The sequence below is a fragment of the Micropterus salmoides genome, unplaced genomic scaffold (assembly GCF_014851395.1).
Source record: "Micropterus salmoides isolate LMB-PRFRI ecotype aquatic unplaced genomic scaffold, ASM1485139v1 Ms_hic_scaffold_5, whole genome shotgun sequence".
Classification (NCBI taxonomy): domain Eukaryota; kingdom Metazoa; phylum Chordata; class Actinopteri; order Centrarchiformes; family Centrarchidae; genus Micropterus; species Micropterus salmoides.
The window spans coordinates 38075610-38147698 of NW_024044237.1; the positions used below are offsets into that span (position 1 = coordinate 38075610).

Sequence of the window (72089 nt, forward strand, 5' to 3'; positions counted from 1 at the left end):
GGAAGTGTTTCTAAAATCTGGTGCATGTGGAGGTTAAACTACACAGCAGAGTATACAGCTAGTGGATCCACTGATTGGTTGAGGCGTTGATCTTCAGATAACGATGAACAGGTGAGGAAACCGTCCACTGAACGGGACGCCAAACTGAAACACCGATTTCTATTTGTTTGATATCTGAGCAGCACAAACGCAGCGCAGGACTCCTTCAGGCTCCAGGGGTCAGGGTGCTGGACACGAGACTCAGACCGGCTGCAGGAGGAGCAGTGTGGACTCCATCCTGGACCGACCAGCTCTTTACCCTCTCGGGGTTGTTGGGAAGGAGTCATGGGAGTCTGAGCATCCAGGGCTCTACGCTAACCTTTTCCCCCGTGAGCACATGTGCTCCTAAATGGAAAAAATGTAGGAGCACAGTGACAAATGTTCGAGCAACACAAAGTTTAACAAACTATTTATTATATACATATTTAAAGTAGGTGTGTGCTCCTTCTCCTTGTGTTAAACTATGGTGTGTAAACACTGGAGGACTGAGAGCGAGGACCCTGGTCTCTGGACAATCGGCACATTTAGTGAATCAGACCAGGGGAAGGTGTTGCTCTCAGGAGGACACATCCTGGCACTCTGAGCCTTCCACTGCAGGAGGAACTAGTTTAAATGAGTCTATTAGTATTTATATTATGATAATGACCGTAGATAAAGTTACATTTTACTGTATGCGTGGGGTCATTTTATGTAACAGTACACTACACAGCTCACCACTAGAAGGCGCTAATATTAATTCCAGCAGTTTCATTCATTAAATCCTTGTGCATGAAAAATTGCCCGCACTGGTCTCTTAATTTGTTAATGCTACTAATCTCATCAATAATCAGAACCAGTCATGCAGGACGAGTTCAACGTCTCAAAGTTCACTGTGATTGGCCAGTTGATGAAAAGTGAAACTGATGAGCACATCGATGTTAACAAAAAGCGCCTGATATATTCAGCTCGCCAAACCCACGTCCTCGTTATCTGTCTTGTGTCTCGCTGCTCCAGCTGCTGCAGCTCTGTCTTTGTTTTGTAACGAGCTGCTGGGCTATCCAAGGTTGTAGATAGTCGCACGTTGTGCTCGTAAATCATTTTCTGCTTCCCACGTCTCGATTTTTAGGCGCATATGCGAGCAAAATGGTCGCACTGTAGAGCCCTGAGTCTACATGTGCGTCACTGACTACGACCGGGTCCCCTGGTCTCGAGCTGTGGACGGTGACCGACAGATCCAGATCAGGTGGCCAACATGAGCTTCCTCCTCAGGGGGAGGAGCTCTGAGCAGCTGAGGTGGTTCATCGGATCAGGGTCCACCTGCTGAGCAGAGGGACCCGGAGGAAGAGGATGGGAGAGATCACATGACCTCGCTGCTCATCGCACTGCCTGTCTGCATGAAGTCAAAGGTCAGAAACCTCTTCACCTGTCACAGTTTAATCAAGTGAAAGTGAGCGTGGTCACATGACTGCTCCTCCTCAGTGACTCAGCAGACTGATGAATGCCAGCTGGGGAGGCACTCAGTCTGTGATCACACAGTCAATCAATCAGTCAATCAATCAGAATTTAAAATAAAGTTGAAAGAGTTTGAATAATGAGGAAAGACGGAGGCTCCAGTAGAAACAAAACACTTTATTACTTCCAAAACTGTCTAAAAGTGAAGTGATTCATCAGTTTATCACAAACACCCGGAAACAGTTAAACCGATCAAAGTTTCCCATCATAATAATGAAAATGCAAGTGAAAGAGAGGAGAAGGAGGAATAACAATGGAAGTGAAAGAGAAATGTTGTCCAGTGCAGTTTGAGGTGCGTCCTGCAGAGGGCGCTGTGGTCTGCAGCCTGGGTAAACACAGAGAGAGAGAGAGAGAGAGAGAGAGAGAGAAAGGCTGAGCAGCTGAGAGGCGTTTGTTTGTGATCAGTGTGAAACCTGGACACAAAGGAGACGCTGCTGTTCATCAGTGTGTTCAGACCCTCAGAGGAGTGAGATGTCTCTGCCGTCTGTCTGCAGGATCTTTGTCCGGCTGCTCGCAGGTGAGATCTTTATTTTGTCTCCGGTGTGAAATCCAGTCTCTGTGTTTGTATTGTGATGGTCTGGGTGCTTCTGATGATGATAACGCGTTCATCTTCATTAAAGCGTATAGAATCATATATAGAATATAAACCTGTCAGACAGCAGTTTAATGTGCTGACCTCAGGTGACCCCACGAGGAGCCACGGCCAGATGTTGAGAAACTCTGAACTAGTATTGAGTGATTGATTTTTTTACTGGTTTTACGTGACAGTTTCCAAACATCAGAGTTCTGTCACCGACCTCCTCCTGATGATCATGTTGTCATTAGAAATCCACCGCGTCATCGTACATTTATTCATTCAGCGACTCAGCTGCTGTACAGGGACACGTTGGTCACAGTGGGAACTGAACACTGCTCTCACACACCAAAACCCTGTGTCCACTGCACCATCACCATGTTTCTGACTGGACACGGCTGCTGTCAGACTGATGCCGCTGAAACGAGCGAGAGAGCTGTGATTGGTTAAAGCTGTCCTGCACGCAGCGTTTGATTGGTCTGAGGATCAGATTATTCAGATTAGAACTCTGAGACCAAAAAATAAAACCAAACTGAAAACGGATCCAGGCAGCAGTGGAACGGGGACTTCTGGGACCCTAAGAGACCACAGAGCGCGTCTGCTGGGACTACTTCCAGCGGCGGAGGGATCCACGCTGCTGTAGTGAGTTTATCTGATCCTCAGTCCAATCAAGAGCTGCGTCCAGGGACAGCTTCGACCAGTCAGTATGACGACACAACGTGATGTCATCAGCAAAATGCCGCCGTTACCAATCAGAAACATGCAAATTCACATTCCTGCCAGGAGGATATGTAGGTTCTGAGGTTTAGGGGCCTCTAACACCATCTATATATTTACTCCCTGATGGTTTATGGGCTCCTGCTGGCCCCTGGTGACCTCTGGTGACCCCTGTGGGCCCCTGGTGACTAAGGGGCCGTTAATCATTAATCATTAATTGTTTCTTGACTGATTGATTAAGGTTTAGTTTAGAAACAGAGAGAAACTGACACCAATCAGTGAGGAATTCTTTTTCTGTTGATGGACAAACCGACTGATCAGCTGATTGTTTCATCAGCACACATCTTCTGTACTTACTGATCGCATTTAATCGGCCTGTAAACATGTAAGTAACGATTGATGACGTGTTTAATGTTTATTTATCAAACCTTCTCCAGTGAAGACGTTTATATTATTAAAGTCTGTTTCTGACCTGTTTATTGATTATAAATGATCAATAAACGCGGTGCCCTCCTCTCATCAGTAAACTCTGTGTTGTCAGCGAGTTGATGGACGGGAGTTAAACTAGTCTTGTTGTTGTTGTTGTTTACCTTCACAGCTGTACTGCTGATGTCAGCGTGTTGCGTTCAGGGTCTGGGTGTGGACGTGTCTCCCAAAAGGCCTCTGTTGAGACTCGGGGAGCGTCAGCAGCTGGTGTGCCACGTTCAGCAATGTCCTGAGATGCCGATCGTGTCTTGGTCCCTGATGGGGGACCGGCCTCTGACCGCCTCCGTCAGCACCAACAGGACTCACTCCGTGGTGACCTTTGACCCCGTGATGATGGAGCATGAGGGACTCCTGCTGTGTAAAGTCAGCTGTGGAGGACAGAACAGGCAGATTAAAACCTCGGTGCAGGTTTACTGTGAGTTTCTACTGAGACACACACACTGTAACACACACTGTAACACACACTGTAACACACACTGTAACACACACACTCTGTAATACACACACTGTAACACACTGTAACACACACACACTGTAACACACACACACTGTAACACACACTGTAACACACACACACTGTAACACACACTGTAACACACACTGTAACACACACTGTAACACACACACACACTGTAACACACACACTGTGTAACACACACTGTAACACACACTGTAACACACACACACACTGTAACACACTGTAACACACACTGTAACACACACTGTAACACACACACACACTGTAACACACACTGTAACACACACTGTAACACACACTGTAACACACACTGTAACACACACACACACTGTAACACACACTGTAACACACACTGTAACACACACTGTAACACACACTGTAACACACACACACACTGTAACACACACTGTAACACACACTGTAACACACACTGTAACACACACACACTGTAACACACACTGTGTAACACACACTGTAACACACACTGTAACACACACACTGTAACACACACTGTAACACACACACACTGTAACACACACTGTAACACACACACACTGTAACACACACACACACTGTAACACACACACACTGTAACACACACACACTGTAACACACACACTCTGTAACACACACACACTGTAACACACAGTGTAACACACACACTCTGTAACACACTCTATAACACACACACTCTGTAATACACACACACTGTAACACACTCTGTAACACACACACACTGTAACACACAGTGTAACACACACACACTGTAACACACACACACTGTAACACACACACACTGTAACACACACACACTGTAACACACACACACTGTAACACACACACACTGTAACACACACACACTGTGACACACTCTGTAACACACACACTCTGTAACACACACACACTGTAACACACACACACTGTGACACACTCTGTAACACACACACTCTGTAACACACACACACTGTAACACACTCTGTAACACACACACACTGTAACACACAGTGTAACACACACACACTGTAACACACACACACTGTGACACACTCTGTAACACACACACACTGTGACACACAGTGTAACACACACACACTGTGACACACAGTGTAACACACACACACTGTGACACACAGTGTAACACACACACACTGTAACACACTCTGTAACACACACACACTGTGACACACAGTGTAACACACACACAGTGTAACACACACACACTGTGACACACAGTGTAACACACACACACTGTAACACACACACACTGTAACACACTCTGTAACACACACACACTGTGACACACAGTGTAACACACACACAGTGTAACACACACACACTGTGACACACAGTGTAACACACACACACTGTAACACACACACACTGTGACACACAGTGTAACACACACACAGTGTAACACACACACACTGTGACACACTCTATAACACACACACACTGTGACACACAGTGTAACACACACAGTGTAACACACACACAGTGTAACACACACAGTGTAACACACACACAGTGTAACACACACACACTGTGACACACAGTGTAACACACACACACTGTGACACACAGTGTAACACACACACACTGTGACACACTCTATAACACACACACACTGTGACACACAGTGTAACACACACACACTGTAACACACACACTGTAACACACAGTGTAACACACACACTCTGTAACACACACACTCTGTAACACACACACACTGTAACACGCAGTGTAACACACACACACTGTAACACACTCACTCTGTAACACACACACACTGTAACACACACACTGTAACACACAGTGTAACACACACACTCTGTAACACACACACTCTGTAACACACACACACTGTAACACACAGTGTAACACACACACAGTGTAACACACTCACTCTGTAACACACACACACTGTAACACACTCTGTAACACACACACTCTGTAACACACACACACTGTAACACACAGTGTAACACACACACACTGTAACACACAGTGTAACACACACACACTGTAACACACAGTGTAACACACACACTGTAACACACAGTGTAACACACACACACTGTAACACACACACTGTAACACACAGTGTAACACACAGTGTAACACACACACACTGTAACACACAGTGTAACACACACACACTGTAACACACAGTGTAACACACACACTGTAACACACAGTGTAACACACACACACTGTAACACACTCTGTAACACACACACTCTGTAACACACACACACTGTAACACACAGTGTAACACACACACAGTGTAACACACACACTGTAACACACAGTGTAACACACACTCTGTAACACACAGTGTAACACACACAGTGTAACACACACAGTGTAACACACACACAGTGTAACACACACACAGTGTAACACACACACAGTGTAACACACACACTGTGACACACTCTGTAACACACACACTCTGTAAAACACAGTGTAACACACACACAGTGTAACACACACACAGTGTGACACACAGTGTAACACACACACACTGTAACACACTCTGTAACACACACACTCTGTAACACACACACACTGTAACACACAGTGTAACACACACACAGTGTAACACACACTGTAACACACACACACTGTAACACACACTGTAACACACACACAGTGTAACACACACTGTAACACACACTGTAACACACACTGTAACACACACACACTGTAACACACACTGTAACACACACACAGTGTAACACACACTGTAACACACACTGTAACACACACAGTGTAACTGTCCATGTCTGTCCCTTGTGGACCTCTTACTGTCCTCTATGTCTCTGCTGGGTCCAGCCTTCCCGTCAGGTCCTGTGATCACAGGTCAGGACCACCTGAGACTGGGGGTGGAGTCCACCCTGACCTGCCAGGTGTCTGAAGTTTACCCCGCCGAGCTGCTGACCTTCACCTGGATCAGAGGAGACGTCGTCCTGCCGAGCAGTGTGGGAAATCCTGTTTCCAGCTCAGTCCAATCTGAATACAGATTCACCCCTCTGAACCAGGACTCGGGACGAAACATCAGCTGCAGGGCCACGCTGGAACTGCTGAACCTGCCTGCTGAGGACAGGACCAGAGAGACCACCGTCCCCCTAAACCCGCTCTGTGAGTCCAAGTCCTCTGATCTCCCAATCTCCCACCAAACCTTTACAGACTCAGTCATGAGAAACAGAAGTCCTCTTTCCCCTCTGTAGCTGAGGGGACGCAGTCAGGTCTGGGGTCTGGGGGTTTCAGTACATCACCACCATCGATTCTCCTGAATGTCGCAAAAAAGTTCCTGTTTTTTCTGTAATTTAATTGCAAAAGTGAAACCTCGATAAATTCTGCGTTCATCCACATAAAGTGAAATATTTCAGATGCTGACGGTTTGCAGCTCATGGAATCAAAACTCTAAATATGAGAATAAAGCCTTTGTAATGCAGACATGTCGACCCGTGTCTCGCTCCTCATCTCATTTCCTCCCTCGCCTCCCGCAGTATTTCACAGCTGGAAACACTGAACCGTCTCTGTCTCCGCCTCCTCTTTAGACGCTCCCGTCGTCACGGTGATGCCAGACTCTGTGTTGGTGATGGCCGGCTCGCCGCTCACTCTCGACTGTTCTGCGGAGGGAAACCCCGAGCCGAGCGTCACCTGGAGCTTCAGGACGGCGGGCGGGCGGTCCTTGCCACGGGGTCGAGGCCGTCAGCTGGTCTTTCCGGCGGTGAGTCTGTCTGGGGCCGGATGGTACGACTGTGAGGCCCAAAACGCAGAAGGAAACCAGACCGCCGCTGTGGAGGTCATCGTTCACGGTGAGAGTGAAGCTCCTGTTTCTTTACCCATCTCCTTGGTGTCTCCTTGGTGTCTCCTTAGTGTCTCCTTATTGTCTTCTGAGTGTTTCCTTGGTGTCTCCTTGGTGTCTCCTTAGTGTCTTCTGAGTGTCTCCTTGGTGTCTCCTTAGTGTCTTCTGAGTGTTTCCTTGGTGTCTCCTTGGTGTCTCTTAGTGTCTTCTGAGTGTTTCCTTGTTGTCTCCTTGGTGTCTCCTTGGTGTCTCCTTGGTGTCTCCTTATTGTCTTCTGAGTGTTTCCTTGGTGTCTCCTTAGTGTCTCCTTATTGTCTTCTGAGTGTTTCCTTGGTGTCTCCTTAGTGTCTCCTTATTGTCTTCTGAGTGTTTCTTTGTTGTCTCCTTGGTGTCTCCTTATTGTCTTCTGAGTGTCCTTGTTGTCTCCTTGGTGTCTCATTGGTGTCTCCTTAGTGTCTCCTTTGTTGTCTCCTTATTGTCTTCTGTGTGTCTCCTTGGTGTCTCCTTGGTGTTTCCTTGTTGTCTCCTTAGTGTCTCCTTGGTGTCTCCTTAGTGTCTCCTTATTGTCTTCTGTGTGTCTCCTTGGTGTCTCCTTATTGTCTTCTGAGTGTCTCCTTGGTGTCTTCTTGTTGTCTCCTTAGTGTTTCCTTGTTGTCTCCTTAGTGTTTCCTTGTTGTCTCCTTGGTGTCTCCTTGGTGTCTCCTTATTGTCTTCTGAGTGTTTCCTTAGTGTTTCCTTAGTGTTTCCTTGTTGTCTCCTTGGTGTCTCCTTGGTGTCTCCTTATTGTCTTCTGAGTGTTTCCTTGTTGTCTCCTTGGTGTCTCCTTGGTGTCTCCTTATTGTCTTCTGAGTGTTTCCTTGTTGTCTCCTCGGTGTCTCCTTATTGTCTTGAGTGTTTCCTTGTTGTCTTCTGAGTGTTTCTTTGTTGTCTCCTTGGTGTCTCCTTAGTGTCTTCTGAGTGTTTCCTTGTTGTCTCCTTGGTGTTTCCTTGTTGTCTGCTTGGTGTCTCCTTGGTGTCTCCTTATTGTCTTCTGAGTGTTTCCTTGTTGTCTCCTTAGTGTCTCCTTATTGTCTTCTGAGTGTCTCCTTGTTGTCTCCTTATTGTCTTCTGAGTGTCTCCTTGTTGTCTCCTTGGTGTCTCCTTGGTGTCTTCTGTGTGTCTCCTTGGTGTCTCCTTATTGTCTTCTGAGTGTCTCCTTGGTGTCTCCTTAGTGTTTCGTTGTTGTCTCCTTGTTGTCTCCTTAGTGTTTCGTTGTTGTCTCCTTGGTGTCTCCTTAGTGTCTCCTTTGTTGTCTCCTTATTGTCTTCTGTGTGTCTCCTTGGTGTCTCCTTAGTGTCTCCTTATTGTCTTCTGAGTGTTTCCTTATTGTCTTCTGAGTGTTTCCTTGTTGTCTCCTTAGTGTCTCCTTATTGTCTTCTGAGTGTCTCCTTGTTGTCTCCTTATTGTCTTCTGAGTGTTTCCTTGTTGTCTCCTTAGTGTCTCCTTATTGTCTTCTGAGTGTCTCCTTGTTGTCTCCTTATTGTCTTCTGTGTGTCTCCTTGGTGTCTCCTTGGTGTTTCCTTGTTGTCTCCTTAGTGTCTCCTTGGTGTCTCCTTAGTGTCTCCTTATTGTCTTCTGAGTGTTTCTTTGTTGTCTCCTTGGTGTCTCCTTATTGTCTTGAGTGTTTCCTTGTTGTCTCCTGAGTGTCTCCTTGGTGTCTCTTTGGTGTCTCCTTAGTGTCTCCTTAGTGTCTCCTTATTGTCTTCTGAGTGTTTCCTTGTTGTCTCCTTGTTGTCTCCTTGGTGTCTCCTTATTGTCTTCTGTGTGTTTCCTTGTTGTCTCCTTAGTGTCTCCTTATTGTCTTCTGAGTGTCTCCTTGGTGTCTCCTTATTGTCTTCTGAGTGTCTCCTTGTTGTCTCCTTGGTGTCTCCTTGGTGTCTCCTTGGTGTCTTCTGTGTGTCTCCTTGGTGTCTCCTTATTGTCTTCTGTGTGTCTCCTTGGTGTCTCCTTATTGTCTTCTGTGTGTCTCCTTGGTGTCTCCTTATTGTCTTCTGAGTGTCTCCTTGGTGTCTCCTTGGTGTCTCCTTATTGTCTTCTCAGTGTTTCCTTGTTGTCTCCTTGGTGTCTCCTTATTGTCTTCTGAGTGTTTCCTTGTTGTCTCCTTGGTGTCTCCTTATTGTCTTCTGAGTGTCTCCTTGTTGTCTCCTTGTTGTCTCCTTGTTGTCTCTTTGGTGTCTCCTTATTGTCTTCTGAGTGTCTCCTTTGTTGTCTCCTTATTGTCTTCTGAGTGTCTCCTTGGTGTCTCCTTATTGTCTTCTGTGTGTCTCCTTGGTGTCTCCTTATTGTCTTCTGAGTGTCTCCTTGGTGTCTCCTTGTTGTCTCCTTAGTGTTTCCTTGTTGTCTCCTTAGTGTCTCCTTTGTTGTCTCCTTATTGTCTTCTGTGTGTCTCCTTGGTGTCTCCTTATTGTCTTCTGAGTGTCTCCTTGGTGTCTTCTTGTTGTCTCCTTAGTGTCTCCTTGGTGTCTCCTTAGTGTCTCCTTATTGTCTTCTGAGTGTTTCCTTGTTGTCTCCTTGGGGTCTCCTTGGTGTCTCCTTATTGTCTACGTCTACTGAGTGTTTCCTTGTTGTCTCCTTGGTGTCTCCTTGGTGTCTCCTTATTGTCTTCTGAGTGTTTCCTTGTTGTCTCCTTAGTGTCTCTTTGGTGTCTCCTTATTGTCTTCTGAGTGTTTCCTTGTTGTCTCCTTAGTGTCTCCTTGTTGTCTTCTGAGTGTCTCCTTGTTGTCTCCTTAGTGTCTCCTTAGTGTCTCATTGGTGTCTCCTTAGTGTCTCCTTTGTTGTCTCCTTATTGTCTTCTGTGTCTCCTTGGTGTCTCCTTATTGTCTCCTTGGTGTCTCCTTATTGTCTTCTGAGTGTTTCCTTGTTGTCTCCTTGGTGTCTCCTTATTGTCTTGAGTGTTTCCTTGTTGTCTTCTGAGTGTTTCTTTGTTGTCTCCTTGGTGTCTCCTTAGTGTCTCCTTGGTGTCTCCTTAGTGTCTCCTTGGTGTTTCCTTGTTGTCTCCTTGGTGTCTCCTTATTGTCTTCTGAGTGTTTTCTTGTTGTCTCCTTGGTGTCTCCTTATTGTCTTCTGAGTGTCTCCTTGGTGTCTCCTTGGTGTCTCCTTATTGTCTTCTGAGTGTCTCCTTGGTGTCTCTTTGGTGTCTCCTTAGTGTCTCCTTATTGTCTTCTGAGTGTTTCCTTGTTGTCTCCTTGTTGTCTCCTTGGTGTCTCCTTGGTGTCTCCTTATTGTCTTCTGTGTGTCTCCTTGTTGTCTCCTTAGTGTCTCCTTATTGTCTTCTGAGTGTCTCCTTGGTGTCTCCTTATTGTCTTCTGAGTGTCTCCTTGTTGTCTCCTTGGTGTCTCCTTGGTGTTTCCTTGTTGTCTCCTTGGTGTCTCCTTATTGTCTTCTGAGTGTCTCCTTGGTGTCTCCTTATTGTCTTCTGAGTGTCTCCTTGGTGTCTCCTTGGTGTCTCCTTATTGTCTTCTGAGTGTTTCCTTGTTGTCTCCTTAGTGTCTCCTTATTGTCTTCTGAGTGTCTCCTTGTTGTCTCCTTGTTGTCTCCTTGGTGTCTCTTTGGTGTCTCCTTATTGTCTTCTGAGTGTCTCCTTTGTTGTCTCCTTATTGTCTTCTGAGTGTCTCCTTATTGTCTTCTGAGTGTCTCCTTGGTGTCTCCTTATTGTCTTCTGAGTGTCTCCTTGGTGTCTCCTTGTTGTCTCCTTAGTGTTTCCTTGTTGTCTCCTTAGTGTCTCCTTTGTTGTCTCCTTATTGTCTTCTGTGTGTCTCCTTGGTGTCTCCTTATTGTCTTCTGAGTGTCTCCTTGGTGTCTTCTTGTTGTCTCCTTAGTGTCTCCTTGGTGTCTCCTTAGTGTCTCTTATTGTCTTCTGAGTGTTTCCTTGTTGTCTCCTTGGGGTCTCCTTGTGTCTCCTTATTGTCTACGTCTACTGAGTGTTTCCTTGTTGTCTCCTTGGTGTCTCCTTATTGTCTTCTGAGTGTTTCCTTGTTGTCTCCTTGGTGTCTCCTTGGTGTCTCCTTATTGTCTTCTGAGTGTTTCCTTGTTGTCTCCTTAGTGTCTCTTTGGTGTCTCCTTATTGTCTTCTGAGTGTTTCCTTGTTGTCTCCTTAGTGTCTCCTTATTGTCTTCTGAGTGTCTCCTTGTTGTCTCCTTAGTGTCTCATTGGTGTCTCCTTAGTGTCTCCTTTGTTGTCTCCTTATTGTCTTCTGTGTGTCTCCTTGGTGTCTCCTTATTGTCTCCTTGGTGTCTCCTTATTGTCTTCTGAGTGTTTCCTTGTTGTCTCCTTGGTGTCTCCTTATTGTCTTGAGTGTTTCCTTGTTGTCTTCTGAGTGTTTCTTTGTTGTCTCCTTGGTGTCTCCTTAGTGTCTCCTTGGTGTTTCCTTGTTGTCTCCTTGGTGTTTCCTTGTTGTCTCCTTGGTGTCTCCTTGGTGTCTCCTTATTGTCTTCTGAGTGTTTCCTTGTTGTCTCCTTGGTGTCTCCTTATTGTCTTCTGAGTGTCTCCTTGGTGTCTCCTTGGTGTCTCCTTATTGTCTTCTGAGTGTCTCCTTATTGTCTCCTTGGTGTCTCCTTATTGTCTTCTGAGTGTTTCCTTGTTGTCTCCTGAGTGTCTCCTTATTGTCTTCTGAGTGTTTCCTTGTTGTCTCCTGAGTGTCTCCTTGTTGTCTCCTTGGTGTCTCCTTATTGTCTTCTGTGTGTCTCCTTGGTGTCTCCTTATTGTCTTCTGAGTGTCTCCTTGGTGTCTCCTGAGTGTCTCCTTGGTGTCTCCTTATTGTCTCCATATTGTCTTCTGAGTGTTTCCTTGTTGTCTCCTTGGTGTCTCCTTGGTGTTTCCTTGTTGTCTCCTTGGTGTCTCCTTATTGTCTTCTGAGTGTTTCCTTGTTGTCTCCTTGGTGTCTTCTTGGTGTCTCCTTATTGTCTTCTGAGTGTTTCCTTGTTGTCTCCTTGGTGTCTCCTTGGTGTTTCCTTATTGTCTCCTGAGTGTCTCCTTGTTGTCTCCTTGTTGTCTTCTGAGTGTTTCCTTGGTGTCTCCTTATTGTCTCCTTGGTGTCTCCTCGGTGTCTCCTTATTGTCTCCTTGTTGTGTCCTCGTTGTGTCCTTCATGTTTACCTGTCACCAGCCTCTCACCCACCTGTCTGCCCCTCCCACAGCTCCGCCCACCAACACCTCCATCTCAGTGAGTCCAGGTGAGGAGGTGGTGGAGGGTCAGCAGGTGACGGTTACCTGCCGCTCAGACGGAGCTCCGCCCGCCACGCTGGTGCTGAGGAGGGAGGGGGCGGAGCTTCAGAGGGCCGCCTCCTCCTCGCTCTCCTTCAGCCTCTCCTCCGCCCTGCTGGAAGACTCCGCCCACTACCAGTGCGAAGCGTCCAACCAGTACGGGTCCCAGAGGGTCAACAGCTCCATCACCGTCAGAGGTGCCGATCTTTAGTTTCACTTTCACTTCCTGTCTTTAGGCGCTGTCGCCGCTTCATCACATCTTTCAGTGTCAGTTCAGTTTTTATCTGCAGCTTCCTGAGAGATTAAAGAGCCGAGAGTTTCCGTCTCCTGTCTCTGCTCACGTTTCTTAAAACCAGTACTTCAGTGAAGTGGGACCCTTCTCTCCTTCCTAACACGCTAATGTTCAAACGTTAGACTGAAGGTGTCTCTGCTCAGCGACTCCTGAACTTTTCCCTCCTCATGAAACTCCGTCAGCAGTAGTAGCCTGTGAGACGCTGATGGACCCGGGTCTGAACAGCCGGCACAGAGACAAATAAACGAGCCTGTTGATATAAATCAGGATGAACGGATGAATATTTCAGTCTGTAAACGGTTCTGTTGTTCTGCCAGGTCACCCTCTGCAGGTGGAGGTGAGTCCTCCGGTCTCAGCAGCAGAGCGGGGTTCAGGTCTGGTCCTGACCTGCAGAGCCCGGGTGTCTCCAACCCCCCTCCCTCACCTGGACTACAGCCCGGGACCGGACCGTCCTCCAGAGGACGCAGCAGCAGGACGGACTGTCCCGCTCCACCTGCAGGACCTGGACCTCCAGGATCAGGGAGGATACAGCTGCGAGGCCGAGTGCGACTCCGTCATCAGGACCGGAAACAGCCAGGTCCACGTCCACTGTGAGTCCACTGAGACATTATTAACCCCACTCCCTTTGGTACGGTGGCCCAGAGAGGACAACATCAGAATAATGAGACCAGGTGAAACTGTGTTCTGTTCCACTGGAACCAGAACCCCATAGTTCATCCTGAGTTTACTGAACTCATCAGCTGTTTCAGTACCAGAACCAGAGTCCACCATACCAGAGGTTCTGTAGTGGGTACCAGTAAAACGGGCTCAACTAACACTGTGAGAGAGAGGACGTCACAAAGTACCACCTGCACTCTGATTATTTAATTATTAAGTGAATTCATTCACTTTCTTAACTTTACAGTCTCTCGGTGTGAAATGTGTCTCCGTCTGAGAGACGGACGTATTGACCTTCTCAGACTCAGTGACAGCAGCGTTCGACAGACGTTCAGCTCTTAGAGCTGCAAACTGTATCGCCATCTTAAATTCAATTTTATTTATATAGCGCCAAATCACAACAACAGTTATCTCACAGCGCTTTTCATAAAGAGCAGGTCTAGACCGTACTCACTAGGAGACAGAGGCAAGGAAAAACTTCCTTTAAGAGGCAGAAACCTCGAGCAGAACCATGACTCAGGGTGGGCGAGAGAGAGAGAGAGAGAGAGAGGGAGAGAGAGAGAGAGAGCGAGAGAGGCAGCCTACACAATATCCACACAGAGGTACACACAGTAAAGGTGATGTTGCTATAGACTAAATGAAAACTGGTACAGATATTTATAGTAGTGTTAATGATTATAATAACAATAGTCGTTGCATACAGAGGGAGAGAAAGTAGAGGAGAGAGGAGCTCAGTGCATCATGGGAAATCCCCCGGCAGTCTAGGCCTATAGCAGCATAACTAAGGGATGGTTCAGGACTCACCTGAGCCAGCCCTAACTATAAGCTTTATCAAAGAGGAAAGTCTTAAGCCTACTCTTAAATGTGGAGATGGTGTCTGCCTCCTGAACCCAAACTGGAACCTGGTTCCACAGGAGAGGAGCTTGATAGCTGAACGCTCTGGCTCCTAGTCTACTTTTGGAGACTCTAGGAACCACAAGTAACCCTGCATTCTGGGAGCGCAGTGCTCTGGTGGGGTAGTAAGGTACTATGGGCTCTTTAAGATAAGATGGTGCCTGACCATTAAGAGCTTTGTAGGTAAGAAGAATGATTTTAAATTCTATTCTGGATTTTACTGGAAGTCAATGCAAAGAAGCTAAAACAGGAGAAATGTGATCTCTTTTCCTGGTTCCTGTCAGAACACGTGCTGCAGCATTCTGGATCAGCTGAAGAGTCTTAATGGACTTTTTCGAGCAGCCTGATAATAAGGAATTGCAGTAATCCAGCCTAGAAGTAACAAATGCATGGACTAGTTTTTCTGCATCATTTTTAGACAGGATGTTTCTGATTTTCGAAATATGACGTAGGTGAAAAAAGGCGGTGATTTTAGTGATTTCTCCAGCTGGGAGAAGTCCGGGCTTTGACACAGAGCTGCTGAAGGAATCTCACGTCACGTGGTTTCTAAACACGAGCCGCCGCAGCAGCACCGGTCGCTGTCCTCCACGTGTTGGGTCCCCGGCACCGTCGGGACCGCAGCAGAACGAGTGCAGACATGTTTTCAGGGTTTTGGGATTGACTTGGTGCTGAAGTATCGGGTCTCCTGACATCCCTTCATTTCAGACGTCCTTCATTAATTAACTTCCCCTGAGTTTACACACAGAACTCAGAAAGGTCTGAGTTTAAGGTGGTATGAAGTCAGACCTCCTTTATTAACCCTTGCTGGTCATCTGAGAACCTCTGAGTGGGAGTTCAGTGTTTGTGAATGAAGGCAGAGTTGAGGGTTCAGATGAGTTGGGATGAGTTAGTTTGTGTTATTTTAAGGAGTATTTTAATCTTTCTGCTGACTTCCTGTCTGATGAAGAAAAGCCAGCAGGTCGGAGGAGTTTTATCTGCAGACTCTCGGCTCTGTTTTGAATCAGAGGAAAAACAATCAGGACCTGAATCATCAGGATTAAATCTGATATTGAGACATTCCTGCAGGTCTCTGCGGGGGCCGGGGGGGCGGGAGGGCGGGGGTGTCCTGGACTTCAGTCGGAGCTGCTGTGTGTTTGGAGAGATTTGTTTCTGTTGGCAGGGAGGGCGAAGGTCCTCACTCTGCTGTTCTGCTGCTGATCCAGAGAGCAGGAACACTTCCTGACAAAGATCTGTCTTTAATCTGGACCGAGGAGGACTGACTCCAACGCTCCCTCTGACAGGAAGTGACACAACAGGGGGAGAGCGGCCAAATCCTCCCCCGCAGCAGAGACAGGCAGAGTTTAATTTGAACATCAGGCCGAAGCTGCTGAAACAGAAAAGAGTTTCTGCTGAGTGAAAGTTAACGTGGTTTTAAACTTTTCTTCAGAACGAACTCTTGATGCCAAACAGTCAGAACGTTTAGGAGAAAAAACAAAAGCAACATCTTTAAAAATGAAGTGACCCGAATGAATGAAATCAAACATTGTTTTGTTATGTTGTTGATAATCATGATGATTGTTTTATTGCTCGGCTGTAACGCCGCCGGGCCGAACGTCCCTGCAGCCCGACCCGCAGAGTCTGAAGCCGATCGGCTGATCGATCAGCTGCGTGAACGTCTGCTGTGTTTTTCTTCTCTCCAGCGTTTCCCTCTGATCCGGTTCTGGAGGATCCTGGTCCTGTCCTGCTGGGTCAGGAGGCGGTCCTTCACTGTGATGTCAGCAACGTCTTCTCAGCCAATCAGATGAGGATCCGGTGGCTGTCGGGGAACGCGACGCTGAGGTCGGAGTCCTTCAGCTTCTCCGGTTCCTTGCGGAACGTCTCGTCTGTTCTTCGGCACCGGGTCGAGGAGGAGCAGCTGGTCCTGACCTGTGGCGCCGAGCTGCTGAGGGAGGACGGAGACGTGTGGAGGTCCAGGAGGACCAGCGTCCCCCTGCAGGTCCACTGTGAGTGTCTCTGCATTTTTCAGCCGCTCTCTGATTGGCTGAGAGGAGAGTTAGGTGAGAGATGATGTCACTCATGAGCTCACTCTTGTTTCTGCTTCAGATCCTCCGAGGGGAACCTCCATCTCAGTGAGTCCAGGTGAGGAGGTGGTGGAGGGTCAGCAGGTGACGGTTACCTGCCGCTCAGACGGAGCTCCGCCCGCCACGCTGGTGCTGAGGAGGGAGGGGGCGGAGCTTCAGAGGGCCACCTCCTCCTCGCTCTCCTTCAGCCTCTCCTCCGCCCTGCTGGAAGACTCCGCCCACTACCAGTGCGAAGCGTCCAACCAGTACGGGTCCCAGAGGGTCAACAGCTCCATCACCGTCAGAGGTGCCGATCTTTAGTTTCACTTTCACTTCCTGTCTTCAGGCGCTGTCGCCGCTTCATCACATCTTTCAGTGTCAGTTCAGTTTTTATCTGCAGCTTCCTGAGAGATTAAAGAGCCGAGAGTTTCCTCCAACACCCGTCTCCTCTCTCTGCTCACAACACGAGCTCAGAGAACCCGAGCGAGGAACTCGAGACAAATCAAACTGGAAGAGAAACCAGGACTAAAAGCTCAGAAGCGTCGAGTCCGACCGAGTCACAGATGAACGGAGTGAGACGTCGCTCCGACACAAAGAAACGAGCAGCTGTGTTTGACAGCAGCTCTCTTTATGTGGAGGTTTGATGGGAAGAAAGTAAATCACTCCAAAGTAAATTCAGGCTCGTTGATCTTTACAGCAGCGAGACTGTAGAAGCACTGACGACCCTTAAACCCCCAGAAGGTTGTAATTTCCTGTTGGTCCTGAAGAGGGAACCAAGCCGTCTTCATATGGACGTGTGGTCAAGACCCGTTGGCGTCAGTGTTTTGATAATGCAGGACGCAGGTGTAGGACATTTCACAGAGTCAGAGGAACCGGACCCTCCACCCAGAGGCCGGCGTTCGTTTCCGTCTGAAACTAAAAGTCAACACTGAATGTTTTTAGTGACGTTCCGTTAAGTTTTAATTTTGGCCTAATCCTGACCAAACTGCAGCGTTTCACAACATTAACAACTAGTTTCATTTTAAAGAGTCCACGGAGCCCTAAACGCTAAAGGGTACCCAGGGCGTTAAAAAGTGACGGCAAGGGGTCTGACATGGGGGGGGCTGAACTGCTAACGTTAGCCTGAAGCTAAAGCTCTCTCTGTGTCTCGTTCTGACACTAAAGAAAGCTGATGGATCCTGAACGCTTCATACAGAGATGAATAAACGAGGGCGTGTTGGAGATTTCCTGCTTAATAATCATCAGAATTATCCTGATGAATCTTCACGTCGTCCTCGGCTGCAAACACTTCCGTTGTTCAGCTGTAGTTTCGTTGGCAGCAGTTTGGTAGAATGAAGTGGACCCAGGACCAGGTCCTGACAGGACTCCCTCAGTCCTCCTGCAGCTCCTCTTCTGCTTCTCTTATCTGACTCCTTCACATGACGCTGAGTGCGGTGAGAAATAAACTCTGACCTTCCTGCTGAGTAATGTGTCAGACGCTGATGTTGACCAGACGCAGACCTCCTCTGACGGCGGCCGCTGTCCACCTCCTCCAGGCACGTCTGTTTCCAGGAAATTCATCTTTCGCTTCATCTGAAAGATTCAAATTAAAAAAGGTTTTAATGGGACAGAATGTTTTTCAGACATGAAGTTTATTAAAAAAGCACAAACATGCACGCTCCATATCAGGTGGTGAAGTGTTGGGTTAAAGGTCAACGGGGTCGGCTCAGCAGGTCGTCACATGACAGTTTACAGCTGCCTGTGTTTCCCTCCTTTAAATACACGAACATGAGGTCGTCTGCCGGCGGCAGCAGGACTGACGCTCAGAAACAGAACTGACGGTCGGAGACGTGATTTAAAGTTAATAACAAGAGGTCTGAGCACAACTGGCAGAACAGTTAAAACTAAACTCCAACACTCATTTTCAAAATGCAATAATACAGTGACACAGTACACTATATCTCCCAAAACACACGTTCTCTTTCAGCCGGTCGTAGCCCAGTGGACAGAAACTGCATTATTTAAATGTGTCAGGTCTGCTGCTGAAACAAGAGACGCTGTATTGTACAGATCACAGATTCTGCTTTGCACTGCAGTAAATGTTGAGTGTGAGTTTAGTAAATTTGTTTTGTTTCCTAAAAGATGAATGACCCATCGGTTTATAAAAAATACAAAGACAGGATCGTTGCAGTAAAGGCTCCACGTGCAAGAAAACTGACAGTATTATTATATTGCAGTGTGAGACAAAATATTCAAACAGAATATGCCACAGAAACAAAGTCAGATTCTAATCCGCCCGGTCTTCTGCATTTGGCCACGTCTTCCCGTCCACATCACACCTGATATCTGCTCTCAGGGCATCTTGGGAAGAATCTCTTGGCACGGCTTATCCACCCCAGGCAGGGTTCAGCTGTGATGTCTTGGCACGCAGCGTCCACTGCATGCAGGAGGGACATTTGGTCATAAACCCTCCATCTCCAGGCTGAGAAGAACTCCTCAGTGGGGTTGAGGAAAAGCAGGCTGTGACTGCACGGGGATGCTGGAACGCCGCTTGTCCCTTGTGATCACGTATATCGGCACCTGGTCTCCCACCTGTCCCCTTTCTGCCTCTAGCGCCTGTCTTTCATACAGGTCTTCTAAAACCAGGAGAAGGCGGTCGGTGTTGTAGGGGCCAATCTCACATTCATACAGGAGTGGACCGTTGTTGCAGTATCAGTATTATTTATATAGCACACTTCTCACACGGTAAAAGCAGCAATAAAGCAATGAAACATTATAACATACGATATATAGTGAATAAGAATAATAACAGACTGAACTCGAAGGAAATGCCAAAGAAAAGAGATGCGATGTTGGCTCCTCTGCTGCGCCAAGTTAAAGCCAGCCTCGTCAACGTAGATCATTTCATGTGGGACTTGATCTCTGAATGTGTAAATGCTTTGCTGTATGTCCTACTGCACTTCAGCTTTATGGAGTAGTTTACTGGAAGACACACGATGCGTAGTACAGTAATGACCTTACCTGGACGCATCGGCGACGGAGTTCCTTGATGCGCTCGCAGTTGTTTCATTGGGACTGTGTTTAGCTAGATGAAATGGATGTTACGCTGCATTGTTCCAAAGACCAGGTTGTCCTCCACAACTCTGGACTAACAATAGCGAGTTCCTGTTCTTCCTTCAGGAGCGTTCCGGTGCCCCCTGAGGGAGGTAGACATTGAATCAGTTCCATGTTAGGACCGGAAGCATACAGTCACTGCACTACATGGTAAAGTTATTTAAAGTTTGCAGTAGGAGGAACCTGTTGGCTTCTGTGTCTGCGCTGGTTCACCAGCTCTCTGTATGATAGCCGTGGTTTATGACGTGGTCTTATTTCATCAGTGACCACAGCTCGGGCCCTTCTTTGAGCACCACCGCACATTCTGACTCCTCTCCCTCGTGCAGGCATTTTCCTGACTTCCTTTGTGTTGCTCTGTATTGTTTCTTTTCCACACAAGATTAGACCACATGGTCATGCAACTGAAGGAACACCTGAGTGTGTTTCCTAGATGGGAATCAGCTGTGACTGATCTATTTGCAGACCTAAAATATATATACGCGTGTTTCAAGTCACACTATAAGTTAGCTTTAGAACAAGGTGTTATCTGTTCTGACATGCAGTAAAAATCCATCGTTTTGATCTTGGCTGAGCTTGTGTGGAAAAGAAGTTCAAGCATTGTAAATTTGTGTAAACTGTTAGAAACTGCATTTTGTGTCAAAGCAACAGGAAACGAGTTAATTGTAAAGCCTGCGCAGACGGATGTTGTGCAAACTGTGTTAAGAGTTTAGGAAAATTGTTAAAAGGGTTGTCATAGCCATCGTAAAGTAACGTCTCCGGCCGTACCCTGCGCCCCCAAAACTCTAACTACACATCGCAGCGACGCAGACCGCAAGAACTGTGATTGGTCGGCTTCGTGGCATCGTTTCCTCTGAGCTGCCAGGAAGTGGGAGCGCTTTGTGAAGCCAGTTTAACTTGCAGCCAAACCAGCGGCTGGAACACAGTCGACGTGTTTCAGAGTTTAATCCATTCGGTGGATAACATTTGAAAAGTCCAGAAGAGCCGCACGGTCAACGCAGCCGACGCCATAACGCTAACCAGCATGTTGGCGGTGTGACTGCAGAGCTGGAACTGAACTCTCTCTGATTTTAATAGTTTTAGTCCAAGAAGCCTGCGTGTTGTTATTCAACATGTTGCTGTAAAATAATTCAGAAATACATTTTTCAAAAAGCCAAGATATAAAATATATCTGCTGGCATGAAATATTAACGCAGCCTTGGTGAAGTTCAGGCCCAGATTCCACCTGCAGAGCGCCGCAGACGCCAACACGCGAGTATAAATGTGAGGGTTTAGGCTGCTGAAGATGAAACGGCATCAGTCCTGATTCTTTGTTGTTCTCCTGGTTTCAGCTTCTCAGACCAGAGACTCTCTTTGGGTTTTGGACTTTTAGTGTAGATGAAATCATTAGTGTAGAGAGAGACGTGTCCTGAATGCAGGATATATTAAAGTCTCGTCTCGTCTTGTTCTCGTGTGCGGAGCCCTGATGTTCCCGCCGCCACTGCACCACGTGACGTCCTTTATGTCTAAATGAGAATCACGTGACCGGGTTCTGCCTCTGACCGTAATCTGGTTTCTTGTGGTCCAGCTCCTCCGAGGAACACCACGGTCCTCATCCTGCCGTCTTCGGTGGTCCAGGAGGGACAGAATGTCACCGTGTGCTGCCAAACCATCAGCTTCCCGCCGGCAGCCGTGGTGCTGAAGAAGCTGACCAATGGGACGGAGCTGTACTCCCCCAACGGCACCTTTCTATTGGTCAACGTCACAGCCAGAGACTCCGGGCTTTACCAGGTCAACGTGACCAACGACCTCGGGTACCAGGTCCAAGTCTTCAGCATCAGCGTCAGAGGTCCCAAAGTTTAACCTCATTATTATAATTTAATCTTATTTCTTTTGTTAAAGTGTTGAAATGGAAAATGTTTTCTTTTATTCTGAAGTCTTTGTCTCACTTCCTGCAGAGAGGAGCACCCACCGTCCCCCCAGCCTCGGCGCCATCGCCGTCCCAGTCTTCTGCGTTGCCGCCGGGCTAGCGGCTGCTGCGCTGCTCCTGGACTACCTGAGGAGATCCAGGAAGAAAGGCTTCTATCAGCTGCCGCAGTCTGCGCCTCCGTCAGCCTGACGCGGACCCTGGGCTACCGCCGTCCCCCATGTGGCTACCATGTTCTAATACGTGGCTTTGATATACAACATGTGGCTTTCACGTCTCAGTGTGTGGCTACCGCTTCCTAATGTGCAGCTACCGAGTCCTGACACATGGCTGTGACATGCTAACACGTGGCTACCACCTCCCAGCTGGCGGCTGCTAATTTGCAAGACGTGAGTGACATGTGATCAGCTGACTGCTGCCCCCCCCCCCCCCCCCCCCCCCAAGATGTGACTGTGTTCCAACACTTCCTAATACCCACACATGTTGCTACCTGGCACCCAAATTTGTTTCTGTAACACTCGGCTACCAGATTCCAGCGCTTGGTTTCATCATTCCAGAACGTCCCGGCCGGCTCGGCGCTGTGCTACCAACAGTCACAACACCTCCTCCCAGCACGCGCCCTCTATACTATGTGACATATGAACTTGATGCTTTGCCTCTTTAAGGCTGGAACACCTTCAGCTTCAGAAGCACGTGCTTTCTGCTTGTGTTTCTGCTTGTGTGTGAGATGAATGTAAATTTTCTCTTTTAATAAAGATATTTATTTCCTTACTCTGCCCCCTCAACCGGGAGCTTCTTGGATTATTTCCCTGGGAATTTCCAGTTATTCAGCCGGAGCTCAGCAGCTTTCCCTTTCTCTTCTCTCACACTCGCTGTTTACTGGAAGTTTGCAGGACACCTCGGTCTGTTTCCATGGTGACGCCTCAGGCCTGGAGACTCGCTTTAAGAGGCGGTTTGTTTTTCAGGAGAGGGAGAAAGGCTGCTGGGAGTTTAACACTTCGCTGAAGCCGAACAGGGAGACAGAAAGTAAAACAAAGCCTCCAGGAGGTGGGTGGCTTTGGCTCCTGATGGCGGCGCTGGAGGAAAGGTTGTGATGTCGTGATGTTTACAGGTCCGAGCAGGAACGGACTAAACAGCATTTTGTACTTTGTGTAATAGGGTTGATGTGAACAGCCACTTTTTGTACTTTGTAGTTCAAACTAGTGTTGTAGTACTCGAGACCCCTTTCTGATGGTCTTGGTCTCGACACGGTCTCGGACATTAAGGACTCAGGACTTTATTTCAAGACCATAACTTTGGGAATATCAATAAACTGGTTTTGCATCGTCTGATTTATTTGTTAACATTCTAACTTTGATGAATGTAAAACGTGTTGCTTCAAATTAAACCAATGACCCTAATTAAAAATGTGTTGTTACCGTTAGCGACGGTAACCCCCCAACCCTCCTGCGATGGTAACCATGGAGAAGCAGTGTTGAATAAAGAGGCTTGAGTTGATTTCAGCTCTTAGTGTTTGTGGGGGTTTTAATGGGGATGCGGATCTTTCAGATTAACCAGAAGCACCTGTGATCTGGTTCCACATGTTATTGTGTGTCAGGTAATGTGGGGAACCGGTCTTGGTCTCGGCTCGGTCTCGGTTTGGGCGGTCTAGACTACAACACTAGTTCAAACTTGATTCATCATAAATTAAAGTAGCAGTCAGGTACAGATAATAAAACCCATAAAATACACAACTGTAATCAGAGAACAGCTGTTGAAACAGGTAAATGTAGAGAAGTGAATAAATGCAGGATCCAGCTGATGTTTGTTTGTTGTTCCTCAAACAGAAGTCGCTTTGGATAAAAGCCACATGAGTGAATGTCTTCTCTCATTGTTGATCAGGGACAGAGATCTGAGGAGTGACTTCCACTAAAAAAAAGGGGGCCTGAGATCCTAAAACCAAAACCTGCAGCGGTTCAGGAGTCCACTGGACCAGAGAAGTTGTGGGATCAGTCTACTTCCTGGCTCTCTGCCCGTCCCTCTCATGGATCCTCTGAGCTTGTTAACGAATAAATTAATTAAATGTTTTTTTTGTCTTCGCCACAAAGCTCATTGGCTCCTCAGCCCGTCGTCATGGAGACCAGGCTTCAGATGTGAGGTGCGAATGTGGATCCTCTCAGATTGACGCGTCCGTTGGTAAATTTAACCTCCTCAGAGTTCAGAGGTCAAACGAGTCCGTTCTTCCCTCCATCCGAGCCCCGAAGCCAGCTGAAAGTGCTGATCCACGTGTTCCTGCTCCATCTGCTGTTTTTCCACTCGTGAGGCGTTCAGTGTCCCGCCAGGCCTCTGTGACCTCTGACCTCTGTTGTGTAAGAGAGGACACTGCGTTCTGCTGCGTCTTGTCATTTTAACCGTCTGGTATTTCCTGTCCGAGAGCAAAAGATGGGGCTCTTTGTTTAGTGAAGAGGCTCCGTCAGCAGCTTTCAGAGACCATAGTCTTCGTCCTCTCAGAACCAGGAACGGAACCAGCGGACATATACTGGACCTGGTCCTGGGTTTTGTCTTTATCCTGCTTTTAGTCTTTTTGTCTGGTCTTTGTCTTGTTCCCAGTCTCAGTTCTGGACCAGAACCCAAACCAGATAAGACCAGCTGTCACCTTATGAACGACTTCTGGTCATGTGACTGTTATTTTAAGACTGACCTGAAGAATGTGAACTCTGCGTTAAAGAGGAAGCAGCGGGGCAAACGGCGGCTGTTAAAGGGTTAAAGGAGCTGAGTTGTGGTCCAGCCGGAGACCATATAGAACCTGAACTTTGGTCTGAAGATGATCCATCAGAGAGAGAAGAGACACTGACGGGCAGAACGCCACAACATGGCCGCCTGCTCTTGACCTTCACGGGGAAGCCAATGTGACACAGTGGCCAAACCGTGAAATTAGAACTTACGGGTCGTGACGTGTTGCACGGCGCTCCAAAGACATTTTCCAGAGTAGCATGTAGCTGCAGTACCGGAGGCTGCAGTTTCAGGACCCCCTCAATCCTGGGACCAGACCTGCATTTCTAGGACCCTTGTTTACTTTGATACGGCCAGCTGGCTGTGTTACTCCTGACAGCCCGCCGAATCACCTGACCTCAACCATCACCGAGTGTGAGCATAAAGTTATTGATGATACGCATGTCGACCGGTTAACCTCCTTCGCGTTGCTGTGCATTACAACCACCACTCCACTAGATGGTGCTGTCGCAAAAGAACTGCGGTCCCAGGATTGCGGGGGTCCTGAATCTGCAGCCTCCGGTACTGCAGCCACATGCTACTCTCCCGTCACAGTAACCGCTGCGACTCGTTTCACTGTCAGAGTTTGATCCCTTCGGTCCAGTAACATTACATCATTTTACCCCCACTGAAATTGACAGAGGGCTAAACAGGAAGTTAGCCAGCTCGGCGGCGGAAGCTCCTGTGGGTCCGCAATGTTTTCGCTTCGTGTACCGCTGAGCAGCTTTCAGAGGAAGGAACGGAGCCCCGCCTCCAACGTTTCTGCCTCTACATGAACTTACACGTGACCTTGACCTGTGAACACACTGACTGAGCACTTCCACTTTTGCTTCCGGATGTTTCTCTTCAGACCTGTGGTTCACTTCGACAGCGAGCGGCAGTGACCTCCGACCGACCAATCAATCCCACTTCCTGTCTCCGAACGGACCAATCATTCCCACTTCCTGTCTCTGCACAGACCCGCGGGAGCCTCTCGGCGTGGAGGAGGACGGAGCTGCTGCTGTTGATAGAGCGTCGGCGTCTGCTTCTGATGAGGTCGCTGAGGTTTGGGGTTGCCATGGAAACTGATGAGCGATCCCTCTCATCTCACTAAGGCACCTTGTTCCCTCCCTGACAGACTGATGTTTACATGGGTTTTTTTATTCACCAATGAGTCAGCTGTTTCCTGTCATCAGGCTGAAGGTTTGATCCTCTGATCTTTATATTCATCTTGTTTTACTGAAGGCATGTAATTTGTGACCGTGTTTCCTGGTGAAACGCTGGTGAAATGCTGCTGAAATGCTGGTGAAACACTTTGTGAAACACTGGTGAAACGCTGCTGAAATGCTGGTGAAACACTGGTGAAACGCTGGTGAAACACTTTGTGAAACGCTGCTGAAACGCTGCTGAAACGCTGGTGAAACACTTTGTGAAACGCTGCTGAAATGCTGGTGAAACACTTTGTGAAACACTGGTGAAATGCTGCTGAAATGCTGGTGAAACACTTTGTGAAATGCTGCTGAAACACTGGTGAAACACGGGTGAAACGCTGGTGAAACACTGGTGAAACACTTTGTGAAACGCTGGTGAAACACTTTGTGAAACGCTGGGGAAACACTTTGTGAAACGCTGGGGAAACACTTTGTGAAACGCTGGGGAAACGCTGGGGAAACACTGGTGAAACGCTGGGGAAACGCTGGGGAAACACTGGTGAAACACTTTGTGAAACGCTGGGGAAACACTGGTGAAACACTTTGTGAAACGCTGGGGAAACACTGGTGAAACGCTCGTGAAACGCTCGTGAAACACTGGTGAAACACTTTGTGAAACGCTGGGGAAACACTGGTGAAGCACTTTGTGAAACGCTTTGTGAAACGCTGGTGAAACACTTTGTGAAACACTGGTGAAACGCTGGTGAAACACTTTGTGAAACGCTGGGGAAACACTTTGTGAAACACTGGTGAAACACTTTGTGAAACGCTGGTGAAACACTTTGTGAAACGCTGGGGAAACACTTTGTGAAACGCTGGGGAAACACTTTGTGAAACGCTGGGGAAACGCTGGGGAAACACTGGTGAAACGCTGGGGAAACGCTGGGGAAACACTGGTGAAACACTTTGTGAAACGCTGGGGAAACACTGGTGAAACACTTTGTGAAACGCTGGGGAAACGCTGGGGAAACACTGGTGAAACGCTCGTGAAACGCTCGTGAAACACTGGTGAAACACTTTGTGAAACGCTTTGTGAAACGCTGGTGAAACACTTTGTGAAACACTGGTGAAACGCTGGTGAAACACTTTGTGAAACGCTGGTGAAACACTGGTGAAACACTGGTGAAACACTTTGTGAAACGCTTTGTGAAACACTAGTGAAACACTTTGTGAAACGCTGGGGAAACACTTTGTGAAACGCTTTGTGAAACACTAGTGAAACACTTTGTGAAACGCTGGGGAAACACTTTGTGAAACGCTGGGGAAACACTGGTGAAACACTTTGTGAAACGCAGAACAAACAGTGAAGTGAAATTTAACCCAGCTGCTGCTCAGACTTTGTCCTCCTGCCAGTCAACAGACCTGAGAGGCTCCCGGAGGGCCCCGTGGAAGCTCTGTGCTCTGACGCCCCCTGCTGCTCACACCACGGCAACACAACCAGCAGACCGCAGGCTTTTATTTTGAAATATACCGGAAACCACCAAGAAATCACAACTTCTGCTAAAAGTCTCCACAGACTCCACCACAGGAGTAGTACACACTGCAGGAAGTAAAAGTAAAATGTACTTCATGCAGGCCTAAACAGAGTACAGCTGTGGATCGGACTTTAACTATTTCACAAATAAAAGTTAATAAATCTGTAAACATCCTGCAGCTTTGTTTTGGATGGAAAATATGTCTAATAAAAGGAACTTTAAACGTCACATAGATGTTATGAAATATAAAGTACAGTCTTTCCTTCTGCTGTGTTTTTACAGTATTTACGGTTCTCCAGGTTCCTCAGCTGCTGAGGTGACTTCACAGTCCTGGTTCTGTCTGAGTTCAGGTCTTCACAGACCGACAGCCGAGGGTTCGTTGTAGTCGCAGCAGGAGGTCCACTCTAAATCTTAATTATCTTTTATTTCAAGACAAAACTGGGATATAAAAAAAAAATCTGAATATAAAATCATATTTAGATCAAATGTCAGATCTCTGAAAAAGAAAAGCTGTCACCACCTCATTTTGATATAAGCGAAAGAAACTTAGAAAGCTTTGGATTTCATCTCAGAAACTTTATTTGTTTCCATTCAGTTCATCACAATCCCACTAACATGTCTGCAATAAATAAAGACAACACAGAATTACAACAACAAAAATAATACCTTATTCAATTAAACATACAAATTCAACATCAAATAAAGTCTCATAGAACTGTGTTGATATTTTACTATATAAATATATATATACGTATTCTTAATAGCATCAGTAGTACTATTAATGGTATTGGTAGTAGTATTATCAGTAGTGGTAGTATTAGCAGTAAATAGTATCAGAAGTAATAGTATGTTAAGTGTTGTTCAGTGTTACTATCTGATGGCGCCCTTACTCGATGTATTACGATAGTAAAACTTGTTACGTCCTGATGTGATGTCACTACGCTCTGTGTTACGCAGCCGTCCGTCTCTGCCTGGTGACGAGATGTGAAGTGTTCTTAATTAATCTGCCAGTCAAACAGGCTAAAGAGAGATAATGGCTGAAGTCTTGCTTAACATCCGGACGCATTAACGGGAAGGTTGCGCACGACTGCTCAACAAGTAGTATAAGTAGTATTCTCAGTAGTAGTAGTAGTAGTAGTATTCTCAGTAGTATTCTCAGTAGTATCAGTAGTATTCTCAGTAGTAGTAGTAGTATTCTGAGTAGTATTCTCAGTAGTAGTAGTAGTATTCTCAGTAGTATTCTCAGTAGTATCAGTAGTATTCTCAGTAGTAGTAGTAGTATTCTCAGTAGTATTCTCAGTAGTAGTAGTAGTAGTATTCTCAGTAGTATTCTCAGTAGTATCAGTAGTATTCTCAGTAGTATTCTCAGTAGTATTCTCAGTATTCTCAGTAGTATTCTCAGTAGTAGTAGTAGTATTCTCAGTAGTATTATCGGTCAGTGTTTGAGTACCGGAAGCGCTTCTGAAACGCCTTTATTGTGAAACCCGAGCAGACCGGAAGTTGACGTTAGCATCCCGTAGCTAGGTCTGTCCGGTGTGTGTGTGTGTGCGCGAGTTCAGGTGTGAAAATGTTACCTTTATCTATTAAAGACGACGAGTACAAACCCGCCAAGTTCAACCTGCTGCTGAAGCTCTCGGGATGGTTCAGGTAAGCTCACCTGTGCTAACTGCTAACTGAGCTAACCGCGGCTAACTCACAGCCAGCTGACTCTGACGCTAAGCTGCTAGCCCGATGCTAACCGGCTAGCCCAAACAGACCACTTCCTGTCCCCGTGTCTTCATTAAAGGTGTTTCCTCGCGCTGTCAGGTGCTAATCTGCTCTCTGACGGTGTGCTGGAAGTGTGCACGTGCCCGGCGGGCTGTTATTGACCCGGCTCAGTCCCGGTTCTGGCTCCGGTGCCGGACCTTCTCTGACTGCTGTGTGTTTTCAGGTCGATCCTCGCGGATAAGACGTCCCGGAACTTGTTCTTCTTCCTCTGCCTGAACCTGTCCTTCGCCTTCGTGGAGCTCACCTACGGCATCTGGAGCAACAGGTAGGCTAGCGCCGTTAGCACCAGCTAGCGCGTCTCAGGATGTGCCACGTATGTGTTTAGAGGGCGCGTGTGGGTGTAATCGATAACCCGAACGGCAGCTCAGCCTCCGCACTTCCGGTCACCAGGTATCGGTAATGAGCAAAACAGGAAGTTATTTTAGTTTATTTACCTGCGCGTTACACCTCCCAGCTGTTTGAGGTGTTACCATGGTAACGGGTGGAGCTGAATCGGGTTCTTAATGAATGTGTCGGATTTGATCATTGATCCGCTGTTTGGCGTCACGTGATCAAGTTCTGACCAGGAAGGAAAGTTTAAAACCAAAATGAACTTTAACTCAGAAATATTTATTTGATATTCAAATTCAGTTTTATTTATATAGCGTCAATCACAACAAGTTGTCTCACAGCGCTTTTCATAAAGAGCGGGGGAGGGAGAGGGGGGGGGGGGGGGGGAGGCAGCCTACACAATATCCACACAGAGGTACACACAGTAAAGGTGATGTTGCTATAGACTAAATGAAAAATGGTACAGATATTTATAATAGTGTTAATGGTAACCATCGTAATGTTAATGATTATAATAACAATAATAACAATAGGACTAGCAACAATAGTCGTTGCAGCAGAGGGTGTCGAGCAGGAACACGGGGGCAGCAGGTGACCCGCAACCACAGATCCAGACTCCACAGCTCCAGAGCCAGAAAACCTGCAGGAAGTGATAGGAGGAGAGAGGAGAGGGACGAGAAAGCACAAGACTACCAGAAAGGGGAGAAGTTGTGTTAGTAACATGCAATAATGGGATGAGGTTGCATACAGAGGGAGAGAAAGTAGAGGAGAGAGGAGCTCAGTGCATCATGGGAAATCCCCCGGCAGTCTAGGCCTATAGCAGCATAACTAAGGGATGGTTCAGGACTCACCTGAGCCAGCCCTAACTATAAGCTTTATCAAAGAGGAAAGTCTTAAGCCTACTCTTAATGTGGAGATGGTGTCTGCCTCCTGAACCCAAACTGGAACCTGGTTCCACAGGAGAGGAGCTTGATAGCTGAACGCTCTGGCTCCTAGTCTACTTTTGGAGACTCTAGGAACCACAAGTAACCCTGCATTCTGGGAGCGCAGTGCTCTGGTGGGGTAGTAAGGTACTATGAGCTCTTTAAGATAAGATGGTGCCTGACCATTAAGAGCTTTGTAGGTAAGAAGAATGATTTTAAATTCTATTCTGGATTTTACTGGAAGCCAATGCAAAGAAGCTAAAACAGGAGAAATGTGATCTCTTTTCCTGGTTCCTGTCAGAACACGTGCTGCAGCATTCTGGATCAGCTGAAGAGTCTTAATGGACTTTTTCGAGCAGCCTGTTAATAAGGAATTGCAGTAATCCAGCCTAGAAGTAACAAATGCATGGACTAGATGTGATAAATTCACAGTTAACAAATGAAATGTAACATCAGCTGTTACTCAGTAACTGGTGTTTCCACCACAGTAATAATAATATTACAGTTAGTCACCCAGGTAACACTGCGTTAACTGAAAGTTGTTTCGGTGTCCTTGACGTGAACGCACGACTGCGCGGCAGCTCAGAGACAGTTCAGAAAGCCGGACCTGATGGGAAATATCACCATCACAGTCTGAGATGTAAAGAACTTTGTCGTCAGATGTAAACTTTGTGTGAGCAAAGGTGGTGGCGCAATGGATTCCACTGTAAGACATCCACCACTGTGTCCCTGAGCAAGACACTTAACCCCTTGTTGCCCTCTGACATGTAGAGCAGCTGTAAGTCGCTTTGGATAAAAGCGTCAGATAAATGAATAAATGTGAGCAGCAAAAAACAACAATTCTACCTCTGATTTAGTGAAGCATCTGAGGCAGCAACGTGAAACGTGGAGAAAGATACGTCAGGAGAGAGCGGCGTGAACGTTTGAAGTTCTGTAAAAACACTGCTCTGATAAATGTGCAGAAAACAGGAGTTGAGAAGTTTGGAGAGACTTGGTTTGTTTTCGATATCGATCATTATCAGGATAATTGTTAAATTATTTGTCAAGTTTAAAGGCTGATTTTTGTTCCTGAGTGAAGGTTAAACTTTTCTTTATGGTCAGAACGGGACAAACACTCGATGCCAAACAGAGGATTCACTTCACAGGTGGAACATTTTAAACAAGGATGAGAAAATCTTTTTTTCAGTCCCTTTCCCTCAACAAAATAAAAATCTTAATAGAAAAATTAAGTGCTAATTTGTTTGTTATACAAATGAATTAAACCAAACATTTATTGGCAATATATTGAACATTTGTTATATTGTTATCGAGGAAAATTAGATTGCAGTAATTATCATGATTGATTTATTGCCCAGCCCTATAGCAGCGTAACTTATTACTTTTAATACCCTGTAATAAGTAAAGTAATTTATTACTTTTTAAATGAGTGATGAGTAAAAAGTAACTCTCTATCAATGACCTGAACGAGCAGCAGCGTCTCCGTGTGAAGTTCAGGCTCCTGCTGGATATTAAAAGTTGATCTTTCTGTAGCGTCCAGTCGTATCTGCTGTTACTGAAGAGACTGACACACATTACTTCTGTAGATCTCCTGTGTGTGAAGTATTTTAAGTAATGTCCCTTTAATAAGACAGCCTGTCCTTTAAAACCTAAATGAAAGTCTTCAGTTCTCAGACGTCTGTTTGATGAAGTTGATTAGAAGAATCTGAACTTTATTTGCTTCCATGTGTGAACAAACTGTCTGTGCAGGAGGCGTTCAGCCACACAGAGGCCACAGAGCAGCGTTCACAAACAGCCGCTGCTCTTTTTACATATAAAACTATATTAAAACATGAAACCGGAGGAGAAGCAGGTTAGTTTCTTTAGTGATTATGTTGCTGTGAGGGAAAGGCATTATGGGAAACCCTGTCGCGCTGCTCTGCTGTGAGTCCATGCAATAAACCCTTCAGGAGTAAAAGGTTCATCAATAAACCTGATCAACATGTAGGAAGAGAGATTTTCATCTGCTGCTGTGAAAAAGTCAAATTCAGTCAGATTCACAGACGTCTGCTTCCTGCACCGTGTCGTCGGGTACGTTTGTTTTCGATACCTTGCTGCCTACAAAATAACAGTGCCTGAGCCGTCCGGATGAGCTAGATCAAATGATTTGTTCTATATTTGAGTTTATAAAAGTGACTCTGCTGCTGCTCTGGAAACATTTATTTAATTTAAAAGATGCAGTTTCTGGCAGCTGATCTGCACACTTCACTATTAGTTTATTATTCATGTTGTCATCTCAGTGCTGCAGCGTGCATTCGCAGGTGTTGCTCCTCCCTGCAGAACTACAGACGCCGTTCTGCTTGTAGTTCTTCCAGTGTTGCTAACAGCTTTCTTTAGGCTGCGTCTCTGACGGGAGGTGGTGCTGAAAAGTTACTTACAGGATGATTAGGGTTGATGTGTGTGTTTAATGTGTGTTTAATGTGTGTTTGTTGTGTGTGTTGTTTCCTCCTCAGTTTAGGTCTCATCTCAGACTCCTTCCACATGTTCTTCGACTGCACCGCACTGCTGGCAGGTCTGGCAGCCTCCGTCATCTCCAGGTGGAGATCCAACGACAGCTTCTCCTACGGGTGAGACATCGCTCTGGCTCAGTCAGTCAGGTCTGGCGTGCTGGTCTGGGCTCAGTCAGTCAGGTCTGGCGTGCTGGTCTGGGCTCAGTCAGTCAGGTCTGGCGTGCTGGTCTGGGCTCAGTCAGTCAGGTCTGGCGTGCTGGTCTGGGCTCAGTCAGGTCTGGCGTGCTGGTCTGGGCTCAGTCAGGTCTGGCGTGCTGGTCTGGGCTCAGTCAGTCAGGTCTGGCGTGCTGGTCTGGGCTCAGTTAGTCAGGTCTGGCGTGCTGGTCTGGGCTCAGTCAGTCAGGTCTGGCGTGCTGGTCTGGGCTCAGTCAGTCAGGTCTGGCGTGCTGGTCTGGGCTCAGTCAGTCAGGTCTGGCGTGCTGGTCTGGGCTCAGTCAGTCAGGTCTGGCGTGCTGGTCTGGGCTCAGTCAGTCAGGTCTGGCGTGCTGGTCTGGGCTCAGTCAGGTCTGGCGTGCTGGTCTGGGCTCAGTCAGTCAGGTCTGGCGTGCTGGTCTGGGCTCAGTCAGTCAGGTCTGGCGTGCTGGTCTGGGCTCAGTTAGTCAGGTCTGGCGTGCTGGTCTGGGCTCAGTTAGTCAGGTCTGGCGTGCTGGTCTGGGCTCAGTCAGTCAGGTCTGGCGTGCTGGTCTGGGCTCAGTCAGGTCTGGCGTGCTGGTCTGGGCTCAGTCAGTCAGGTCTGGCGTGCTGGTCTGGGCTCAGTTAGTCAGGTCTGGCGTGCTGGTCTGGGCTCAGTTAGTCAGGTCTGGCGTGCTGGTCTGGGCTCAGTTAGTCAGGTCTGGCGTGCTGGTCTGGGCTCAGTCAGTCAGGTCTGGCGTGCTGGTCTGGGCTCAGTCAGGTCTGGCGTGCTGGTCTGGGCTCAGTCAGGTCTGGCGTGCTGGTCTGGGCTCAGTCAGGTCTGGTGTGCTGGTCTGGGCTCAGTTAGTCAGGTCTGGCGTGTTGATGTGTTTCAGTTACGTCAGAGCTGAGGTTCTGGCCGGCTTCGTCAACGGACTCTTCCTCATCTTCACGGCTTTCTTCATCTTCTCTGAAGGAGTCGAGGTAACACACACACACACACACACACACACACACACACACACACACACACACACACACACACACACACACACACACACACACACACACACACACACACACACACACACACACACGGTGTAAAATAAGTGGGTGTGGCCGCCACGACGTCCCCCGTTGGTCTGTGGACCGCCGTTTTGAACCGTCACCATCTTGTTTTTTTTCTGGAAGCAGAAGGCCGCTGCCTCGCTGCCTCAGAAGGCGTCACTTTCAAGTGAAGGCAGCTCTGTTTACATTAGTTTCCAACAGCCTTCCAGGGCAGCGCTTACTGCAACGTGTGACGTCGGCACGCCGTCTCTTCTGACAGCCAGAACAACCAGCTAGCCTTAGCATCAGCTAACTAGCTACTGAAAAGCCAAACGGCTCACAGACGCCTCAGAAATCAGACTGAACAAACGTGGTTGGTTTCAGTCACGGGCTGATATGACAGTTCAACTACTACAAACCTTTAAAAACAGGCCGCCATGGTAGCGACCTGTCAATCAGCTTGTAGCCCCGCCCTAAAGCCTCCCATAATTTACTAAATGAACATCATGCTGTGTTGAGGAAGACTTGAAACTAGCGACTGAGGTTTTGCTCGAACAGAAGTTGACTGATACAGCTGAGAAAATGTCCCTGCATGCATCTGTCTGCCCATCAGAGAGCTCTGGAGCCTCCTGACGTTCACCACGATCGGCTGCTTCCTGTCTCAATTGCCGGTCTGCTCGTCAACCTGGTCGGGATCTTTGTGTTCCAGCACGGAGGCCACGGACACTCGCACGGGGAGGGAGGTAATGTCTGCACAACACTTAGAACGTCGGGGTGTAGAAGCCGACGTCTCTAACCCGCCCGTCTCTCCCTCAGGTCACGGTCACAGCCACTCCCTGTTTAACGGCAGCGTGAATCACGACCACCACAGCAAACACGCCGACCGGCACAGCCACGGCGGCCACGACGGACACGGGCACAGCCACGGCGGCCACGACGGACACGGGCACAGCCACGGCGGCCACAGCCACGGCGGCCACGACGAGTCCCACTGTCACGGTGAGTCTGCATCGAAGACGCCAGAGGGACAGACGGACTCTGTCGAGACCTTGTTTCGTGTTTCCAGTCAAAGCAAAGTTTGTTCTCTTTGTGTTTTGGTTGCAGACGAGCTGCTGCACTCGCCGGGGACAGGATCCAGTAAACAGATCCTGCAGGGTGAGAACCGAACCTCAGACCGCATCCTCAACACATTTTAACATCCTCAACTGAGTTCTACAACATAAGCGTCTAAAAAGTGCCTGGACCTGGTGAGATTTCTGCTGAAGTGTTGAAGGGAACTACGAGTGGAGCAATAGTGCAACACACCGCAGAGTAAATGGTGACTTTAGTCTGGTGACATTCTGCCACAGATCTGTGGGAAAAGCTGCTGAAACCCTGGAGCTGTAACAGTCCAGGAGTTTGTAACTGAATTCAAATTAAATCATTTCTCACTGAGCTGAAAAGGAGCCAGAGTCACATTTAAAGAGGTTCCTTCCCCAAACAAAGACGCACAGAGGAGCGAAGACTAAAGCAGGACTCAGCAGGTAAGTTGATGTGCAGGAGAAACAGATCTGAGAGCAGCTCTGACTTAGACTCATTCACCAGGAATCAGGAAATGAACTGTTTAACACAACTTTGAAGACATTTGGAGCATTAAAGTCTCGTCACAGCAGATCCTATCCTAACCGCTGGGTAACCATGGTGATAGGAACTAACTGAAGACAGGAAACGGCTTTTACAGAAGCGTCTTAAATAAACTCTCCTAACTTGAGGAGAAGTGTTCAGCTTTTCCTCCGGCTGCTGTTTTCTGACTCGTTTAGTCCGCGCGGCTCTTTTACTGCCGTTACCAGATCAACGCCACGTCAGCAGGCCGAACTCGCGAACCGACGCAGAAAGGCCGGCTGCGACGTGACGCCGGGTAACGTCTCCTTATGTAGCGTGAAGTGAAGGTTTGGTGGAACAGAAGCATCCTAATGCGACTCTTTGACAGCAGGAGATGGTTAGAGAGCAGAAACGCATGACAACACGCCGCCGTCAGCCCGCAGCCCGCGTCCTATTATCTACCTTCAGTATTAAGGTTGGGGTTCCTGCCGGGGTCGGCGACGGAGCGCAGGAGGAGCCGGCGTTCCTCTGCTCTCTGGACGCAACAGCCGCCTTTCTCTCGGTCTCACTGTAGAGGGACGGAGTTTCTTTCTGACGGCATCAGCTGGCCGCAGGACAGACGGCGGACGCCGAGTCGGCCGTTTCGGCCCGCCGCCTCTCTGGAATGTCCCGACTAAAGCGTCGCCAACACCTCCAAGACATCCGGCTTCAAGTTCAGCGATAGTTGTTGTTTCATTCAAAAAACGCCGGCGTCGGTTGCTAGGTAACAGGCTGTTGAGTGTTTAGGACTTCCTGATTCCTGAAGTTAGATTTGCTTCTGTGATACCAAACTGGGGAAACTGTCTGAACTTCAGACTGAAGGCAGGAACAAGAACACAGTACAGCCAGGGGGCCACCAGGGGGCCACCAGGGGGCCACCAGGGGGCCACCAGGGGGCCACCAGGGGGCCACCAGGGGGCCACTAGGGGGCCACCAGGGGGCCACCAGGGGGCGCTCACACACCATCACGGCCACATTCACCCAACTGTCCTGTCAGAACCATGTATCTCCATATTTGGTGGTTCTTAAATGCCACAGCACACGCAGGCTGACTGTTTATATACTCTGATATGTGTGTGTGTTGCAGGCGTCCTGCTGCACATCATCGCAGACACGCTGGGCAGCGTCGGCGTGATCATCTCCGCTCTGCTGATGCAGAAATACGACCTGATGATCGCCGACCCCATCTGCTCCATGCTGATCGCCCTGCTCATCGGAGTCAGGTGACCCGCACGCCGAAAGTCGCCGTTTCACAGTCAAACTGAGCTGATGACGTTTAGTCACTTCATTTTAAGGAGAGACGCAGACGTACAAACAGTGTAATAAATATGTAGGGACAGAGAGACGGCAGCGCTGAGCGGGTGATGCGTCACCGTGGAGACTGTTAACGGGAGGCCAACACACACACACACTCCCCCGTTCAGTGTGTCATCTGGGCTTCCTTTCAGCCTATGACAGACCAGAACAGGGTGGGCGGGTTTACCCAGCTGAGACCACGCCAACAGACCTGGGGGGGGGGGGGAGGGGGCGGGGCCAGCTGCCTCTTTGTTGTGGCCGTCCTCCTCCTCAGCTGTCGTCCAATCAGCTGCTCTCTCTGTATAATGACAGACTGCAGGATTTTCAAACACATAATGAAGTGTGTGTGTCAGCAGGAGTGAAACAGGAAGTGGAACAATAGCGTGAGGTCACTTCCTGTTTGCCTCCAACTGCAGCTTTAACTCCCAGTTTCTCCACAAATGAATGATTTAAAGCAAAATAGTAAAAACATATTTATTACTGATAATCTTATTTCAAATATTTATCAGTAAATTAATTTTTAAATTACCCCCCCAACCCTATAGAACCTCTTCAGTGACCATTAGGAACTTTAAAAAAAAGCCTAGAACCTTTTAAAGAACCATTAGAACTTTCTGACAAATAACCAAACAGAAGTTGTAAAATTATTTTGTGACTTTGTTTATTTCTCACATTAAAGACTTTAGTCAGCTTTAAAGAGTCGGAGCGTCCATGAACGCACCAACGAGGGAACCTTTGTTCCCAGTGTTCTCGGCTGCGTCGTCATGTGACGCATCAGCGATCTGCAGGCCGATTCCACAGAATGACCTGAAACCAGCGTCTGCCTGGAAGGAAGGAAATCAATCTGTAGCCTGATGGATCCTCTGGAAACTGGTTTTCACTCATGTAAAGAACGTGCAATTAGTAGTTAATGGGCTCCAACGTCCAAACCACCGGTATGGAGCTGGAAACAGTCCGGCCTGGCTTTGATGGGCTGGAAGTGAAGGCAGCTGCAGATTTAAACATGAGCAGAGCAGATCTGTGGTCAGCTGAGAGGCCTGCACACAACCACAGGTGTCCGGTTACTGCAGCTGCTCAGACCAAACCCCAGCTAAAAATCTACAGATTCAAGTACTCAGCTCTGAAAACCTTTAACTGTGCAACATTTGTTGTAGTAACTGCCTTAAAAGTAGTTGTGCTACTATAATAGTAGAACTATAGTGGTTTTGTAGTTAGTATTTGTTTGTAGTCGTGGCAGTACTTGTTGTAGTTACTACTAACAATTGCATAATTAGTAGTACCATTTATAATAAGTGCTAATACTATAAGCAGTAGTACAAGTATCTGCAGTGTCCAGGTTGTGATGTCAGTGAGGGGGTGGAGCCTCTGAATCAGCTGTTAGAGTTCACACGTCCTCTCTGACCCGCAGCGTGGTGCCGTTACTGAAAGAATCCATCGGGATCCTGATGCAGAGAACTCCTCCGTCCCTGGACCACGCCCTGCCCGAGTGTTACCAGAGGGTGAGTACAGGTCCCGCCCACACCCAACCCCGCCACCAGCTACACCTGGAACACGACGGGTCGAGTCTAACTGCCGCTTTGTTGTGTTGTGTTCAGGTGCAGAAGCTGCAGGGAGTTTATAACCTACAGGAGCCTCACTTCTGGACTCTGTGTACTGACGTTTACATCGGAACATTAAAGCTGCTGGTCGCCCCTGACGCCGACACCCGCTGGATCCTCAGCCAGACGCACAACATCTTCACACAGGTACCTGAACATACCAGAAAAGCAGTAGTATTTGAAGTAGCTTCAGTTGTCGAGTAGTAGCTGTTGTACTAACAGTGGTGGTAGTGATGTTTGTGGTGGTAGCAGCAGTATTTGTAGTGTAATGCAGGGCCGTAAGGCGCCAGGCACATGTCTGCGTCGGCAAGACGCCAGCCGCGGGGCCGTAGGGCGCCAGCCGTCTGTGTTTCAGCGTTCTGTGACTTTGTACCTGACAAGTGAGGGTGAAATACAACTACTCCTCTGCTTCTGAAGCCGGAGGACTGTAGAGGCAGCTCAGGTGTGGGAAACAGTCCGCGTGTCAGGTAGGAGGGGCCCTCAGCAGAATGTTGCTTAGGGCCCCTGGGGGCTGCATGTTGAGTGGTGCTGCTAAAATCTTCACTCGGGAGCAGCAGTGCTACTAGTGAACAAAGTTAGTCTGTAAAAGTAACCAGTTGTCAGTGTTGTTGTTGTTGTAGTAACTATCTAGTACTACTACCACTACCACCACTAGTTACTACCACTAATTACTACTGCCACTACTAACACTAGTTACTGCCACTACTAACACTAGTTACTGCCACTACTAACACTAGTTACTGTTACTACTTACTGCCACTACTAACACTAGTTACTGTTACTACTTACTGCCACTACTAACACTAGTTACTGCCACTACTAACACTACTTACTGTCACTACTTACTGCCACTACTAACACTACTTACTGTCACTACTAACACTACTTACTGTCACTACTTACTGCCACTACTAACACTAGTTACTGCCACTACTAACACTAGTTACTGTCACTAGTTACTGCCACTACTAACACTACTTACTGTCACTACTTACTGCCACTACTAACACTAGTTACTGTCACTACTAACACTAGTTACTGCCACTACTTACTGCCACTACTAACACTAGTTACTGTTACTACTAACACTAGTTACTACTTACTGCCACTACTAACACTAGTTACTGTCACTACTTACTGCCACTACTAACACTACTTACTGTCACTACTAACACTACTTACTGTCACTACTTACTGCCACTACTAACACTAGTTACTGCCACTACTAACACTAGTTACTGTCACTAGTTACTGCCACTACTAACACTACTTACTGTCACTACTTACTGCCACTACTAACACTAGTTACTGCCACTACTAACACTAGTTACTGCCACTACTTACTGCCACTACTAACACTAGTTACTGTCACTACTAACACTAGTTACTGCCACTACTTACTGCCACTACTAACACTAGTTACTGTTACTACTAACACTAGTTACTACTTACTGCCACTACTAACACTAGTTACTACTTACTGCCACTACTAACACTAGTTACTGTCACTACTTACTGCCACTACTAACACTAGTTACTGCCACTACTAACACTAGTTACTGCCACTACTAACACTAGTTACTGTCACTACTAACACTAGTTACTGCCACTACTAACACTAGTTACTGTCACTACTAACACTAGTTACTGCCACTACTTACTGCCACTACTAACACTAGTTACTGCCACTACTTACTGTCACTACTAACACTAGTTACTGCCACTACTAACACTAGTTACTGTCACTAGTTACTGCCACTACTAACACTAGTTACTGTCACTACTTACTGCCACTACTAACACTAGTTACTGTCACTACTTACTGCCACTACTAACACTAGTTACTGTCACTACTAACACTAGTTACTGCCACTACTTACTGTCACTACTAACACTAGTTACTGCCACTACTTACTGCCACTACTAACACTAGTTACTGCCACTACTTACTGCCACTACTAACACTAGTTACTGTCACTAGTTACTGTCACTACTAACACTAGTTACTACTTACTGCCACTACTAACACTAGTTACTGTTACTACTAACACTAGTTACTACTTACTGCCACTACTAACACTAGTTACTGCCACTACTAACACTAGTTACTGCCACTACTTACTGTCACTACTAACACTAGTTACTAACACTAGTTACTGCCACTACTAACACTAGTTACTGCCACTACTAACACTAGTTACTAACACTAGTTACTGCCACTACTAACACTAGTTACTAACACTAGTTACTGCCACTACTAACACTAGTTACTGTTAGTACTAACACTAGTTACTACTTACTGCCACTACTAACACTAGTTACTACTTACTGCCACTACTAACACTAGTTACTACTTACTGCCACTACTAACACTACTTACTGTCACTACTTACTGCCACTACTAACACTAGTTACTGTCACTACTAACACTAGTTACTGCCACTACTTACTGCCACTACTAACACTAGTTACTGCCACTACTTACTGTCACTACTAACACTAGTTACTGTCACTACTTACTGCCACTACTAACACTAGTTACTGTCACTACTAACACTAGTTACTGCCACTACTAACACTAGTTACTGTCACTACTTACTGCCACTACTAACACTACTTACTGTCACTACTTACTGCCACTACTAACACTAGTTACTGCCACTACTTACTGCCACTACTAACACTAGTTACTGCCACTACTTACTGTCACTACTAACACTAGTTACTGCCACTACTAACACTACTTACTGTCACTACTAACACTACTTACTGTCACTACTAACACTAGTTACTACTTACTGCCACTACTAACACTAGTTACTGTCACTACTTACTGCCACTACTAACACTAGTTACTGTCACTACTAACACTAGTTACTGTTACTACTAACACTAGTTACTGCTTACTGTTACTACTAACACTAGTTACTACTTACTGCCACTACTAACACTAGTTACTGTCACTACTAACACTAGTTACTGCCACTACTTACTGTCACTACTAACACTAGTTACTGCCACTACTAACACTAGTTACTGTTACTACTAACACTAGTTACTACTTACTGCCACTACTAACACTAGTTACTGTCACTACTTACTGCCACTACTAACACTAGTTACTGCCACTACTAACACTAGTTACTGCCACTACTTACTGCCACTACTAACACTAGTTACTGCCACTACTAACACTACTTACTGTCACTACTAACACTACTTACTGTCACTACTAACACTAGTTACTGCCACTACTAACACTAGTTACTACTTACTGCCACTACTAACACTAGTTACTGTCACTACTTACTGCCACTACTAACACTAGTTACTGCCACTACTAACACTAGTTACTGTCACTACTAACACTAGTTACTGTTACTACTAACACTAGTTACTGCTTACTGTTACTACTAACACTAGTTACTACTTACTGCCACTACTAACACTAGTTACTGTCACTACTTACTGCCACTACTAACACTAGTTACTGTCACTACTAACACTAGTTACTGCCACTACTTACTGTCACTACTAACACTAGTTACTGCCACTACTAACACTAGTTACTGTTACTACTAACACTAGTTACTACTTACTGCCACTACTAACACTAGTTACTGTCACTACTTACTGCCACTACTAACACTAGTTACTGTCACTACTAACACTAGTTACTGCCACTACTTACTGTCACTACTAACACTAGTTACTGTCACTACTAACACTAGTTACTGCCACTACTTACTGCCACTACTAACACTAGTTACTGCCACTACTAACACTAGTTACTGCCACTACTAACACTAGTTACTGCCACTACTAACACTAGTTACTGCCACTAGTTACTGCCACTAGTTGCAAACGCACAACATCTTCACACAGGTACCTGAACATACCAGAAAAGCAGTAGTATTTGAAGTAGCTTCAGTTGTCGAGTAGTAGCTGTTGTACTAACAGTGGTGGTAGTGATGTTTGTGGTGGTAGCAGCAGTATTTGTAGTGTAATGCAGGGCCGTAAGGCGCCAGGCACATGTCTGCGTCGGCAAGACGCCAGCCGCGGGGCCGTAGGGCGCCAGCTGTCTGTTTTTCAGCGTTCTGTGACTTTGTACCTGACAAGTGAGGGTGAAATACAACTACTCCTCTGCTTCTGAAGCCGGAGGACTGTAGAGGCAGCTCAGGTGTGGGAAACAGTCCACGTGTCAGGTAGGAGGGGCCCTCAGCAGAATGTTGCTTAGGGCCCCTGGGGGCTGCATGTTGAGTGGTGCTGCTAAAATCTTCACTCGGGAGCAGCAGTGCTACTAGTGAACAAAGTTAGTCTGTAAAAGTAACCGGTTGTCAGTGTTGTTGTTGTTGTAGTAACTAACTAGTACTACTACCACTACCACCACTAGTTACTACAACTAATTACTACTGCCTACTTACTGCCACTACCACCACTAGTTACTACCACTAATTACTACTGCCACTACTAACACTAGTTACTGCCACTACTAACACTAGTTACTGCCACTACTTACTGCCACTACTTACTGCCACTACTAACACTAGTTACTGCCACTACTAACACTAGTTACTGTCACTAGTTACTGTCACTAGTTACTGCCACTACTAACACTAGTTACTGCCACTACTAACACTAGTTACTGCCACTAGTTACTAACACTAGTCACTAGTTACTGCCACTACTAACACTAGTTACTGCTACTACTAACACTAGTTACTGCCACTAGTTACTGCCACTACTAACACTAGTTACTGCCACTACTAACACTAGTTACTGCCACTACTAACACTAGTTACTGCCACTAGTTACTGCCACTAGTTACTGCCACTAGTACTAACACTAGTTACTGCCACTAGTACTAACACTAGTTACTGCCACTAGTACTAACACTAGTTACTGCCACTACTAACACTAGTTACTGCCACTACTAACACTAGTTACTGCCACTACTAACACTAGTTACTGCCACTAGTACTGCCACTAGTTACTGCCACTACTAACACAAATTACTGTCACTACTAACTGCCACTACTGCCACTAGTTACTGCCGCTACTAACACTAGTACTAACACTAGTTACTGCCGCTACTAACACTACCTACCTGATGTCTCAATGTCTCTGCAGGCCGGAGTTCGACAGCTCTACGTTCAGATTGAAAAGGCTTCCATGTAGAAGCTCCTCCTCCTCTGAACACCAGGGACCAATCACCTGCAGGCGACCTCTGAGGGTCAGACTGAGACCAGGGGCTGGGCAGTTAAGAACTTGACTGATCTCCCATGATGCTCCAGCCCAATGCATCCTGGATGAACTCAGACTGCACCCCCCCCCCCCATTTTTTTTTTTTTTTTTTAAATAACCTTACCTGTCCGGTTGGCGGGCACTGTGACCCCGCCCTCCTCCTTCTGGCTGTACTTTGTAGACTGGAAAAAAGCATTCTGGGTAAGTGCCTTCATCATCAGAGACTATCTGAGCCCGCTTCCTGTCCAGATGCCCCCTCCCCCCCGTGACATCACTGCTGCCAACTGATTGGTCCGTGTGATGTTACTGTGTTTTTAACGTGCCAAACCATGTGACCAAATCATATGACAAGTCAGTGGGTTTCAGTTTTTTTCAACTGTAATAAATAATTTTGTTTCTCTGAGCTGATTATTGATCCGTCTTTATTGATGACATCACATGGACAGTTTCCCAGAATTCATTATGTATACATATGTTGCTGTACTGCTACCTGCCGTTAGAGTTCAGGCAAGGTCTTATGAGCAGTAGGTGGAGCTGTCAACCATACGCAGGTGTTCCAGCGCGTTTGGTTCTGCATGCACTCGCAGCATGTCCACCTCCAGCGGGTGGAGCCGACCTGTGACGACCAGCGAATGGAGCGGGCCGCCGAGATCACATGACACCAGCTGCCGTAACGTTGCTGTGCGGATCATCTGGTTGTCTGCGCCGAGCCGGGCCACGCCTACGCACACCGTGTCCTCAGTCACACCTGCAGGGGGCAACAAGGCTGGTCTGAGAACAGCTGATTGGCTCTTTATGGCAGGATGGGAGGGGCCTGTCACCACCAGCAGCCAATCAGAAACATGGGCTTCAAGTCTGACTGCATAGCAACCAGGGGTTGAAATTAACTTTTGGCTCACCTGCCAGTAGGACTGCTAGATGAAAAAATCCACCGGCCAAAATAATAACTTGCCTTTTTATATCACGTAAACATTTGTTTCAGTTCTTTTAATTGAGATAAGGTCTTCTGTCGATTACAAACTTAAAGACAATGCCAGATTGAAGTTTGTAGCAAAATTTATCTATTGCTATTAAATGTACTTAAGACATAACAGTAAATTGTTTTATAAACTTACAAGATGCTTATTATTCAGCTTAAGCCTCCTCATTAATTAATTTTTATGTTCTGCTTCAGCCTCATTTTTGACGTCCCTTCACAGTTACAGAGCTGTTCTACACGCAGCCTGGTATGAACGTTACGGTGGTAGCTAGCTAGCTAAATGCTAAAAAACAGACCTGCGCTTGGCGGGTGTTAATTTCCAGCCCTGATAGCAACAGTTTTAGTTTTAGTCACTGCGTTAAATATTAGCACAGGGTTGTTTAGCATGCTAACAAACAGTAGCATAATCATGCTAACAGCAGGCTAAACATCCTTAAACTCTGTTCACTTCCTGCGTTTCATTTGGTGGGACACAGGTCTACGTCGCCAAAGCAAACGTGAAATAAATGCGTCTCCAACGTATTTATTTCATGTGACTTTGGTGGGCGGGGCTTCAGTTATAAAAAGTCTGTTGAGCCAATCAGAGGAGAGCTTTCACTCACCTAGCTCCGCCCCCTCCCCCCTCCTCCTCTGGATGATCTGGATCAGCTGATCCGCAGCCTGACTGACGGTCATGAAGCGAGGCGGCTCGTAGATCTTCCTTCCTCTGAAATCAAGAAGAAACATCTCAAGAACTGTCAGGGAATTTCTGTGGGTTTTTTTTTGTTTATTTATATTTTCTTATAAATAAGTAACTTCCTTTATGCTAAAAATACTCTTTCTGCCTTTATTCAGTCCTTCCAGGTGACACTACCAATATTATAAGTCTGGACTGACATGGAGGGAAGCTGCAACCTGGTTGGTCGGCAGAGGAAAACAACCACAATGCAGGAATACTAATTTCAAAATATATCAACTTTATCCTTAAATTAATTCACAGACAATATTAGATTTAATTTGACAACTTCTTTCTGCACCTTTTACAATTTAAGTCAAACTTTTGTCTTTCTGGTCAATTTTGCAAAGTTTTTCTACAAATTACTTTTTTTGTGTCACATTTAACGACTTCTCTCAAATTATAAAATTTGAATTCAAAATACGACAAACTGATTAATTTAATTAGGACGTTTTTACAGCTTTCCCCTCATGAAATATGACAAATTGCTCAGTGTTGAGTTTTGGCATGACTGATTGTAATATTGAGGGCTTTCTAATGTTTTTTAATGGGACTTAGGATAAGGAGAAGAAATGTAAAATTTTTCAAGTTCAATAGTAGTTTCGTTTTCCAAAATCAATCAATCAATCAATCAATCAATCAATCTCTCTCTCTCTCTCTCTCTCTCTCTGTTTATATTTTTTCATTTATAATGTTAGATTTGTACATTTTATTTTTTATACTTATATTTCTTTAAGACCTTAATTAGCGAAGTGAGCAACTGTAACAACTATCTCCTCCTGGATCAATAAAGTATTTCTGATTAATAAGTTATCTGCACAGTTTTTTTTAAAAAGTGAAAACCCCGTAACATTTGACAGAAACACAAAAGCACTTAAACTGATTCTGTGAGGGCTGGAGATCAATGTGGCGATGGACTCGTGATCTCACCACAGGAACTTGGACCAACGCGTCCTGTTGGCTGAGCAGAGGCATTAAAGTAAGATCCTGTTTTTAGAAACGTCTGTGAGATTTAATATTAAAGCTTGACAGTCCTGCCGCTAACGTGGCCATCAGCCAATCAGAGCTAAGGATGTGGGGTCAAATGGACCGGGAGGAGGAGCTGCCTGTCAGACTGAACTCGGGGCTCTGAGACTCGTGTTTCTGTGGGCTCATCCTGCCGCCACCGCACGCGCTCATTGAGGTTCACCTCAGACCGCCACAAGCACGTTCAGAAAATAACAGCTGGATGACATCAGCATGACATCATCAGCTGCTATGGACCTCAGATGAGCCCAGAGGAGGTTCTGGTTCTGGTTCTGGTTCTTACCTCATCATGTTCTCGATGCTCTGCTCTTTGACTTTGATGTCTGTCAATAAAAACAGAAGAAAAAACTTTACTGACGTTCAGACGGATCAAAGAGACACTTTTAATTAATTATAATTAATATAATATATTATATTATATTAATAAAGTATATCTTAATGTGTGTGTGTGTGTGTGTGTGTGTGTGTGTGTGTGTGTGTGTGTGTGCGCACTTCCACTTGTAGTATATATTTAGTATTTGTAGTCGTAGTATTGTGGACTAAATCCAGAGTGTTGGAGGATCCTGGAGGAAATCTTTTCTGCATCAAAACACAGATTTGTTTTAAATGTAAAGTGCGTTACAAATAAAATGTATTATTATTATTATCAAGTGATTCAGCTGCATCCAACGATCAGAGATTCATCTGACGGAGAAGCGTCCAGGGCCCGTATATATATATCTATCTATCTATCTCTATATCTCTATATCTATCTATATATATATATATATATCTATCTATCTATATCTATATCTATATCTATCTATCTATATCTATATCTATCTATCTATATCTACATCTATATATATCTATATATATATATCTATATATATCTATATATATCTATCTATCTATCTATCTATCTATCTATCAAGCTTCTCAAAGGGCCATTTTAGTCTTAAGTGCTGAGAATTCATGAAATTTACTCTGACTTTTAAACTTGAGAATAAAAGCAAGTTATCAAATTTCTCGAAGCTGAGAATCCCTCGGACTCTCCCAGTTATTTAAGAAGCTCCAGACGTGTCTCAGCAGGGCTGTGATGGCGCTGTGGAGACGGAGACGTGCATCTTTCAGAAGAGGAAGAATGTTTCTGAATTATATGACGACACGCAGTTAATCAGACGGGGTCGGACAGCGTAGGCATAATCCTTGTCAGTGAGGTTGGTGAGGGACGCCATCTCATCACTGACTTTACTCAGTCAAGCGTTTTCAGTTAAACTGAAGGTGGAGATGGCGCTTCGTTTATTCGCCACAGGACAAACGCAGCCGTGTTGGTGATTTTGGCCGTCACAACCATCAATAAGCCGAATAGTCATGGAAACGATTGCAGCACTTACAACTCCACACTGTCACCCCCCCCCCAGTTGTTAATGTGTAGGCCTAGATCCTAATGTATCATCTTAAAATTCTTTCTGGTTAAACGTGTGTTGAATATAAACTTGAATATAAATTTCTCCATTCAGCGTGAATTTATCTGAGAATCTTCTTGAAGAAGGAAATCTCTTCAGTGATTGTGAATCAGCTCTCAGACTGAGACTGAAGATTTAGTCCTGCACTTCACTCAAATTAGGACTGAGATGCTCGATAACTAACTTAAGCTTTGAGCCAAGAATGGTTTTACTCTGCTGTCAGTTCTTAGCAGCGTTCTTATGAGTAATTCTGAGAAGCTTGATAAACGGGCCCAGAACCTCATCTGGGTCTGATCCGATTAGAGTCCTGCAGAGACTCTGAGACGAGACGGCTGCTGATGGACGACGTGTTTTTATTTCCTGTAATGAATATTAAGAAGCAGCTGAGACGCACACACACGGCTCATTACACCAGCAGGTCCCCCCCAGGACTGTTGGCTTAGGGGGTGGGGGGGTCCCTGGGGGGTGTGTGTGTTGGGATGGGGGTGGAGGGTGATTGATGGTGGTCTGCTCTGATTAAACAGACACTATTGGTGCTCCAGGAAAAACTGCTCGACCCTGAACGCACCGTCCAGCTGCTGCATCCAAGTTCTGATCCAGTGACGAAGGTGAAACACGACTTCAATAAATCTTTCAACAAGACAAATGACCGGTCCAACAGGAATCCTTTTGACCGCGTTTGTATCCAAATTAATGGTCGAGTTACAGAGAGAGCGAAGTCCAATAAATACATTTTGATGAGTTCTTAAAGTTCATGTGGATTTTTTCTTCCATTCAGAGCGCTGAGAACTTTATACAAGTGTTTATCAGAGCCTCCTCTGAATGACCGTTTCTCATATGGTGCAATACTTTTACCAGTTTCCAAGTGAAACTACAGATTTTGCAGGTAAAGCTTCCGCTGACCCGGTCCTCCACAGTGAATGTAAGAGCTTTCAGAAAGCCTATATGATGCAGTACACATGCTGAACAACAGACTGCGACCTGATTCCCATTCGAAACAGCTTGCACACATTTAAAACGAGGAAACCGCGGCTTATAACGGGTAAAAAACTTGATGAAGGAGCTTCAGTGTGGTGCGTTCAAGCGCTGTCACGTAAATAACAAACCCAATTATCATTTCTACAGTTTTATCCCAACGTGTGTGTGTGTGTGTGTGTGTGTGTGTGTGTGTGTGTGTGTGTGTGTGTGTGTGTGTGTGTGTGTGTTTGTGTCATAGGCGTGTGAAGAACTTTTAGCTTGCAAGAAAATACAATATGCGATATCAGGTTCACGAGAATGAGACGGAAAGATCGTTAAACAATGTTTTAAAGAAATCCTCAATGCTGAGATATATTAGCGGGGGGGGGGTTCTGGGGGGAATAATTAATTTCCCACATTCCTGTAAAAGTTTCTGACCAATTTATGCTGGAAATGTTTTTATTTATGTAAAAGGAAACAAAACACAGGCAGCAGGTGACATCAGTATAAGAGAATCTAAGTGAGAGCAGCTCTCAGATCTGTTTCTGCTGCAGATCAGCTTTTCTAACATCGTCCCTGCTGAGGCCTGCTTTAGTCCTCTCTCCTCTTTGTCATGTTCACAGGGAGGAAACGGAAAACTTGGCCAAAAGTTACGGACTGCTGCTGCACGTTTTGGGGTCATTTTATAATCAGCAGCTTGTTCTTTGAAGCTTAAGATCCTTTTTGGACGATGCACTTTTGTTTCTTCTATATTTTAATTGCACTGCATGTTTTCTTAATGTGCAAATAAACCTTTCTAAAGGCATTTTCATTTGGTATTCAACTGCAAGCTGTATTTCAGAACGTTTTTTAACAAATTATGCTTTAAAAAAGTGGTGGGGACATGTCCCCAGCGTCCCCAGCGTCCCCAGCGTCCCCAGCGTAAATGTGATTGTGTGTGCGTGCCTCACCCAGCAGACAGAGCGTGTGCAGTCCAGCTGTTCGGTTTTTACAGATTTTGTCGTAGAAGCTCTCTGGTCTCCACGTCTCCGTCCAAAACACCAACGACACCGTCTCCCCGAAATTATACAGCTGAGACACACACACAGGTCAGAGGTCATGACTCTGTGGTCGGCGTGTGTATAAAGAGGAAATTAAAGAACAAAGCTGTTTCCTGTTATCAGCTGCTGAACAGCCAATCTGAAGCTCTCAGCTGGTCTTTGTTTCATTTCAAATATTTGTTTAATATTTCACATTAATATTTGCCCCCCCCCCCAGCCCTCCGGGTCATATGCCGAAGGGGCGGGACTTACGCATAATGTAACAGCCCCACAGACAGCAGGGGCTGACGGGAGTTGACTCCCAGTGGAGGGAACATGGAGCTCATTAACATAGCCCGCCCCTCATTAGCATAATAACGACCTCCCAGTGGAGACGCTGCCGCCCGCTCTGTGTGTGTGTGGGGACAGCTGGGTCCTGCTCCCTGATTGGCTGCTCTGACAGGTCAGTTATTGATGAGGTCACATGAGGAGCTGCAGCAGATGGGACACCCTGAGGGGGGTTTGCCCTGAGCTCCGACTGCCAGGCAGATCCAGTACCTGCCAAACGCTCACAGGTCAGCTGATCTTCACCCAAAACAACATGTAAGAGACATTTTCTGCTTTTTTAAGATGTAAACACGTTAAAATCTGCATTTCGTGAACATCAATCTCAACGTGAAGACAGTTCTCCTGATTATTTCAAGTTTAACCCCAAAAAAAGCACAAGATGGCGGCGACACAGCGTGACCACAAGAAGAGAGGGAGGGTGCACAGGAGCTCAGGGTGCACAGGTGAGTCGTACCTGCAGACCACAGCAGCCCACTGCGTTCATGATGGAGGCATTGTGGATGACTTTGTACGGTATCCCAGCATTCACTGCTCTCAGGACCAGGTCACTGTGGGTGGTGGCTCTGCAGGGACACACAACAAACCTTCAGACAGCAGCTGGAGAGAAAACATTTAAATCATAAAACGATCCTCGGATTTATATTTTTATACTGAATCTGTCAGTCGGACAAAACAAAATATCTTCCAACAATTAATTAAACATAAAACAGACAATGAATAAAATAAAAGTTAGTTGCTGCCATTCAATTACACTCAATTAGCCGACGCCACCAAAGCAACCTACAGCTGCTGTTTATGTCAGAGGTCGCACGCTTCTGAAGCAACGGGGGGTTAAGTGTCTTGCTCAGGGACACACTGGTGGATGTGTCATGTGGAAATCGAACCCACGTCTCCCACATCAAAGACATGTGTCCTTTGATCAGGACATGTCCTTTAACCCCCACATTAAGCAAATTTCAAGGACTGCCTTTTTTCATCTATTGCAAAAATCTGGAAAATCTTGTCTAAAAATTAAACAGAAAAACTAGTCCACCACCATGTTACTAACACAACTTCTCCCCTTTCTGGTAGTCTTGTGCTTTCTCGTCTCTCTCCTCTCTCCTCCTATCACTTCCTGCAGGTGTTTCTGGCTCTGGAGCTGTGGAGTCTGGATCTGTGGTTGCGGGTCACCTGCTGCCCCCGTGTTCCTGCTCGACACCCTCTGCTACAACAATTATTGTTACTAGTCCTATTGTTATTATTGTTATTATAATCATGAACACTACTATACATATCTGTACCATTTTTCATTCAGTCTATAGCAACATCACCTTTACTGTCTGTACCTCTGTGTGGATATTGTGTAGGCTGCCCAAGACAGCGAGACAGTAACTGTAATGATACAGCAACCACATCTACGACAGCTAAGAGAGGACCTTCAGGAGAACGAGCTGCCCGTTGCAAACAGAACAGTGCTGAATGTATGCACAAAGTGTGTCTGAGCAACATGTAGCAGAAATAATCACCAAATCAATGCATTTTAAAATCAGGTGCAATCAGGAGTTTTGATCCATTTGGTCAAGAGCATTTGAAAAGTCTATCAGAGCTGCACGATTATCATTTTACCTCAGTTAACCAGGTTGGTGTAACTGCAGAACGACGCAGACACCAATACACAAGTATTAAATGCAAGGCTCTGTGCGCAGACTCGACGAAGAAAAAGCTCAACAGCAGACCGGCAAAAAATAGCTAACACCAGCTAACACTAGCTAACATTATATAACACCAGCTAACACTAGCTAACACTATTTAACATTATCTAACACCAGCTAGCGCTAGCTAACACTATTTAACATTATCTAACACCAGCTAGCACTATAACACTATTTAACATTATCTAACACCAGCTAGCGCTATAACACTATTTAACATTATCTAACACCAGCTAGCGCTAGCTAACACTATTTAACATTATCTAACACCAGCTAGCGCTATAACACTATTTAACATTATCTAACACCAGCTAGCGCTATAACACTATTTAACATTATCTAACACCAGCTAGCGCTAGCTAACACTATTTAACATTATCTAACACCAGCTGGCGCTATAACACTATTTAACATTATCTAACACCAGCTAGCGCTAGCTAACACTATTTAACATTATCTAACACCAGCTAGCGCTAGCTAACACTATTTAACATTATCTAACACCAGCTAGCGCTAGCTAACACTATTTAACATTATCTAACACCAGCTGGCGCTATAACACTATTTAACATTATCTAACACCAGCTAGCGCTAGCTAACACTATTTAACATTATCTAACACCAGCTAGCGCTAGCTAACACTATTTAACATTATCTAACACCAGCTAGCGCTATAACACTATTTAACATTATCTAACACCAGCTAGCGCTAGCTAACACTATTTAACATTATCTAACACCAGCTGGCGCTATAACACTATTTAACATTATCTAACACCAGCTAGCGCTAGCTAACACTATTTAACATTATCTAACACCAGCTAGCGCTAGCTAACACTATTTAACATTATCTAACACCAGCTAGCACTATAACACTATTTAACATTATCTAACACCAGCTAGCACTATAACACTATTTAACATTATCTAACACCAGCTAGCGCTAGCTAACACTATTTAACATTATCTAACACCAGCTAGCGCTAGCTAACACTATTTAACATTATCTAACACCAGCTAGCGCTATAACACTATTTAACATTATCTAACACCAGCTAGCGCTATAACACTATTTAACATTATCTAACACCAGCTAGCGCTAGCTAACACTATTTAACATTATCTAACACCAGCTAGCACTATAACACTATTAACATTATCTAACACCAGCTAGCGCTATAACACTATTTAACATTATCTAACACCAGCTAGCGCTAGCTAACACTATTTAACATTATCTAACACCAGCTAGCGCTAGCTAACACTATTTAACATTATCTAACACCAGCTGGCGCTATAACACTATTTAACATTATCTAACACCAGCTAGCGCTATAACACTATTTAACATTATCTAACACCAGCTAGCGCTATAACACTATTTAACATTATCTAACACCAGCTAGCGCTAGCTAACACTATTTAACATTATCTAACACCAGCTGGCGCTATAACACTATTTAACATTATCTAACACCAGCTAGCGCTAGCTAACACTATTTAACATTATCTAACACCAGCTAGCGCTAGCTAACACTATTTAACATTATCTAACACCAGCTAGCGCTATAACACTATTTAACATTATCTAACACCAGCTAGCGCTATAACACTATTTAACATTATCTAACACCAGCTAGCGCTAGCTAACACTATTTAACATTATCTAACACCAGCTAGTGCTATAACACTATTTAACATTATCTAACACCAGCTAGTGCTATAACACTATTTAACATTATCTAACACCAGCTAGCGCTATAACACTATTTAACATTATCTAACACCAGCTAGTGCTATAACACTATTTAACATTATCTAACACCAGCTAGCGCTATAACACTATTTAACATTATCTAACACCAGCTAGCGCTAGCTAACACTATTTAACATTATCTAACACCAGCTAGTGCTATAACACTATTTAACATTATCTAACACCAGCTAGCGCTATAACACTATTTAACATTATCTAACACCAGCTAGTGCTATAACACTATTTAACATTATCTAACACCAGCTAGCGCTATAACACTATTTAACATTATCTAACACCAGCTAGCGCTATAACACTATTTAACATTATCTAACACCAGCTAGTGCTATAACACTATTTAACATTATCTAACACCAGCTAGTGCTATAACACTATTTAACATTATCTAACACCAGCTAGCGCTATAACACTATTTAACATTATCTAACACCAGCTAGCGCTAGCTAACACTATTTAACATTATCTAACACCAGCTAGCGCTATAACACTATTTAACATTATCTAACACCAGCTAGCGCTAGCTAACACTATTTAACATTATCTAACACCAGCTAGCGCTATAACACTATTTAACATTATCTAACACCAGCTAGCGCTAGCTAACACCAGCTCCTGTATTGACCAGAATTATCGCTTTGTTTAACAATTTTTTGAGACAATCAACACACAATCTTTGTATGTATGAAAATGATACAGAGAGGTTTTTCATTCTCCAACATATCATCTTTGTTCAGACGGATGTTCACCAGACATTCAGACTCGTGTTGTATCTGGGACCTCAATGTGACAAACCTCTGTGGCAAACCTACCTAAACCTGTTTGTGAGCAGCACATAGTCTCCAGTCTGCCGGGAATCATTCAGCATTTCCACAGAGGTTCAGTTTGTTGTTTCTAGGGCCCAAGCAGGAAACATGCGACAACCTAAAACTGAAGGAATTATTTCTCTTCTGCAAATGAAGCTAATTTTGGCAGTTTAAACATGCTTGAAAACTCACAAAATTTTTCGCTTTGCAAAATGCTAGTCATGCGAAACTGTATATGTCATATGGTTATCGTGCATGAGCGGGAAAAAATGGCTCTCTAGCGCTCCCTATAGAGCAGCCCCTGGGCCATGTTTCACCAAATTGTACAAGATTTTTTAGGCCCATGAATCATATCCAGACCTACAAAAAAGCCTCAGGAAGCCATACTCTAAACCCAACAGGAGGTCGGCCATTTTGAATTTAATGGTCATTTATTTACACGTTACGCACTTTAACGAAGTCGTCCTACGGAATTAATCTGACCAACATAAAGATTTTGCTCTGCGATCTAAAAGCATTGATGATGAAAAGTTGTGATATGAGTTTTTTCGTCAGAGGGTGTGTCTATATTTTATTTCAGTCATCAAAAGCTCACGTTCGGAGTCAAACAGCCCGTCTCTCAGTCCTGTCTGGCTTCCTGTCTCTCAGCTCCGAGCCCATTGGTTCCTGCTGAAGACGTAAATCTTTAAATCTCCTCTCAGAAACAGAAGGAACGTGTTCTCCAGTGCAGCAGTGATGTTTGCGTTGGAAACAATGAGTGACTCACAGCGAACAGATGCTGAGGTGACACACAAGGTCAAACCAGAGTTAAAAAAATAAAATCACCATTTTTCATCTTCAGTGGGACAAAAACAGAACCAGCTTCTCTTTTCATGTAAACTGTAGAACCAACATTCACATGAACAAACGTCAACAGAGCTTCAGACCACGAACTGCTCTGTTATTAACTCAGAGAGGAATCTGGTGGTTTTAGGGAGAAATGTGCAGAAATGAAGCTCTGCGGTCGCGTCCATCTCTTCTGCTGACACAGCAGCTCTGTGGGATCAATACAAGCTGCTCAGACCTGATACGTGGACAATTTGACTCACCCGAAAGGGTCGCCCACCACCAGGAACGCCACGTCAGTCACGTCGGCGTCCTTCAGGATCTCATCGGCCCCTGTTCAACCAGATCTCTGTCGGCCAGGATCAGCTCCTTCCCATAGTACGCCTCCTGAGGACAACACAGACTGTTAAATCAAGTTCAAGTCAAGTCCCAAGTCAAGACGGGCAAGTCCCACAGCAAGTCCCAAGTCAAGACAGTCAAGTCCAAGTCCCAAGTCGAGACAGGCAAGTCCCACAGCAAGTCCCAAGTCAAGACAGGCAAGTCCCAAAACAATCAAAGACATTTCATATATTTAACGAGTTAAAAATGAAACACACTTTATTGAATAAAGCGTTAACCTGTACAGAAAAAAGGCAGTTTCACACAACAAATGTCATAAATTTAGCTGCACGCTCACTACTTTACACTGTTATACCAGCTGCACTTTACACTGTTATACAAGCTGCATGCTCACTACCTTACACTGTTATACCAGCTGCACTTTACACTGTTAAACAAGCTGTACGCTCGCACGCTCACGACTTTACACTGTTATACAAGCTGCACTTTACACTGTTGTACAAGCTGCACTTTACACTGTTGTACAAGCTGCATGCTCACTACCTTACACTGTTATACAAGCTGCACTTTACACTGTTATACCAGCTGTACGCTCACTACTTTACACTGTTATACCAGCTGCACGCTCACTACTTTACACTGTAATACCAGCTGTACGCTCACTACCTTACACTGTTATACCAGCTGCACGCTCACTACTTTACACTGTTATACCAGCTGTACGCTCACTACTTTACACTGTTATACCAGCTGAACGCTCACGACTTTACACTGTAATACCAGCTGTACGCTCACTACCTTACACTGTTATACCAGCTGCACGCTCACTACTTTACACTGTAATACCAGCTGTACGCTCACTACTTTACACTGTTGTACCAGCTGAACGCTCATGACTTTACACTGTTATACAAGCTGCACGCTCACTACTTTACACTGTTATACCAGCTGCACGCTCACGACTTTACACTGTTATACAACCTGCACGCTCACTACTTTACACTGTTATACCAGCTGCACGCTCACGACTTTACACTGTTATACAACCTGCACGCTCACTACTTTACACTGTTATACCAGCTGCACGCTCACTACTTTACACTGTAATACCAGCTGCACGCTCACTACTTTACACTGTAATACCAGCTGTACGCTCACTACTTTACACTGTAATACCAGCTGCACGCTCACTACTTTACACTGTTGTACCAGCTGCACGCTCACGACTTTACACTGTTATACAAGCTGTACGCTCACTACCTTACACTGTTGTACCAGCTGCACGCTCACTACTTTACACTGTTGTACCAGCTGCACGCTCACTACTTTACACTGTTGTACCAGCTGCACGCTCACTACTTTACACTGTTGTACCAGCTGCACATTCACTACTTTACACTGTTATACAAGCTGCACGTTCACTACTTTACACTGTTATACAAGCTGCACGCTCACTACTAATACAAGCTGCACGCTCACTACCTTACACTGTTGTACAAGCTGTACGCTCACTACTTTACACTGTTGTACAAGCTGCACGCTCATGACTTTACACGGTTATACAAGCTGCACACTCACTACTTTACACTGTTATACAAGCTGCACGCTCACTACTTTACACTGTTATACAAGCTGCACGCTCACTACTTTACACTGTTATATCAGCTGCACGCTCACTACTTTACACTGTTATACAAGCTGCACGCTCACTACTTTACACTGTTATACAAGCTGCACGCTCACTACTTTACACTGTTATACAAGCTGTACGCTCACTACTTTACAATGTTATACCAGCTGCACTTTACACTGTTGTACAAGCTGCACGCTCATGACTTTACACAGTTATACAAGCTGCACACTCACTACTTTACACTGTTATATCAGCTGCACGCTCACTACTTTACACTGTTGTACAAGCTGCACGCTCACTACTTTACACTGTTATACCAGCTGCACTTTACACTGTTGTACAAGCTGCACGCTCATGACTTTACACAGTTATACAAGCTGCACACTCACTACTTTACACTGTTATATCAGCTGCACGCTCACTACTTTACACTGTTGTACAAGCTGCACGCTCACTACTTTACACTGTTATACCAGCTGCACTTTACACTGTTGTACAAGCTGCACGCTCACTACTTTACACTGTTGTACAAGCTGCACACTCACTACTTTACACTGTTATACCAGCTGCACACTCACTACTTTACACGGTTATACAAGCTGCACACTCACTACTTTACACTGTTATACCAGCTGCACGCTCACTACTTTACACTGTTGTACCAGCTGCACGCTCACTACTTTACACTGTTGTACCAGCTGCACGCTCACGACTTTACGCTGTTATACAAGCTGCACATTCACTACTTTACACTGTTATACAAGCTGCACGCTCACTACTTTACACTGTTATACAAGCTGCACGCTCACGACTTTACACTGTTATACCAGCTGCACTTTACACTGTTGTACAAGCTGCACGCTCACGACTTTACACCGTTGTACAAGCTGCACGCTCACTACTTTACACTGTTATACCAGCTGCACGCTCACTACTTTACAATGTTATACCAGCTGCACTTTACACTGTTGTACAAGCTGCACGCTCACTACTTTACACTGTTGTACAAGCTGCACGCTCACTACTTTACACTGTTATACCAGCTGCACTTTACACTGTTGTACAAGCTGCACGCTCACTACTTTACACTGTTGTACAAGCTGTATGCTCACTACTTTACACTGTTATACCAGCTGCACACTCACTACTTTACACGGTTATACAAGCTGCACACTCACTACTTTACACTGTTATACCAGCTGCACTTTACACTGTTGTACCAGCTGAACGCTCACTACTTTACACTGTTGTACAAGCTGCACGCTCACTACTTTACACTGTTGTACAAGCTGCACGCTCACTACTTTACACTGTTATACCAGCTGCACTTTACACTGTTGTACAAGCTGCACGCTCACTACTTTACACTGTTATACCAGCTGCACTTTACACTGTTGTACAAGCTGCACGCTCACTACTTTACACTGTTGTACAAGCTGTATGCTCACTACTTTACACTGTTATACCAGCTGCACACTCACTACTTTACACTGTTATACCAGTTGCACTTTACACTGTTGTACCAGCTGAACGCTCACTACTTTACACTGTTGTACAAGCTGCACGCTCACTACTTTACACTGTTGTACAAGCTGCACACTCACTACTTTACACTGTTATACCAGCTGCACTTTACACTGTTGTACAAGCTGCACGCTTACGACTTTACACGTTTATACAAGCTGCACACTCACTACTTTACAGTTGTACAAGCTGCACACACTACTTTAATTGGAGCAGAGGGTCATTTCTTGAGTGTTGAAACATGAACAGATAGAATCAGATATTTACAGAAATGGGAGGGGGTCTACTCACTTTGTGGGATACTGTATAATTTATATTTGGGCTTGGGGAAGGTATCAAGTCAGTTCAAGACAAAATGCTCAAGTCCAAGTGAAGTCACGAGTCACTGGTGTTAAAATTAAAGTCTTTTCTTGATTTTGTTGAGTCTGGAGTCATCATATGTGTGTCATTTATATCCACACCGCTGGCTGAGTAAAGAGTGGATGTCTAACTTCCTTCTCGGGGTTCTCTGTAAAAGCCTGATTTACCCACAGACCCGTGCAGCTGTCTTTATGTGGCCCCGGTGTTCGGACTCACCAGAGCCTCCTTCCCCACAGTGAGGATGGAGGTGTAGGCCTCCAGGTAAACTCTGGAGCAGCTCTTCACCGCCTGCAGGCCCTTCACCGTGATGTCCGCCGCGTCCCCCAGCCCCAGGCCGACCAGGTACAGCATCCTGCCGGCTTCACTCTCTGCAGCGAGTCGGTGTCACGCTGCTGCTCTTAAGTCCTGATAAAAAACCTCATGAAGAAGTTCAGTCAGTCTGTCACTTCACTGTTCCCCTGCTTTCACGTGTGGTCTCACTGGACAGACTGGAATACGGTATGCCGTAAACTGTTTACGTTTCACGACAGCCGCAGCCGCGATACGTTCAGATATTACGCCAAACTCCGTTGACAAATCAGTGTATTTAATAAATCCGTGCTTGTCTTCTGAGCGTATGCTTTCAAAGATAACCCATATACATGTATTCTTGTGAAGTATGGACCAGGCTTTAATTCGGCGGTTTACAATAAAATACTAACTTTAAAGTAATGTGTCGGGCTGGTGAAGTAAAAATGTTTGGGGACATGAGGCTCGTGGAATTTATCTGACGAACTGAACTGAAATGTTAAACTGGTTAAAAAGAAAAACAAGTAATAACAGCAAATAGTATGAATGGAGGCAGATTCAACGTTCCCTAAACTAGAAGATAAACTGATGGCTGATCTCTGGCGACATGTCCAATTCATTAGATTCAAAGTGTTTATTGTTTCCCTGCACACTGAATCCTTACTTTGCTGTCCACATCAAATACCCAGAATAAAAAATTAAATATATGTATAAATAAAAATACAATAGATAGAGATATAAAATCTTCAACTCTATTTCTCTTTCACACATATGTGCACGGTGTCACACGTGTTCAGTGTTCCTATCACTTTCAGTTGTCCACATACTTCTGGACGTATACTTTGTACTGTGCTGCTAATAAATACTTATAAAATTAACTTTATTTATAGAGTGTTATCAAAACAAAGTACAAAGTTCTTCACAGAGAGAAAGATGACATGAAATAACAGTGAATGATAAAATACATCAGGGACAAAATAAAATAAGAAATAACAAGCAAGTAAAACATTAAATTAAGCAGGACAAAAGAAAGAAAAAGACGATTATAAAGACGTAGATAATTTCAGCATCCTTGTGCCTCCTGAGTTGTTGGTGTGGTAATAATCCGTGGAAACATCTTCTCTGCTCCAGGTCTCCTGTGAAACAACGTCTAATAAAATCTGAATGTTTAAACCTTTTAACCCAAAAGCAGACGATCTGACGAATGAACGGGTTCATCGCTCAATGCTTTAAAAATAAGATACTATAAATAAGATAATGCTGACAAATAACTCTGGTTCCATTCCTCCAGTCTTCTAAACACAGTCACAGCTGGTGATCCTGGCTGCTGTGCTTCATCAGGTTTTTAGTGCTTTGAGTGAAACTGTGTATTCTGGACTTGAATTTTGTTAAGATACATTTTGCATTAGTATTTAGGACGCTGGGTGGCTGTCATTAGATGCACAGGGTTGTAGGGGAGAGCGGGGTATGTTGTCACACTTTTCACACTGTCTGATATTTACTGAGCACCGAACATGGTACAAAATGAAAGAATGAAGTCTTGGGCAGAAGTTTTGTATTCATCACATCTTCATATCTTATCTCATTACGGAGCTGTGGACTGTTGAATAAAGAGTTTAAACAACTTGCCCCATCGGCAGGTAAGTTGTCACACTGGATTATCAAACAGTTAGAAACTTGTGAATATTGATTTCAATTTCAAATTGTAACCAGAACTAAAAATAAAATCAATCAGCAATCAAGCCCAGAAAATTTGGAGAGTAAATAATTTAATTCAAAACACAAATGTTGGCAGAGCAGACATTAAGTGGCACAACGTCTTTCTTTGAACTTTAAAATCAAACGTTCTCTGGAGTGCAAATGGATCTATGGTTACTGAATGTAATGCTGCAGATAACTTGCTTAAATGTGTAACTTCTTAACTAAACAGATGTGGCAACAAACGACAATGTGCACTTCTGTACAATGTACATACTGTATGTATCTGACCAATCAGATGTGTTTAGAGTCACAGTTCTGGCCTGAGGTGCAAACATCGCCGGCCCATTTGTTGCATTTCACATACTGTATGAAAATGGCTCCACATAGACGAGGCCAAAAGAGATCAGCTGTACTTCTGACTGATTTATTCTTCAACCTGCCTGACTGCCTTTAACATTACGTCAGGTGGTTTTCTGTCATTCTCTGTCTTCTGTTGATAATTTCCATCCTTCAAAAACACATTCCTCCATAAAATTACAAATAAATTACAAGCGTATTTATCTACTATGCTTGTTGCCTAACTAAATTAATAACTGTATGATGTAGTATGTGTGTTTGTATCTACTAACATGCATGCCTACAGTATAAGACCGTAAATACTCTGTCATGAGTTCAGTCTTGTCCAGGCACACGGCTGCTGCTGTAAACTACAGAGTATAATATTCTATTTACAGAATCATTTAATCCCGATGTCAGAGGTAATTACACAATTTCACACAGTTTTTTGAGCAACTAATCACATGACGACTTGCCCCACACTGACATGTGTGCTAATGTTGGCTAAATCTCAAGGTTAGCTTAGCATAGCACTTCAGCTGAAGTATCAAAAGACACATTATTGTCTCCTCTACTCTGTGCAAAGTTATCATTTTGAACATTCATACCTAATAAGGTTGGAATACATAAAATGTAAAGTGCAAATGTTTTATTTTGAATCAAAAAAATAATAACATTGTGCTCACCTTGGCTGTTAGTGGTTCCCTACACTTATTTTAACACCAGAGGGGATCGTTCATTCCAAGCAGTGGCACCGAGGCTGTGTGGAAGGCTTTGCCTTCCTTTCTACGTTCTGTGAATTCTGTTGATACTTTTAAAAAGCAACTGAAGACGCTGATATTCAAGCAGGCTTTTAGTTAGACGTGGGTTTTTGTTTTTTGATGGTTTTGTTTCTATGTTTTCCATCTGTATTTAAATTTTCTTATACAGTATATTTTGCTTTGTTGTATTGTATTACATTTTACTGTGTGATTGTTTTTATCTGTGAAAGGTGCTATACAAATAAACTTTACTTACTTACCTACCTCAGATTAGAGTGAGCGTGACCACATGTGAACAGGAAGTTGAACATAGAAAAAGAAGTCACACAAAATGGCTGTTTGATTTTTGACATAGAGCCTCTAGTGTTGGAGCAGTGGGACAACTTACCCCGCTCTCCCCTACAGTAAATGGGTAAAGCTGACAGGAAGTGGTAGGTGCTGCTGGGTGGGGGGGCACACAGGTCTCAGCAGACCACAGGTACAGAACACACGACGTTACTCAGACCTATAGGCTGCGTGGTCTCACTGGAAAACTCTTTTATTAAAGCAGTGTACCGTCGTGTCCCATAAATGCCTCGGTTTCATTGACTGATTACTTTTAGGGTTTTATGATGTTTATTGCTTATGTTTTATTGCCAGGCGGTTAAAGGCCATAAAGTTTTTACTGCTGCTGCGTAGAACGTGTATTATTGTGGCTTTCTCTGTGAAAAGTTCTTTATCAAATAAAATTTAAACTTACTTACGACTGGAGCCGATAGAACTGGTTCATATTTCTTATTACTGCAATAAACAACAAACCTCATCTGCAGTAATGACAGGAACATCTGTGTAAATCTTCCCTCCTGCAGAACAAAGAAAAGGACAATCGGGGCTCGAAGTGAAGCTGCTTTGAACGTTTAGGACGGCGTGGAGGGCCTCTGTTTGTCTCAGGATCTCATGATGATGATTATTAGTCTATCAGAATACGCTGCCCCTGATATCTTAAATAAAGATGGCATAATACAGTATTTCAACATGCTCCCCATACTACTAGGTACTGGCACCTATTTTTGTTGACTTCAAGCACTGATCAAATGTCCAGATTGTAGTTGGAACGTTAGTGTTGAATAACTGGGTAGTTAATGCATCGCCCTGCAGCCTTACTGAAATGTCCTGATGCGGATCCGGTCAGACCGAGAGGGACAGGTGCTGCTGTTCTCCTTTGTTTTCCAGGATCTTGAGGTTTTTCTCAAAGCCCAGGTTTGGCAGCATTGGTCCGGTCTGGTTATGTTGAAGACCATCTCTGGTCGGGGACAACATGATGAGGTACAAGGTAGATTTACACCGGGTTGTAAAGTGAAATAAAGCAGGTATCTGTGTGTGTGACAGTTAAAGGCCGAAGGCTTCATTTAGAAACAGGCTGAATGATGCAGGACTTCATTGCAGCAGCTCGGTACGACCCGTATTCTTCGTGCTTTTCTATTGCTGGTACCAGCTCGACTCGACTCGCTTTGGTTCCCCGTCCTCCCTTTTCCATTGCAGATGTAGCACATCCTCAGTGCAGCTGGTCATCGCAGCGTCGCCACACGAATCTGTCGTGATGTAATCTTGTTTAATGAATTGAGTTGAATGAAGAGACACGAGAGACAAGTTTAAAACAAGTTTAATAACAAACTGGATAAATCTGTTTGTTCCTGAACGGTCAACACCGAAGGAATCCTAAAGTAAGAACAGACTGAGCAGCTAAACTGACTGCTAGCTTGTTTCTGACACGGCTTTGTTGTCGATTCTCTCTGACCAATCAGCAGGCTGCAGTGTTTTCACGTCACGTTTTGGTTTCGCCTCAGCTCACCCGGAAACTCCACCGAGCTGATACCAAACAAAGTACCAGGTGCAACTTTCCCCAAAGGAAAACCAAGAAGACGAGTAGAGGTGAGTCGGGTTGGTACCCTGAGGAGGAAAAGGGGCTCTAGATGTTTTGTTTGGTTTCTCTGGTGGCAGAAGAATAAACAGTCTGTTTAAGGAGGAGGTGATGGATCAAGAGTCCCAGGTGGAAGAAAGTCAAAGGAGACATAAGTTAAATAACGTTTTGTAGATGAGTTCTGTAACGTACCAAAGTCCTTCTAGGCAAGTTCTGCCACTCTGCCGCCATCTTGGCGACGCCTCCGGACAGCTAGTTCGACCTAAGAAGACCAGGTTCCTGTCTGAATGAATGTGGAGAGGGTCAGAACTTTCTCTGGGAAACGGGATCTACTTGTAACACAGACCCTTACGTCAGTGGAACCACACGATTGGCTGTAATATGTTTCCAGCTTTGGCTGTTAAAAGCAGACAATTGGCGTTCTAGGGGGATAACCGCCATCTTTGCCATTACGGGCTTTCCCCGTAGAGTTGTGTAAAATGTCTCTGGACGTACTGAAGGGGATCGAACCGCCGGCCCGCTGATGCGTACTGGGCAGCAGGAAACGCCCCGTGTCCTTCTCTTCTGAGGGGTTCACTGTGGAGAGTGCTCTCTCTCTCTCTGGGCGTTTCCATGGCGATGGCGGTCGGCAGCGTGGCGTGTGAAAACAGTTGTGAATGAGTCGGTGGGAAAAACTTCTCCTCCTCTCTCTCTCTGTCTTCACAGTCTATTTCTCCCTCGTTCGCCCCTTGTTGTGGTAAACAGGCCTCTCTGGACCATGTGACTCCCCCCCCCGCCCCCCCGACTCTTTTAACTGGGAACCAGTTAATGACTGGGATGGTTGGTGGGTTACATAATGGGCTCCTCTCCTCTCTGGGGGGATGGGGGGCATGAGTGGGGGGGTTGTGGTCTTTTGTTGCTGTGGTTCAGGGTTTGTTCGGCTCCAGTCATCCAGAGAGTCCCTGACCCTCTGTTAACTGTTTCTCTTCAGGTCCGGATCAGAACTCTGATCTGGATTCTGTGTAAACATTGAATCCTGGTTCAGAGGCTGCTCAGGGTATGAGGTGTGCAAAGCGCCACGTCTTTAACGGACACGTCTACATGATCTTCTGCGCTTCGACTGAAACATTCAGAGTTTAGTTTTCTGGAGACGAAACGAATCTTTTTCAGTCCATATGCCTGTTTACCCATTTCATTGGGTTTCAGCACGGTCTCATTCCCAGGCCGAAATCGTACCTGGCGTCATGATCTGCTGTTTCCCCTCCCTGCATGCCGTTTCTGTCTGAGCGCGGTGTTCCGGCCTCCCCTGGTCCAATCACGTGATCACCTGGCTCCCCTACGTTAGACTTCATGCGGCGCTGCGCAGTGCTGACTCAACGTGATGCATGCTGGGCAGAAACTGTGTCCGACTTTCGCCGGCACTGCAAAACGTCACCATGTCACATGACATTAAAACCTCGCGGGAGGAAGGCGGCTGCAGGCGCCGAGCCGCCGTTTTGGCCGCTAGTAGAAGTTACTACAAAGCACGGAGCACTTCCTGTCGACTCAGAGGCATTGCGAGGCTACCCAGCCGACCAATCACGGTGCTTACGGTCCGCGTCGCCTCGACGTGTAGTTACATTTTTGAGGAGGTGCACGTCAGGTGACGGCGTGGGGTAGGCGGCTACGCAGAGGCTACCCCATCGATTCAACGCAGAAGTATAAATTATACTTTAGACCATCAAGTCGGCGAAAGTCAGCCGCAGTCATCTCGAACGCACCTGTTGATTCCACTACTCAGCCCTGCAGTTCTCACGCTGCGTTCCAGGAAACTTGTTCTGCAGGTAAACTGATGTGGAAACATGTGATCGGTCAGCTGCTTACAGTAAACTGAATCATCTTCTCTGCCCAAAAGTTGTTCCGGAAATGTGAAAACATCTGGAAATACAGCGTCCAACTTCAACTGCTGTCGCTGGAAGGACTCACAGTTAACGAGTTTATTCGTCTTTAATCAGCACCAAGAGCTCAGCTGAGGGTTCAACTGTGCAGAAACTGGCCGTAAGTTAGTCGCGGTCAGCCATGTTGGCTGTTCACGTTTGGCGTCATGCACCTGGAACGCTTTGAGGTCGGAAGTTGGATATTTCAACTTGGAAATTTTCCGGTCTGGAACGCAGCATTAAACCCTGGTTCTACACCTTTCAGGTGAGTCTGAGGTCACATGATCGTCAGCGTCAGTCTCTGCAGGAGTCAGACAGAAACAGGATTAAACAGATAGAGGATCTGAACAGGATTACAGCTGTTTGTCTGTCTGAAGCTTTGATCTGACCTCAGATCAGCCGACAGCGAGCGAGTAACTGAGCACATTCACTTCTGAACTGAAGAAACCTGCAATAAGAACCTTTGTGAGGTGGTGACACCGAGGGGCCTTCATCACTTCCTCCACCGAGGGGCCTTCATCACTTCCTCCACCGAGGGGCCTTCATCACTTCCTCCACCGAGGGGCCTTCATCACTTCCTCCACCGAGGGGCCTTCATCACTTCCTCCACCGAGGGGCCTTCATCACTTCCTCCCGTCTGTCTGTCTGTTGTATTAAAGCGGTAAGTTTGGTACCAACACAAAAATCAAATGAAAGGCAGTTCAAGTCCAGTTTAGAGAGTCTGAAGATGTTTTTTAAAGGACCTGGGTAGAGTTTAGCGTTGGCTACCCCGCTGTAGGGAGTCACTCCACAGAGAGCTCACTCGCATTATTAAAACAACACTTTCAGACACTACCTCGATCGTTATTTCGGCGGCGTTAATTGCGTCATTGCCGTCGGACAATCAGTTTGCGCTCTATCAGCGCAATGCATGATGGTACATATGGTTTGGTCAGTGACCATCGGTTGTGAACTACTTTTCAAAATGCATTCTGGGATACATTGAGTGGACTGTATAGGGTACACGGGTTTGGGAAAAGATCCTGGTTTGGGTTGAAAGAACTACGATAATTACGGAAGTTACGTGGCAGAACTGTTTGTGTCAACTTCTGCTATTTCTCCAACACGTCCTCACAAGTGTTTGAGGTGGTGGTGGCGCATAGATAAGATGCTTGCCTTTGGTGTGGGAGACCTGGGTTCGATTCCCACTGTGAGACGTCCACCATTGCATCCCTGAGCAAGACACTTAACCCCTCGTTGCTCCAGTATAGCAATTGTAAGTCGCTTTGGATAAAAGCGTCAGCTAAATGTAATGTTGTTGTATGTATGTTAAGTAAAAAAGGGTCGGGTTTGGGTTAAAGTAATGTGACGCTCTTTAACTTCAATTAATTAATGTTTATTTAGTAGCCGTTGTGAAGCCGTGTGTGAAAGTCCTGGGTTTGACCCGTCAGACCTCCTTATGCGGACTTTGGCGCTATTTATAATAATCTGAATTCCTTCTTTGCTGGCGTCTAGAGGTCACTAAAAACCTAAACATGGGTCGTGCTGAACAACAACCGAGCGGCTGAGGACCAAACGTCCACATGTGACGACTTGGGAGTGAGAACAGAACTGTTATTACTTCATCATGTAAACGCTTCACAACGTTGCTGGATTTTTACATTTGACTTGATTATATGACTGACGTAGTTGCAACTCTGACCAGAGGTGTTTTTGAAGATGTGTCCAGAATATTTACCTGTTTGAAAAGGTAAACAAAGATGGCGTCTTCCTGTCTTTGTTTCGGTGAAGCTGTGGGAGAGAAAAGTGGCATCGTGATGACGATGATGAGGATTTTCTGTCAAACATCATCAAACAGGTGATAAAGACTCCTGGACTCACCTGTGCGGGATGTTGTTTCTCCAGTTTGAGGCTTTAATTGGATCATTTCCTGGAAACTGAATCTTTATGCAACAAGTTGCACAACAGGGTGAGGAGGGTGAGGAGGGTGAGGAGGGTGAGGAGGCCCTGGTTCCTTTGTGGCTCCCACAGAAACATCTCCAATTACAGGACAAAGGCGACTCATTCAGGCTCGCAGCTCCAACACTGCAGCTTTGCATGTCTAATGAGCGCTCTGCTGAATGCTAAGAGGACCCCGGGGTGCTGCAGAGGCCTCCACACCCCCAACACCCCCCGCCCCCCCCGGACCCCCCCCCACCCCCCCCCCCCCCCCCCCCCGGACCCCCCAACACCACCCGCCCCCCCAGGATCCCCCAACATCCTGCGACATGTGAACACCTGATCCAGGTTTCTGATCTCTGTCATGTGGTGCAGCTCGCCGTGCTCAGCAGAGGAAACATGACGCACAGCCCGAAACAGTCTGACCACAAGAGACGCCACTGAAAGAACCCTGAATAGAATCCTACGGGCAAAGCCCGCAACGCCAAGGATGGCGGTTGTATTCACATGTCCCGCCCCTCCCACTAGAGAGCCAATCGTCTGCTTTTTAACAGCCGGGAAACATTTTCAGCCAATCGTGTGGCGGCGAGGAGCAGGTGTGACCAGATCAGATCACTACCTGTCCGCCAGAATACGGTGTGACCTGCAGTCCTCGCAGTGAGCCTTCTGTAAACGGAGACGGTATCTGCTGACTGCATCCAGAACCTCAGTTAGCTTAGCATCAGTTCCAGGTGGGAGGAGCTCACGGCGTCCCGTCCCGGCGCTCTGCATAGAGCCGTAAATGAAGGCGGTGTGGTGAAAGCTCGTGCAGCAGAGCCGTTCTGGCTCTCTGCCCGTTCAAAGAGAGACCTGATCCTGGTGGTCCCAGATACCTGAGGCCTCACCAAGATGGCGGCCGAGGGGCGGGGCTCTCCTTTATAAGGACTCTGGTCCGATGAAGATCGTTCTGTGGTTTCATTTCCTCTCAGTAAAATCTGAGAAACTAAACTGACTTTTCTGAACGCTGATCAATAACAGCAGGACCTGAAACTGATCCACACCAGAAACCAGAACACGGAAGCCCACTGTCGACACAGATGATACGATCAGAAGTCTTCTTCTGTGGTGTTTGGTGATGAAACACTGAAGCGCCAAACACACACACAGATTAACTACACACACACACACACACACACACAGATTAACTACACACACACACACACACACACACACACACACACACACAGATTAACTACACACACACACACACACACACAGATTAACTACACACACACACACACACACACACACACACACACACACACACACAGATTAACTACACACACACACACACACAGATTAACTACACACACACACACACACACACACACACACACACACAGATTAACTACACACACACACACACACACACAGATTAACTACACACACACACAGATTAACTACACACACACACACACACACAGGGGTCAGAAACAGGATTAAAACACTGAAACCAGACAGAACTGAACAGCCTGGGTCTCTCGTCTTCAGCCCCCCCCCCCAGGGAACCGTTGGCGAGGCGCCACATTCTTTACCAACGAATCACTTCGCAGGAAGTCAGAGAGGAAGAAGCTGGCTAATGTTTTCCTGTTACACACACACACACATCGTTGTGTCACTACCTTTGTGGTCTAAACCCCCAAACAGCCCTTTAAACTAGTCAGGTCCAGGGTTTTGGCTGACGGACCCCATAAGTACAGAAGGATCCTGGTTTTTGGACCCCACTGATCCAGGAGAACAAACCCACACACACTCTCAGTCAGTCCAAACCATAATTACAGGCTGCAGATGTTCAGCAGTTAAAGTTTCACTGCAGCAGAATGTTAAACACCAACAGGACCAGAACTGAGACCAGGACCAGGACAAAGATAAAGACGAGGCAAAGAACGCAGATCAAGGAAGGACCAAAACCAGGACACAGACAAAGACTGGGACCAAGAACAAGGCCGCAATCAAGAACCGGACCAGGGGTAGAACCAGAAGACTGACCAGGGCCAGCACAAAGAACAAAACCAGGACCAGGATCTGCTCACATATATGATGATTTCTACTAAAGCTCTGCAGCAGAATTCTTGTCTCTGTGTTTGTGGGTCTGTAGCGGATCAGTTCTGCTGCTCGCCGCTCGCCATCCCCCCGTTTCCCTCCAGTCGCCATGGTGACGCTCAGCTATGCAGAGTCTGAATACAGTCAGCAGCTCCGAGGAAAGAGGCCTTTGTTACCCACAACCCCTTTCACCTCCTCCCCCTCTTCAACTTCTCATCTCAGCTCCATTTTCAGAATCTGAGCAGCAAACTGGAAACCAGCCGTGGAAGTCCAAAAACCAGTATGGACCCAGTATGTTCCCAGTATGGACCCAGTACGTTCCCAGTATGGACCCAGTATGGACCCAGTATGTTCCCAGTATGGACCCAGTACGTTCCCAGTATGGACCCAGTATGTTCCCAGTATGTTCCCAGTACGTTCCCAGTACGTTCCCAGTATGGACCCAGTATGTTCCCAGTATGTTCCCAGTATGGACCCAGTATGTTCCCAGTATGGACCCAGTATGTTCCCAGTATGTTCCCAGTATGGACCCAGTACGTTCCCAGTATGGACCCAGTATGGACCCAGTACGTTCCCAGTATGGACCCAGTATGGACCCAGTACGTTCCCAGTATGTTCCCAGTATGGACCCAGTATGTTCCCAGTATGGACCCAGTATGGACCCAGTACGTTCCCAGTATGTTCCCAGTATGGACCCAGTATGGACCCAGTATATTCCCAGTATGTTCCCAGTATGGATCCAGTATGGACCCAGTATATTCCCAGTATGGACCCAGTATATTCCCAGTATGGACCCAGTGTGGACCCAGTATATTCCCAGTATGTTCCCAGTATGGACCCAGTATGGACCCAGTATGGACCCAGTATGGACCCAGTATATTCCCAGTATGTTCCCAGTATGGACCCAGTATATTCCCAGTATGTTCCCAGTATGGAACCAGTATATTCCCAGTATGTTCCCAGTATGGACCCAGTATGGACCCAGTATATTCCCAGTATGTTCCCAGTACACCCACATTCACTGCCTGAACATATGTTTCTGAAGCATCCCCAGTTATTCTCAATATACGTACTGGTAATATTCACGGAAAACTGGAAATGACTAGTACTACCATAATGAGTATATTCCCAGTAGAACCAGTGTTCCCAGTTTGATTCCAGTTTGATTCCACTATAATGGTAATATATTTACAGTGTTCCCAGCAAAGTCCCTATATATCACTGTACATTTATAGTAAGGTCTCCATTTTCCCAGTATGGTCCGTATGGTGTATTCCCAGTACATCTCCTGTTAGCGTTAGCTCGCCATGCCATGTAACCTGATCCTGAAGCATCAAAGAGTTAGCGTTAGCTCGCAACGCTATGTAACCTGATTCTGAAGCAACAAAGAGTTAGCGTTAGCTCGCCACGCTATGTAACCTGATTCTGAAGCAACAAAGAGTTAGCGTTAGCTCGCCACTCTACGTAACCTGATCTGGAAGCAACAAATGGTTAGCGTTAGCTCGCCACGCTATGTAACCTGATTCTGAAGCATCAAAGAGTTAGCGTTAGCTCGCCACGCTATGTAACCTGATTCTGAAGCATCAAAGAGTTAGCGTTAGCTCGCAACGCTATGTAACCTGATTTTGAAGCAACAAAGAGTTAGCGTTAGCTCGCCACGCTATGTAACCTGATTCTGAAGCAACAAAGAGTTAGCGTTAGCTCGCCACTCTACGTAACCTGATCTGGAAGCAACAAAGAGTTAGCGTTAGCTTGCCACTCTACGTAACCTGATCTGGAAGCAACACATGGTTAGCGTTAGCTCGCAACGCTATGTAACCTGATCCTGAAGCATCAAAGAGTTAGCGTTAGCTCGCAACGCTATGTAACCTGATTCTGAAGCAACAAAGAGTTAGCGTTAGCTTGCCAATCTACGTAACCTGATCTGGAAGCAACAAATGGTCAGCGTTAGCTCGCCACGCTATGTAATCTGATTCTGAAGCAACAAAGAGTTAGCGTTAGCTCGCCACTCTACGTAACCTGATCTGGAAGTAACACATGGTTAGCGTTAGCTCGTCATGCTATGTAACCTGATTCTGAAGCAACAAATGGTTAGCGTTAGCTCGCCACGCTATGTAACCTGATTCTGAAGCAACAAATGGTCAGCGTTA

The 72089-nt window shown here is 45.8% G+C and overlaps 3 protein-coding genes across 4 annotated transcripts; 2 read left to right on the forward strand and 1 right to left on the reverse strand.

Moving 5' to 3' along the window:
* The first annotated feature begins 1889 nt into the window (after positions 1-1889).
* LOC119888645 (vascular cell adhesion protein 1-like) lies at positions 1890-23219 on the forward strand. Its single transcript, XM_038699305.1, is given in 12 exon segments — positions 1890-2047; positions 3420-3722; positions 6621-6926; positions 7349-7609; positions 12773-13036; positions 13449-13527; positions 13529-13614; positions 13617-13721; positions 16362-16664; positions 16765-17028; positions 21379-21639; positions 21749-23219. Coding segments are annotated over 12 exon segments (2439 nt in total). The 5' UTR covers positions 1890-2001; the 3' UTR covers positions 21910-23219.
* A 5397-nt stretch (positions 23220-28616) lies between these two features.
* slc30a7 (solute carrier family 30 member 7) lies at positions 28617-43988 on the forward strand. Of its 2 annotated transcripts, XM_038699419.1 has the most exons (12): positions 28617-28780; positions 29064-29165; positions 32643-32756; positions 33707-33794; positions 34471-34600; positions 34674-34790; positions 34836-34856; positions 34962-35012; positions 36565-36700; positions 38182-38272; positions 38369-38518; positions 43502-43988. In XM_038699419.1, the coding sequence occupies exons 1-12, from the start codon at positions 28701-28703 to the stop codon at positions 43547-43549; spliced, it is 1128 nt and encodes a 375-aa protein (XP_038555347.1). In that variant the 5' UTR covers positions 28617-28700; the 3' UTR covers positions 43550-43988. The 2 variants fall into 2 exon arrangements, with proteins under 2 accessions (XP_038555347.1, XP_038555346.1); XM_038699418.1 differs by having other exon boundaries at positions 34674-34856.
* A 32-nt stretch (positions 43989-44020) lies between these two features.
* LOC119888720 (diphthine methyl ester synthase-like) lies at positions 44021-59562 on the reverse strand. The gene is given in 8 exon segments (XM_038699420.1): positions 44021-44363; positions 45197-45300; positions 46619-46658; positions 49691-49811; positions 50562-50670; positions 55467-55536; positions 55539-55590; positions 59276-59562. Coding segments are annotated over 8 exon segments (864 nt in total). The 5' UTR covers positions 59411-59562; the 3' UTR covers positions 44021-44130.
* Between the last annotated feature and the right edge of the window lie 12527 nt (positions 59563-72089).

What these genes read in the sequence shown, in the direction of transcription:
- slc30a7 (XM_038699418.1), top strand. Translation starts at nt 28,701, where the DNA reads ATGTTACCTTTATCTATTAAAGACGACGAGTACAAACCCGCCAAGTTC. An exon ending in TCTTCTCTGAAGGAGTCGAG is followed by an intron (nt 33,795 to 34,470) that starts GTAACACACACA and finishes TCTGCCCATCAG; the next exon opens with AGAGCTCTGGAGCCTCCTGA. An exon ending in CGCACAACATCTTCACACAG is followed by an intron (nt 38,519 to 43,501) that starts GTACCTGAACAT and finishes ATGTCTCTGCAG; the next exon opens with GCCGGAGTTCGACAGCTCTA.